The sequence below is a fragment of the Artibeus jamaicensis genome, unplaced genomic scaffold, assembly GCF_021234435.1.
Source record: "Artibeus jamaicensis isolate MK-2021 breed Jamaican fruit bat unplaced genomic scaffold, CSHL_Jam_final contig_490, whole genome shotgun sequence".
NCBI classification, from domain to species: Eukaryota; Metazoa; Chordata; class Mammalia; order Chiroptera; family Phyllostomidae; genus Artibeus; species Artibeus jamaicensis.
This window is the reverse complement of record NW_026521861.1, coordinates 13,595,392-13,667,480: the sequence shown is the minus strand read 5'-3', so window position 1 is coordinate 13,667,480 and position 72,089 is coordinate 13,595,392.

Here is a 72,089-nt window from a genome sequence, read left to right as displayed (position 1 = left end):
CTGACATCAGATATTGCCCAGAAATTTTCTCTTCAATCAAGAACAAAAAAGTGCCTGTTTAGGTGCATTTGGGTGTCTCATTTTAGGAGACACGCACAGTACTGAAAAGTGATAAATATCTTTGGCGACAAGCCGTGGATAACTGTGTTTGCACGCTTTCCTGGGTGTCTGGCTGTCGACAGTGAAGATGGAGATGAGGGGAGAGCAGCAACCTCCACTTAAAACACACATGCATTTAATCTCCTAAAGCCCAACACACTGAGCTCACAGTAGGACTAGAGTTTCTGTGGCATGTACATCCTGAGGAAGTGCCCTGTGCTTGGAATATTCCAAGAAGTTCTTGGCCTTGAAGAGCAAAGTGACTCTTCTACCCAGACAGTTAGGGTAGGGGCAGCTTTGGGGTGACAGTGAAAGGACCCTTCCCAGGCCATACATTTGAGCAAACTCTGCACTCTCTGCCTGTGGGCCAGCTTCAGAGTTCCCAAGGTGGGAGCTGGGCCCCGAACAAGGAGAAAAATTGGCTCTGACTAGCACTTTCCTGGATTCCAGAGTTAATTGGGTGAAAAAAATGAGGCTTTTGTCCAAAACCAGGGTCCCAACCAACAGTAGGAAGTTGCTTCCCTAGGCTTTCCTTTGGAATGTTCTGGAAGGAACTGCCCCCGGTAGGTGGGGCCACCCAATTCTACTCCCTTCCTAATAACACTTTGAGCAGCTTTTTATAATTGAGAGAATTCTTGGAGCAACAGCTGGCCCGACAGTGGAAGGGGTGTTACCGACCCAGGCTGTGCCTTTGTAAGCCCAGCTCCTTGGTCTGGGCCCCCTCTCTCTGCCATAGCCCGCCTAACTTCAGGCTTCTGCAGGGACTCAGCTGGACCTCACTGTTCCGAACAGCATTGCCCATCCACTGCCCAGGACCAGCAGCTTCAGCCTCACCTGGAGGTGGTTAGGAACACAGAGTCTCCGAGCTGCCCCAGACTGACTAAATCAAGACCTACATGTTTGCAAGGTCCCCATCAAAGTCTGGAAGCACTGGTTCACTAGAAGTTGCTTTCAGGGGCTCATTCTCATGGAGGCACAGTGAGAGCCAGCCCCTGTAGCAAACACTGGGCAGTAGCAGGCCACAAGAGCAAGACGCTGCATGGACAGAAACACTAACAGTGGCTTCTAGGCCCTGCAGTGAGAATCGCAGGGCCGACGCTGGTCAAGTGTCAGGAGGAGCGGCAGCAGGATGAATTGCTGAAGACAGAGAAGGACTTTCCCAGGTTCTGCTGGAGAATGGAGCCTGCTAGTCCCAGATCCTGGGTCCTGAGCAGCTCCTGTCCGCAGGCAACTGTGCCTAACGTTTTCTGTACCTTGTATGCATTTGGTTCTTACATTTGCTCTCTGAAGCTGGCATTCATGTTACAACTGAAAATATGGAGGCTTTGGGAACAAGCACTCTGAAAATTAACTTTAAGCTATTCCATAAACTCCAATAGTTCTCTTCCCTAGGATCAAGCAATCCCACCTCCGGATGCATGTCGTACAGAAACGCACACATTTGCAGGAGGAGGTCAAACTAACATGCTCCTAGAAGGGTTCTCTGTCATCATAAACACTCTGGATACAACACAAATGCCCATCAAAAGGAGACCAAATAAATAAATTGTGGTACATTAATACAATGGGTTATTCTCCAGTGGAAAAACAAACAAACAAAAAACAGATGAAACAGCCTCACACAACACCAAGGATGAATCTTAGAAATATATTTAAGTGGGGGGGGGGGAAGCAAGTTGCAGCAGACCTCATAGAGCATGATACAACTTTTATAAAGCTCAAAAAATAAGCAGAAATAAGCAGTATGTTATTTGGGGATGCTTATGTAAATAGTAAACAAGTTTTGTTTTCTTTCAGAAAGGGACCCAGAGACACATTTCAGATCTCAGGCACTTCTGTGATGGAAGCAGAGGATTGAAGGCAAGAGGCCGGCTGATAATGCAAAAATATTGGGGAAGAAAAATGCATTCAAAAGGATTCATCACTCACTTGCGTGTTACATGTCTTCTTTTAATTTGTGCATGAAGTTATAATATCTAAATTAAATAAATTAAAATAATTAATAAATTAAATAATATTAATAAATTAATGATAATGTCAACAATAAATTATTAATAATAATTGATTGGTTAAAATATCTAAATTTAAAATAAATTAAAATGTTGAAAGGCAAGTATCAGGCTTACATAGCTAGTAATTGGTGGTGCTGAGTTTGAACCCCGCCTGTGGCTGAGGAGCCCGGGAAAACCGCTGAGCTATGCTGCCTGTTGCATGCTAGGCTCACCTCAAGAGCAGCTACAAATATTATCCTGTGGTGAGACTACAGGGTCCAGATGACTGATATTAAATGACCTACCCACAAGGGGACGGATGCAGACACCCCACGCCAGAAGCCTTCAGGGTGACGTCATCACTGGCCTGTTCCCTTTCCCAGGCTGGTTCCAGGGGCCACAGCCCGCCTCTGATCTCCCGCTGGCCCCATTCCACCAGACACACGGTGACCCTGCTCGCCAAGGGCTCTCAGAAATCTGCCAGCATTTGCTGCAAACTCACGCTGTGCACAGCTATCACAGGTTTGTAGGGCAAGGAAGAGAAGCAGGAAGCAGAAGAGAAAAGTAACTAAGTCCACTTAAATCTCAGTTCACCACTCCAGCTCCCGAACAGTGCTAACAGGCGGTCCAAGGGGCCTTGCTTTTGGATAACACGTCACAACTGTTGAAGGGGCTGCTACCCTTTCATGGCTTCCCAACGCTTAATGTGGTGAGTGCCTACAGATAAGAAAAGGAGCTCCCAGAGGGTAAGCATATTGCCCAAAGTCAAGGCCGTGCGACCTTGGCTGATCACTTTCCCTCTCGGGGCTTTAATTTCCTCATCTGTAGAACAGAAGGGTTGACCCTGGCAATCTGTAAGGAATCTTCCAGCTCCGACTACCTGTAGTTGTTGAGTGCAAAAATCCCCATCTCCCAGTTTTACTTGTTCTTCCCAAAGGGTTTAATTTTATCCCAGTACCTCTGCACTAAGAAGACACCGTGGATTCAAAAAGTGGAAGAAAAGGACAAGAACACTTCAGAAGCAGCATTAAAACACACACGTGCACAGAGGCATCCCCTGCTGCTCTATTTGTCGTTGGGGGTGAATTCTGGAGTGCCCAAGAGAATCATTTGGATTTTTTTGTTCATTGTGTGGCTGATCACAAGCCGCCTGCCTCCAAGTGGACACAAAGGAGAGAAGAAATAGAAGCGTGCTGCTGGCTGCATGGCTGGCATTGTGCAAAGACAATGGGCACTGCTTTAATTTCCCGCAGCCTCCCAAACTGCGCTGGAAGCAAAGTCAGATGTCTCCTTCCCAGAGAGTAGGAGAGGAAAATATCAATCTGTTTCGGGGAAAGTTACGAATTGCATGTGCCTGGAATACTTGATATATGACTGTAGCCTGGTGAGCAACAAGTGATTCTTGCTGTTGCATTTGATCTCGGGATGGTAATGTGCTCTCCTGACATCATCCAAATGGGGAATGACTGAGGATGTTTTATATAAGATGGTTGCAAACTTCAAAGGCCACTCTTAACCCCGAAACACCCCCCGCCTCCCTCCCTTTCTTCCTCCTTCCCCTCCAGGCCCTCCTCTCCCTTCACCCAGCAAATTGTTTCGGGGCCAAAAGTGATTGTAGGATGATCAAGAATCAAGGAGCTTGTGGCAGGTGGTACCACCTGTGTCTGGGCAGCAGCCTCACGGCCGCATCTGCTTCCCAGTTGTGGAGGGGGCGTGCGTCTGAGAAGGATTCCCAGCGGGGCCAGCCTGCAGCCTAGGCCGCCACAGAGGGGAGCTGGGAGGGGCTGATCCCCCGCCACCCTGCAGCTCCAGGAGATGGAGGAGGCCTCCCGAGGGACCCAAGAGCCAGTCCTGGTCAGGTCTCCACATTGATCACGGATCAGAAAACTAGGGTCCCAGGAAGGGAACCCAAAGTCCCCCAACACTAAGGGGCAGGGGCACAAGCAGACCCCAGCCAACCCAGCTTCCTGCCCTGAATTCTCTACCCTGCGCCACATGTATGCCCGTGCTTGGCTGGGTGGGAAGGTCCTCCCATTCGTCTTCGGCCCCCTTTGCATTAATTGGCGAGAACATTTACCAGGGTTACCCTGGACCGAGCACTGGCCTAAGCTCTTCACATGGATTAACTCACTTTGCCATCTCATTAACCCAGTAGTTCTCAGCTAGGGTGATTTTGCCCCATGGGGGACATTTTTTATCGTCATGAAAGTGATGCTACTGGCATCAAGTGACTAGAATGCCAAGGATGCTGCCATATGTTCAGCGATGGACGGGACAGTCCCCACAACAAAGAATGATCCAGCACAAAATGTCCACAGTGCTCTGTGATCAATCAGGAAACACTGATTGAGCATTAACCCATAACTTTCATATTATTATTATTGCACTAGTCTGGGTCATGGTTGTGATAGGGGTGCTGGTGGTTATTCTCACATGACAGAGGTGGACACAGAGACCTGACTGGGGTCACCCCTTAATGGCAGAGCCAAGATGGAAACCCCGCAGTCACTTCTAGACAAAACCCAAGTTTCCTCCCCAGTTAAACAGGGAATGCAGGAAGCCAAGTTCATCAAAAAGCCCCAGAAATATAGCTTGAGCCAAAGAACCTTGGCCCTCACCCAGATTCCCTCCCCTCCCCAGGGCAACGCACGCTCCCCAGATGATGCGTCTACGTTCTCCAGCCGCTTCGTCTGTCCACGCATGAACGCAAAGAGCTCCATGGTCCTGTTGTGCAGCTCGAGAATGTTTAAATAAAACGGTTCTGTGCTTATCTTTTGTGACTTGCCCTTTCTCACTTACCCATTGTCTTCAATGCATGCAGGCATACATCATTTTTAAACAGCTGCTTAATATTCCGCGGTTTGGATATCATCATTCCCCTGTTGATAGACATCTGGGTTGTTTCCATTTTTGGACTCTTTGAAACATATGGTACAGTGGTCAAAAGCAGAGGCTGTGGAATCACATAAACCTGGATTAGAATTTTGGACTAACTGTGTGACCTTGGAAGAGTTTCTCAACCTCTCTGAGCCTTGGACTCTCATCTGTCAAATGGGAACCTCACAGGACCGGTGTTTAAGTTTCCAGTGACATTGTGCAAAAAGGAATAAATGCAGTACCTGGCACTTAGGAAGTGTTTAAAAGTAGCAGAATTTGCCCTTATTATTACTATGCATCATTATAACGTACAATTATTATTACTCGTGGTAGTAGAATTTGTATTATTGTTATTAAGCCAACTAGTCAGTAGTCTGCCCATGTCAATTCACCCAGTGGTGCCATCAAAATCCTCCAGGGCAAGGGGGTCAAAAGACGAATTATCTCCTGTCCCAAGAGGAAACACTTTCCTGACAGTAACTCACTCAACTGCAGGTCATCCCTCAGGCTCCAGGGGGCGCTGCATAGACTAGTCTCATAAGTAGAGTTTAATGCGTTCTGTGGCCAGCCAACCCCCCCGAACAGGACTAGATTAAGACATGATACTTCACAAAGCCAGCTTGTGACTCAGTGACTGTGGTTACCAGGGGTCCTGAGTGGACGAAAACCCAAACTGCACACAGCATTTTAGGGAGAACACCTATAGAAATGAGAGGCTCAGAGGCGGAGGTTGGCCACGGGGCTGAATTTTGTAAACAGAGCTCTGTTTGGTTCCCTGTTGGGTGTTCTCAGAGAAGAATCCCACAACTCCTTGGGGGACAGAAGGATGCTTCGTTCAGTGGCCTGAAGCAGGGTTTCAAGAGGCCTGCCAAGGAGCTCACAAATTAAGATAACCGTGCCAAGAAAAGATTCCCCAGTACTACTGTTGTTAATGCCTGTGTCCTGAGTGGGAGGGCTGGGTGGGAGGATGAAGGAGCAGGAAGCAGAAGCCAATGATAAGGGACATCTGTGGCTCCTTTCCCCCTGATTCTCCATCAGGGGTCTCTGTGAGGCAGGCGTGTACCACTCTGGCCATGAAAGGGCCATCATGGCTGGGGTGGGCCTGTCCCAGAAACAATGATTAGACCTGGGGGTGCCACATGATTTAAAACGAGCCAATCAGAGAGCTCCTTCATTTTTTTCAAACTAGAAGAGGGGTAATAGTTTTTCTTCAGATCATAACAAACCCCAGAGCTGCCGGCAGCCATGGAGGCGTCTAGCAGCACAAGGCCACAGAAACAGCCACAGAGAGGTGGAGGGGGAGTCTGGCGCCCGGCCAGATCCCCAGAAGCACTCTTCCTCATCCTCCCAGGTACCTACGCCAATTGATTTATTTTTCGCTTGAGCCTATTAGAGTTGGGTTTTTGTCATTTGTAAATAGAAGAGTTCTGAGTAATAGACCAGCCAGATCTGATACGGCAGAGCTGCAGCTGGGTATGGTTTGAGTGGGCGTGAGCAACATGTCAGCGACACCTAAGGCTCCTACGTAGACCAAAAGTTCCAGAAGAGTCCTTAATGATCATGTAAGACCCCGATCCTCAAAGAACGTCGTCGTTTATCAAAGGTGGGAGGCTCGTTCGACCCAAAGCCAGAACCAGCCCTCTCTGTCCTTGGCAATGGTCCTGCACTCCCACCAGCGTGCTGGACGGGAACCTCCCTGAGGGCCAGCATGCACAGGGGCTCCGGGGGATGTGCATTAAGGCTTAGAGAGGGAGTAAATCCTGGCTCGGGGAACAGACTCCAGCCCGAAAGAGACAGGAAAGAAACAAGCTCCTGAAGGAACAAAATGGAGCTGGAGGGGAAGGAAGCATCGCTCAGGATTCCAGAAGACACGCCAAGACGAGTGAGCCTGGAGCCTGAGGGAATTTGGTGGCGGATCTAGCTGAGAGGCCGATCTCTCTGGTCAGACATTTGATACCCTGCCTCACACACGGGCTCTCTCCAGGTGGCTGTGCCGGGTCCCCTGCGAGGCCCAGCCTGCCAGCTAGGTGGATGAAGGGTACAAAGGCACATGTATGCACACATGTATGTGTGCACTTGCACATGTGCAAATACAAAGGCACGTGTGCACAGAAACGAGGGGCACGAGAGAGGGGGTGACCTGCTCGCGTCTGTGTCTGTGCAAGGTGAGAGGTTGGAGGGATGTGCGATGTTTGTAAATATGGTGGATGCCCGTGGGTGAGTGGGCATGTGTGCCCGTGAACAGGGCGAAGGAGGAAATGTGAGAAACACTTGAAGAAAGTGGAGTAAAGGGTGGTGAGAGGGTGTGCAAATACCATGTGTGTGCATGCACATGTGTGTACCTGCCCATACATGACCAAACAAGCCATGCCAAATGAGAGTCTGACTTGACTCCTGGAAGTGAAGTGGGTGCAGCTTATATCTACGAGGTGGGGGATGTGTGTGAGGGTCTGCTGGGGGCAAGCAGCTCCCTGGGGACCTCCCAGCCAGCCCTTCCAGGGGAGGCAGGGGGGCAGCTCCACACATCAGGTTCCCTCCTCCCAGAACCCGCACCCACAAAACCAGGCAAGTGCCGCCCAGGCCCTCCCCAGCCTGGCAGGCTGCCTGACTTAGAAGTCCTACCCAGAGCAGCAAGACTCGTTTCTCACCCCAGAGTGCCAGTACACCTCATGTTTGGCCTGGAGGCTAGGGAAATGAACTTATTAAGAGAGACAACCTAAATTGATTTTCTAGTCCTAAGGCACTCTCTGGATGCATAGGGGAGGGAGGGCTGAGCAAACCTAAGGCAGTAGTGATCTGTCTCCTCGAGCTCACTCTTGGCGAACTCCTCATGAGAACCTTCAAGGGGGCAACCAAATCCATGATGTTTAAGAACCAAGAGCTGTGGACTCATGGAAACCACTCTGCCCACCAAGGAGGGGCCGTACCAGAGACCCTGGAACAATCGCAGCTCTGCAAGAAGAGGGTGGGTATCTCTGGGATATGCTGAGCCCATCTAAAGGGGGCTGAAACCACCAAGAATGCAAGGCCACTCATTTCTGGCCCGAAAAGCTGGGTTGCCAGTCGTCTTGCTGGTGCACAATTTAGAACAGGCCTGGCCTTAGTCACATCTCAACTGCTAATTCTGGTTCATGTCCAACAGCCGCTCGCCAAGCCGGCTGAAATATTTGGTCCTTTCTGGTTGTCCATCTTCTCTGCTCCACCCTGTACTCCCCCACCCCAGGCCTGTCCCACCCTAGCCAAAGGACACTCATCATCTTGCGGTTCCCACTGGCCCTAGGATTGACAGGGTCAGCGGCCAGCGGGCGGTGGGCTGCACTCTGGTTTCACAGAAAGGCTCTTGGGGGAGACCCCCACGTCTCCACAAGCTCTGTGCGTGACCCACACCGATTCCTTCCCCCCCCCTGCCGGATGATGAAATCATAGTCTTGATCTGGACCTACTCATGCCACAAGATAAATTGTCAAAATGTTTTGATCTAATTGGGTCTTTTTCAAGTCAGCTGAAAACCATCAGGCGGGGAGCCAGATGGAGCTGGTGATTAATGAGGGACATTTGGTTGCTTCTCCGCATCCATCATGGAGCCCACTGGGGCGGGAGCGTTCCATCGTCTGCCAGGAATGGGCATGTGAGGCAGGCAACTGAGGCGACACTCCCGCCCGGGTCACTCCTGGCTTCCATGGGCTGAGCAGTGTGGCCTTTCCCCCCGCAAGGCTGCAGAAACTCTGGGCCTGGAAAGGTGACCTGAACAGGCCCCAGACTTGGGGGGTAACCCCTCATTGGGGGCCACATGTGATGCCGCCATGCTTCAGCGAAGGCGAGGACAGATGGGAAGGGCGACAGTGCATTCCTGTGAGCCCAGGAGAAGCGCTGGCTGCCTCTCCCTCATTTCTGGATTCAGGGGCTCTGAGGTTCAGCCTGTGTGGCCACCTTCCCTGTCTCAAAGTCGCCCTTCCCTGGGGTGGAAGGGTTGGGGGACTGCAAGGGAAGGCTCCCCCTGGACAAGGAAACAGCCTCGGAGGTGCTCTCTAAGGGCTGGTCCAGACATGAGCCTCTGCACGCCTGTGAACTTCAGCGAGATCTGCCCCTCCCTGAGCTTCCGGAGGCTCCGGGGACAATGCAGTCCAGCCCACTGGTTCTCTGGCTATAGCTAGAGCTGTGTAAAAATTGGCTGGGGGCGTTTTAACAATACTGATTCAGATGTCCGCCCCCAGCAACTGGGTCTGAGTTGCAGGTGTGCCCTGGACACCGGCATTTCCTGAAGCTCCTTAGGGGATTCTGATGAACAGCCCAAGCACAGAACCCATGAATAAGAGAGACATCCTACCTTCAGCTCCACTGACAGGTGGAGCCTGGAGGGCCCCACCTTGATTTCGTCATCTGAATGTTGGGGCTATGCAAATAAATCAGCCTGTAGAAATGTTTAGGGGAATTAATGACAAGAGGAATCTGAGAATACATTGAATGATTTCTTAGAGAGAAGGAGGATGGACAACTCAAGATATCCTCACTGTGGGCATAAGAACAGTGTCTACATATTATGTGTTTACCCGACAAACATGTACTGAGCACCTACTGTATGCCAGGCACCCCCACAGAGATGGTCCCCACCTTGGAGAACCTCACTGGTTAGTGAGGGAGGTGACATTAATCAGTCATCACGCTGTGTGATACAGGCCGTGGAGGCCAGGAGAGGGCCAGGGCAAGGGCCCTGGGGCTTGGAAAGCTTCAGTGAAGAGAGACCTTTTGAGCTGAGCCAAAGACCAGGTGAGCAGGTATGCGGTGAGGGGAGTAACCCAGGCTCAGGGGACAGCATTTAGTCATGTGCTTCGTTCAACTACACACAAGTGTTTAAGAGTAAGAGCAGGACCATGTAGATGATGCTGGTGCTCCATCCCGCTGTGTTGTAATCATCCTCATGTCTGTCTCCCCGCCTGCAACGGAGCTCCATGTGTCTGCTCACCAGGGCCTGGCACAGTGCCTAGAACACAATAGGTGCTCAGTTAATTTGTACTGGCTGGTGGATGGATTGAACAAAACCTTACCTTTGTTGGCATACTTACCTCTGCTTTGAGCAAGGCTCCAGGAGAAATTACAACTCATCCATCTTAGAGGTTCTAAGAATATAAGTTATTTCAACTGACAAACTTCTAACCCTCCTTTAAATGCTATCTCGAGTTCCTCTGCCTCCGGGAAGCCTTCCATGATGCTCTGATTGCCAATAGATCAATCTTCTGTGATGCCATTGTCACATCTGTCACATTTGATCTGATCTATTGGTTATGTGTTCCACTGCCAACTCTCCACATCTCAAATGTTAAGTTCTATGAGTCCTGGGTCCTATATGGTTTGTTCACCACCGGATTTCCAGCACATAACGGGTGTTCAATAAATGATGAATCAGTTAATATTATAAGACTGGAGGCCTGTTATGATTACACTTGAAGTTAGTTTGCATGCACGTGGAAGCATTTTGGCAAGAGTGAGGAGGAGGAGTAGGTGACAGAGAACTGACCCCTTACTCCTGCAGAAGGCCTGACAGATGGGGGCGGCATAAGCCTCTGGCCAGTCCCGGCCTCTCGCAGCCTGGTAGCCCCAATGCCAGGAGCTAAGAGGTAGCAGCTTAAGGTCCAATCATCAGTTCTTCTGGAAAGCCAGCTACAGACTCCTAACCTACAGGTGACTCTTGACTCCTTTGTAAGAAATTCCATCTTGCCTCTGTTCTGAATAGACTTCGAGTCTCCCTGAGTCCACAAACCCGTCAGCTGGTGTCGGCAGTGCGAGGATGGCCCTAGCTCACTGCTGCACATCTTTCCTGCTGCACACTTTCGGGTAAAATTTCACACTCACCCTGAAGTGGTTCCCAAGCCCCAGGATTCGTTCTCCCTGATGACCGTTGTCTTTGATCAGCGAGACTTGGTGAGGTGGAATTTAGTGCATCATTGATTGGACTTTAAGTAGCTGAGCAGTTGTCTGTCTTGTGTGGGCCTCTGTCCCCAGACCTCAGTGCTCTGTCTCACTCAGGGCCTGGTCCTGGGGTGGGGGGAAGCTGGGGTGTCAGTGGAAGGAAAGGACCTTGTCTTCAGAATGTCTGCCTTCCGGCCCCATCTCTCCTGTGTGGCCTTGGGCAGGTCGTGCCTCCCCTTGGAGACTCTGTTTTGTGGTCTGTAAAATGGAACAGTCTTCACACCTACCTCCTGGTCTTATCGTGAGGCTTACATACCACGGCACAGTGAAAGCCCTGCACCTTTGTAAAAAGGTGTCCTGGGGGAGTTGCTGCTACTCTGCTGAGGCCTCATCCAGGGAAGTAGAATGGTTGGCCCTGGGCCCCGAAATGCAATTTCCTCTTCTGGTTGCTGAAATTCCTTCAGTACAGGATTTCTCAATTTCAGCACTGGTGACGTTTAAGGTAGGGTAGTCCTCCTCCTGGGGGCTGTCCCAAGCATTGGGGGATGTTTAGCAGCATTCCTGGCCTCTCCCCTCTAGGTGCCAGTAACACCCCCACCCTGGAGCTGTGGCAACCAAAAACGTCCCAGACATTATCCAATGTCCCCGGTGGGGAAAAGTTATCTGTGGTCAAGAAACACTGCCTCCGTAGGGCCTTCGACACGAGGAAATGCCTGGAGAGGAGGGGCACAGCGGCTCCCCTTTACAACGAGGGCCCCCCTCCAACTGTCCGTGCGAGCTCGGCCAAGTCTCTAGCGTCTCTGCGCCTCCGCATCTCATGTGTGAATAGGAAACATGAGATGAGCCAGCCTGTGGTATTTCTTCACCTGGTGCTGAGTTCTGTCCCAAGGAGCACTTCTGCCCGGGTGTGGGAGGCACTAGGGACCTGGTAAGCAGAAGACAGGGAATAAATGACACGGGGGGACAGGAGCTTCCAGATCATGAAGTGACCATCTCCCCAGGAGTTGGTCCCAGAGAGGACCCATCTGTGAGCTGACATTGTTGTTCATTCATCAGGGTTCCTTCCAAAGAGAGTCCAGAGTCTGGAAGGTAACGATCATACTCAGAGTAATAAGCACCAGTAGTCACTGAGCCCTGACGACGGGGCACTGAGCCGAGTTTTTTACATGCATTTTTTCATTTCGTCTCTGCATGGACCCAAACGACTCTGAAGTGGGTATAATCATTGCCCACTTCACAGACGACAGCATGGAGACTCAGAGAGATGATATATCCTGCCGGGCCCACACTGTTGCCCAAAGGTTGAGCCTGGATTCAGACCTAGCGCTTAATCCCGTTGCTCTTACCTGCAAGGCATCTCCCAAGCCCAGCTGCGGACTCACCTACTTTCTGCAGCCCTGGTATCCAGCAGCACTGAAAACCTTTCCTGACCAGGCCCTTGGCCCGGGGACTGAAGCCAGACGTGGAAAGAGCAGCCGCCTGCGGAGGCTGGAGACCAAGGACCAGACTTACCTGCCTTCTTGCTGTGTGGCCCCTGGCAAGTCACTTCTCTCTGAGCCCACTGCCTCGCCAGCAACACCCTGACATGGTGCTAAGCACTGGGCATGAGGCAGTGAACAAGACAGCATGGTGTCTGCCCTCGTGGAATTTACAGTCTGGCATGAGAGACAGATGACGAACACGTAAACAAGTGGAGGAAACCAGCAAGGTGGCACACGGCACATAAGGAAGGGACTTAGTTTATGGAATAGTTGGAGATCTAGTTGAGGAAGGTGACATTTTAAGATGACATGAGGAAGAGAAAAGGCCAGCCATGACTCTTGGGGATGGGAGGGTGGAATGGGGTGACTTCTGAAATGAGGAAATGTATGAGTCAGGATTAGCTGAGTTAGGACGCTGTAACAAGCAACTTAGAAATCTTAATGATGTAAAATACTAACAGCTTATCTATTGCTCATACAACAAGCCCGATGAGGGGTCATTGCAGAGTGAGGAGGGGAGTCCCGTTGCATTACACAATGTTCTGTGATCATTCTCCACACCTCATGAGACCACCATCTCAACATGATGTTCGGGGGGTGGGGGGGCGCTGCCCCAGGGGATGGGCCTAGCTGTGTCTCACATTGGCAATTAAGTGATTCAACTGGGAAGAGACAAACGTATCCCTTCCACCCCCACTATCCATTGGCTACAACTGTTAGGACAGCCCACCAGACCTCAGAGGCCTGGGAAATGCAGCCTCCAATGGGCTCAGGAGAAAAGAACCATACAGTGGGGAACAGGAGAAGCCTCTGCCTCATCCTGAATCAGGAAGGGCTTACAGTCCCTCCTCTGAGCACAGGCCACCCTCCCAAGTTCCCTGGGGCACCTCACTGTGTTTGGAGCACTCCTAGATTAGCCTGCTGGATCTTGGGTACCCCTGGCAGGAGCCAGACACCAAGGCAACCAGCCCTTCTCACGGTCAGCCTGCCATCCCAGAGACACTAAGACTGGGCGTTCTCACTCCTCATCCTTGGCAGCCCTGGGAGCCCCGCCCCCTGGACCTTTCCTTGGCTGCCCAGAACTAGCCCCTCCATTTTCAGGAAGAGGAAACAGTGAGGGAGCCCCTGCTGTATGCCTAGATTTTGACCATTTCTCCTCAGAGGATTCGGGGGGAAGTGTGCAGGAAAGCCCCTTACCAGCACAGAACAAGGCCCAATAAACCTGGCTAAGAAGAAATGGAAGCAAACAGGGGTGTTTAATCTCCACAACAACCCTGTAGAACTGTGGATGATGGTGCTGGTGATGGTGATTCTGATGATGATGGTAATGCCAGAGTTGTACGTTCAGTTTGTCACCTGATTGTCATAATAATCCTAGAAGGTAGATTTTATTATCCCCTTTTCCAGGCTTCCAACCATCATTTTTAGTAGAGTCCAGAGCACTTCTGTTGGGTCTTTTAGCAAGAAAATTCTGTGGATAACACTGAACCCACAGCATTTTCTCAGTCAGTAAAATGTCAGGCCCATGACAGCACTAAGCGGCGAGCTAGTTGGGAGCCTTGTGACATCTTTCAGATCTACGCAGAAGTGACATCCCTTCCTGTTCCTGAAGAAAGGGCAGACAGGCTGGCTGAGGATGAAAATAATGGCATTCGGTTCATGAATCTTGGATTATCAGCAAGTCCTGGATTCAAATTCCAACTTATTATGGGATTTCTGTTCTCTTGAAGGAGGCTTTCTAAGTCTCGGTTTATTCATCTGTGAAATGGGAATAAGGCCTACCTCAAGAGCTGCTGGAAGAACTAGAGTGGGAGAGGGAACAGAATGTACCCCCAGTGAGATAAAATGAACAAAGGGGGAGCTCAGAGGAAAACAGAAGACTTTTCCTAACACGGCCCTGCACCAATTTGGTTGAACATTATCCCAACTGGAGAAAGATTCTCTCTTGATTTACGTGTCTGGTAATAAAAGATGCCAATTACATGACTTTTACTATCATTGATTATTTCCATGTTGCTGGAAGCCCAGTTGAAAAGACAAACTGACAACCCAGAATTTCCATGTGGCTTTGGCACGTTCCTGTTTGTTCTCCTCGCTGCTCTCCCACCAAGCACGAAACCTACCCAACGGCCCTGGGATGTGGCAATTCCCCATTTTTACCCCAGGTCAGAGGCAATGGGCTAGCTACCAGCCCTCATATTTCAAGTTTTTCCTGCATGTCAAGCCTTCATACATTTGACCATGGCTTAGCTCCTCTCCCTTTTACAAATATGCTTGGACTCCTTTCGAAAGGTTTTGCCACAACAGCCTCTGAGTGCTAAGAGTCCGACTTTGGAAGAAAATTTCCCATTAGTAGGTAAGGGGGAAAAAGACAAATCACCTTGAAATCTAATAAGCAATATCAGGTCCTGGATTAGTCAGGAGCCCCAGAGAAATAAAACCAATAGGATGTGTGTATAGCTATAGAGAACAGGAGATGTATTCTAGGAGTTGACGTGATTTGGGATGCTGAGGAGTCCCAGGATCTGTGGTCTGCAAGCTGGAGGCCCAGGGAAGCTGGCGGGCAGATCCTGTTCAAACCCAAAGGCCTGAGAACCAGGGCAGCCAATGGTCCAAGTCCCAGTTCAGGTCCAAAGGTCCAAGAATCAGGAGCACTGATGTCTAAGGACTGGAGAAGACAGGTGTCTCACTCAAGCAAGAGAGCAAATCCACCCCTCCTCTGCCTTTTCGTTTTAATCGGGTCCTCAGTGGACTGGATGGTGCCCACTCAACATTAGGGAGGCCAGTTGTCTTTACTCAGTCTACCAATTCAAACATCATTCTCTTCTGCTAATGCCTTCACAGACACACCCAACACTAATATTTTACCACCTGTCTGACTTAGCCCAGTTGACACATAAAGTCAGGCATCACAGTCCTGTATCACCTAACAATGCCGTATGTGCTATAAAGTACAGTCCTACCCAGTGCTCAAGTTCAAAACTAAAGCCACTTATTAAGGACATACTTTATGTAACAGATGTTTCTTGAGCACCTACTACATGCCAGGCATCGGGCTGGGCAATGCAGAGAATGCAGGGGGAAAGGACATGGCCCCTGCTCTCCTGGGGTTTCTAATCTCACAGGACAGCACGTAAACTGTGGCCCAAGAAGAGGAGGGATGCAGACATGTGGGAAGGCTCCTGGGAGGAAGAAAAGCAAATATCCTTGAAGGATGATGGTAATAGGTGGTGTCCCACTGTCTGGGTTCAAACCCCATCTCTGCTTCCCCGTCACCAGCTGTGAGACCAAAGCAAGTTACGTAACTTCTCTGCCTCCCTTTCCTCATCTGTAGAGTGAGCACACTCCCATCAAGTGTCATAATGAGTCACTCCAGTCAATGCACATCAAGTGCAGGGCCTGCCACGTAGTAAGTGCTCAATAAAAGTTAGCTTGTAAGTTATGATGATCTGCTCAATGGGGCTAATAATAGGGCTTATTTTGCTGCCAGAACAAGGAGGAGAAAATCCCAGTAAAGCACTTAGCACCAGGCACAGCACACAGTGAGCACTAGGAAATATCGCTCCTTATTCTTTGGTGGTTGTGTGTTGACGCCTGGGTGGGGGGAGACAGGGAGTGCAGGGCAGGCAGGGCAAAGCATTCATTAGTCCCCCTTCCTCTCTTTCCGGGTCACAGGCCCTCCCTTTAGCCCCACGCCTTCAGCTGCCAAGTGTCATCTCCGGCTCCCTAGCCCTGAATCCTGCTCCCCCACCCCCCAAAGCTAGAGCAAGGGGATGGCTGGTTTCTTTCCGCTGCTCCCCTCTTCTCAGTCAAATGTGCCGCTTTTCTGCCTGGCTTCACACATTGTAAAAAGCAGCCGTGCGCGGATTGCTCAGTGTCCACACGTGGGGCTCCTCCTGACCCACTGTTTGCCTGCTGATGGCTCCGAAGCCCATTATTGTAATGGATTTGCTGTTGGGGAGAAGCCTGGGTCATCAGCCTCATAAATCCCTGGCCCGCAGATCGCATCCAGCGAGCCGTCCTCCACGGCGGTTTTCACTCTAACGGGTTTGTTTAGTGATCTCTGAAAGACACATAAGCTCTAATGAGTGTTCGGAGATACAGGCAAGGCACCCCCGCAATGGGAGATGAAACACAAGACTGTTTTTGGAGAAGTCATTGGAGTTCTTTTCTTTCTTTTTTTTTTTTTTTTAAAGCGTTGTAATGCTGTTAGGTCTTTTTTTAAAAAAGTGCTGCTAATGAAATGCATAGAAAAGTAAAAACATGTCATGCAAATTAGACACCTTTGGGGAATTTGAAAAACTTGTTTGAAGGGCTAATTAAGGAGCTATTAAAAATAATTAATAATAATCCGCGGTTCCCAAATTCTTTTCAGCTCGGAAGTGTCAGCGACGCCATTTTTACTTTGCCTTTTGGAACACGGGAGCTGAAGTAGCAGGCCCTCCGTTTACCTGGAAACAGTTTCTCCATGTTCCGCGACTTTGTGACTTTGTGAAGGTAATCCCATTTGTGCCCTTCCTTTCTCGGGTTTTCTTTTTCTGCATGAGCGGGTTCGCACAGCGGACCGTTCAGCAGGCACGGTCCCCGCGCCCTCGCAGGGCTGATTCTAAAGTCTCACTGGGAGAAAATTGTTGTGAGTTACAGGAAATTAAAAAATTCCTGCAATACCAACCCACTTCTCAAAGTCAATCTGTGGTATCCCAGCATCCACCCGACTCTGAAGTCAGGCCAGAATGATTTTTGAAGAGTAATTTCCAGCCCTACACAGGGTCACATCGTGTATTGAAGCCATATTGGCTTCTGTGTTTTGTAAATTTCGAACTCATTACTAACCCTTTGTCTCTTCTACCCCAAGTCTGGCTCTCACCTCGCCCTCATCCATCTGAGCCTTAAAAATCTAATGAAAAATGCCAAAACACATTTTGCATGTGGAAATGTGATAAAACACAAATTGTTAGGAACCAGAGCGGGGACGGACTTTAAAGGATGGTGGGGGCGGGCAGGACACTGTTCTCCAGAGCCAGCCCACTGCTCAATCTGTGCATGTGCCCAGGAGTCAGGACAAACCAACAGGCGTTCCCACTCTCTTCTGAGCCCCACTGGTCCCTGTCTTGGAGAAGAAGCCATTGGCCCAAGATTCCAAATTGTTCATGTCCTAAGTGCCAGGCTAGGAGACAAGCCGTGTGACATTGTCCTTCCAGGAGGCATGTACCAGAGATCTCCGTGTTCCTACAGAATGACTTTGGCCTTTGCCTGTGTTCTCAGAGTAGCTCCTATAGCTGAGGACACCTTGAGACCTTCACCTAATGCCTCAGTAATGAGCCGTGAAACATCCCCATTGGGCCCTGTGATTTCTGGGACGTTAAAAAGTTGATGAAAGCTGTCAGGATTTCTCCTACACACACACACACAGAGTCTCTCCTCTCTCTCTCTCCCTCTTGCTCTTGCTTTTTATTTTAAAGAGTCCACAGTAAGACCCTTTGGTGCAGGTATCACATCTGAGCTCCCTTCACCTAAATAGAAGGGTGCTGGCTTAGAGTCACAAAAAGAACATAAACTTTGGAGGCAGACTGACCTCGGTCTGCAACCCAGCTGCGCCATTTCCTCGCTAAGTCACTTAACCTCTCCGGGCATTGCTTTCCTCTCAAGCAAAACGGACACAATAATACCTAGTTTTCAGGTTTGTGCTGAGAATAAGCAGAAATGTGGGCAGAGAGCCTGCTGCTGAACTGAACACCTGGTGGGGCTCAGTACGTGGAGGCTGTGGTTTGGTTCAGCTTGTTCTGGGCTCCGATTTGGGAAGGGGAGGTAGGTCCGCTGAGTTGGTTGCTGGGGAATTATTGCTGAGTGCTGCCCGGAAAAGTCTGGATTCAGGGGTGGAACGGCTCTGTTCTTTAACACCCAGCCTGACACCTCCTAATGAAATGTAAATGAGGGTTCTAACAAGCCTGGCATTTGCTTTGGGGAAAAGGTGTGAGCAGACAGTCACAGACAGGGCAGTCATTTGGAGCGTTCCTTCGCAACTGGGCTTTCTCCTCCGAGGACGGCCCCAACATGGTGTGTGTGTGTGGGGGGGGGGTGGACGAGCAGTTATAAAGCATATCCTCTCCATGGAAATGACTTCAGCCCTTTTTCAGGATGGACATGGGCCCCTCTGGGTTTACCCATGGGTTCATCATCACAGCTGAAAGGCCTGAGACCCGATAGGAAGTGAGCACAGTCTGACTCTGGGGTTCAGGCTGGTCCTCTGGCTCCTGCCTCCCTTGGGCGAGGAGGGGCTGGGGGTTGCTTGGAAAGAGCGCATACCCATGGCTGTCACGCAACCTGCACTCAGTGTTACCCATATAGACACGACCTCCCCAAGCCCAGGAGCCCAGAGGCCGAGGCCTACAAGCAGGGCTCTCCTAGGGACACCAGTCTGGCCGCAGCACCCCGCAAATGTGTAGTCCTCCTGGTCCAGGAGAGGGTGTGGCCCTTGAGATAAAGAAGTACACTGGAGCTGGCTGTGTGCCCAGGCCAGGCGGCAGGGACGCAATGGAAAACTAGGCCATCCTCCTCCGACGATGAGCAGAACATCCGGGGCTTTTACAGCAGCTGTTTGGAGCTGTGAGCAAGCAGGAAGCTCAGCTATATCCGTCGTTTGTCACCTGACCCCTGCCTGGGGTGTTAAAACGGAACCCTTACAGGCACCTGGCCTGCGGCCCAGCACCCACATCTCCACTTAGCCAGTGTTCTGTGCAGTTTGGCGTGTCCCAGAGCTGAGAGGTTCTGGGGGTGCGTGCTGCCCTGGGGAGGAGGCCCAGAGGAGAACGGAAAGATCTATAACTCCAAATGCATTGAGCTCCATACGTACAGAGGCACTAAAGATCAGAAGGGGTCCAGTGAACTTGACTGCATTTTGTAAAGGGTTATTCTCTACCCTGGGGGTGGAGTTCTTGCATGTGGGGATGACAAAAAATGGGCTAACACAAAGGTACGTTGTAACTATCTATTGCTTTATACTTACATATGCTTCTATCTTCTCTCAAGGGCAGGAATTAAAATTCATTTGGCTGTTTCCTCGGCACTAGTCATGGAATGAAGGGTCAACAAATTTTTTAATCAACGAATAAAATAGTCACCCACAGAAAAACCTTGCCCAGCGTCCAGCCTGGGGTCAAGCATGAGCTAAATCCACAGCCGGGATTCCGTCTCCCAGGGCCGCAAGGTCGCCATCCCCAGGGAAGGCCTGGCCGCATCCCAGGCTCAATGCCAGAGATGCCACAGGGCTTGCTCCTGGGTCACCAGTGTTCTTGCTCTGGCAGCCACAGCCTTCCAGGGTCCCTCCTCCCTAGCAACAGAGCCACAGCCTGGCACTCAGGAAGCAGGTCCTGGCAGAGAAGAGCCTGGGCAGCCACCTCCAGGCCTCGCTCCAGCCTAGGAGTGTGGACACTCAACTAACAGGCTACTGACTGCCCCTGGGTCGCTGTCCCCTCGCCGGGCCTCTGTAAACCCTTCCCAGCCTGGGCTCACCCCTCTCCTCACTGGGACCTCAAACATCACCTCCTTCCCTGCGCCCAGCTGAGACGGCCCAAATCCAACAAGCCTTCAGCACATGATCCGCAAATGGGCTCATTTTGATCTTCCCACCACCTCTGAACTGCTGCAGAGGAGATGATGGGAACGGAGTCCCTGGGGAGCCATTGGGGCCTCATGCATCACACGTGCTGAGAGAGGCCAGGCTGGGCCGGACATTTGCAGCTCAGCTCCCAGCCCGCCTGGGACCCCGGCCTCCTTGCACCTCGCGGAGCTGGAAAAGCAGAGTGGGAGGCTGGACAGGGAGGACCTCAGCCAAGGCCATCAGAACACGCAGACCTGTCCCCACTGGGCTGCCCCATGGCAGGACATTTTATGGTGGGTTTGAGTCTGCACACAGAATAGCATATTCCCCAGAAGAGGGAGGTGCCAAAGGTGTCCAGCCCCACTCAAATATTTCAAATTTAAAATAATGTGAATCATAATTCACAGACTAACCTCTCCCACTAAGCCAGGTACCTGGCAAAATCGTGTTAAAAGCGCCAGTTTTCACCCAGTCTCTGAAGCCCAAATGTGTACAGAAAACAGAAAATACAGTGTTAAATGTACAGATAAGCACCTACTATGTGTCAGGCCCTGGAAGCCACAGGGGTGTAGTGAGGAGCCACTGTGGGAAGCAGTGGATGAAGTGGAAAAATCAAAAGAGTAAAGTGGAAAAAGAGCAGGCTTTCAAGTCAGAGAGGCCACCTTCTTACTGCTGATCGGCTGTGTGACCTTAGGCCAGCTACCTAACCTCTCTGAGTTTCTATTTCTTCATCTATAAACTAGCCATCATGGCAGCCACCTTACAGCAAATGAGACAGGGCCTGGAAAGCACTGAGGGCAGTGCTCAGTGCAGGGAAGGAGTGAGTAATAAATGGCCACTCTTTCCCTATTGCTCCGATTGTTCTCAGTTACCAGTCGTGATTTTGGACTGTCCCAGAGGCATTTGGAATCTGTCAAGGGAGAGGTGGAGGACCTGGGACTTGGAGATGTCTGTGGTTCCTTGAGACTCCAAGGTCCCACCTGTTAAGAACAACCCTCAGAGCACAGGGAAGCAGGAGATGCACATTCCCAGTCCCTTGGGCACTTCCACCCTCCCCTCCTCCCCATTTTAGCTCCCTGGTGTTCTAGGCCCACTGCCCTACCTCCCTGGGAAATGGTCCTTCCAGCCCATCAGCAATTTGGAGAGGCCCTTGGTGGGGGTGGCGGGGAGGAGAGGGCTGCAGAATTGCCTTTCTTTCTGCTGTGGCTCTTCCTCCCCTAGCTGTGACCAAGTGTCCCAGTGGTGGGGAACAAGGGCAGGGAACAAGGGCACTCAGGGTTATGTGACAGTCTGAGACGTCTGTCTTCCCACCTCGAGAACATTGCTGGGGCAAAGGGGGACAGGACAAAGCAGGGTCCTTGTCATTCTCCCAGCAACACAGCACTGTCTACAAGGGCAAGGACCAGGCTCCGATCGAGGAGGTTAGAAGGAGGGCCCCGGGGCCCAGGCCCAAGACTCTTTGTGGATGTTGCCAGGCTGTGGGGTAAGGAGCCTGCAGGCCCATCCCAGGCCAGCTAAGGCAGCAGGAAGGCCAGACCGGACTCCTGGTCTACCCCATACCAGACATGTGATCTGCTGCAATTGCCTCACCTCCTTGGGCCCAGAACACATCCCCACTGGTGTCGCACAGGCCCTGCACACACCATGCCATGTGCTCGGAGCTGAGTGCACCATCTTCCCCGCTTCCCCTCTGTGGCCCCAGTCTGGGCTTGGCCAGCACCTTCTCCCCAGATCTCCAACCTCCAAATCCCTGGCCTAATTCCCGTCTCCCCTTTGCCACCCACTGCCCAGCTTCCAGCCAGTTCTCAGGTTTAGCTACCTCAGCCTCCTGTCCAGGTTATGGCTAGCTCCCTCCTCATCATGCCCAGTGCCCCCCCAACCTTGGTCTGGTACCAAAGCCCCTAATTGCTCTTCCAGCCCCTGGGGAGACCTCTTCCAGGCCAGCATCCTCCACAGAGCTGCACAGTGGGCACATTCATAATTGAAGCTGATGATGATGATGGTAATGACAGTGATAACAGCAGCTAATGGTTTTCAATGCTTACTTTGTGCACGGCTCTGTCCCAAGTTCTTTGCCTGAATTAATTCCTTTAGGCCTCTCAGCAGCTCTGTCAAGAAAGTACTATTACTATCCCAGTTTCACAGATTGGAAACTGAGGCACAACATGGTTAACAGTATGCTAAGGCCACACAGGAGGGAAGAACAGAGCTGAGTATAAACCCAGACAGTCAAACTCCAGCTTTCCCTCCTTAATGCCCACAGCACTTTCCTTCTGAATCACTGCAGGATAAAGTCAGCATCAGAACACCGCCCTTCCCAGCATAGTGCACCCCAAACCAACCTCTCCACAAGTTCTCTTATCCCTGTCCCCACAAACACAGCTCCAGCCAGGCCCCATGACATAAAGACCACCGCAGAACAGAGCAGCTGCTTTTATGCCTCTGAGCATTTGTGCATGCTGTTCCCTCCGCTCCAAACACTTTTCCTATTCTTATCTTTCCTCTTCAAGACTCAACTCTAGACAGTCTCCCCTGACCTCTCAACCCTGCATTGTCAGACCTCGGGGCTGACCCCAGCATAGCACACGGCACCCTATTGCAATGGCCTCCTCATCTGTCTCCTCCTTGAGAGTCCAAGGTCTCAAAAGTAAATATTCTGTCTTTTTATCTGTATTGCCTGCCTCTTTCACAGGGTGTGAATGAACAAGCATGAGACTGTATTTATCTCAGAATGTAATAGAAGGGTTTTGTGTCAAACTACCAATAAATCAGGGGCTTTGCATTCACCTGCTCTGAATTAGAATCCCAGCCTTTGGTGGAAGCAGAGGAGAAAACCCGCCTGCTCAGTAAGTTCACTTCGCTGTTTAACAGTGTAATACTGAGCAAACTGCTTCCCCTCTCAGAGCCTTAGCTTCTTCATCTGTAAAATGCAGAAGAGGGCGTAACTCTCTCCAAGGGTTCCCCTGAATATTAAATGCAATAAATGTAATATCAGCTTGAGCATGTGGTCCTCGCCATTCAGTAGAAGCTAGTACGAGATGATGATGATTAAGCTCATTAGGTGATTCTTAGGCAATTATATGAATAGGGTGCATGTGCTTTCCCGCCCTGAGCAGAGCGCCGCTGGGCCCTCTCCCCCAACAGCCCCGAAGTCTTCCAGGCAGGAGCCTGTGAGCAGACGTGCTCCTTTCTGCCCCTCACACAGTCCAGCCCAGAAGCCCTTTACCACCACAGTGCCTTTGCATGTGCCATCCCTCGGTGTGGGGTGTTCCTCTCCTGTGGTTCTCATGATAGGCTCCTGTTCAGTTTTCAGTCCTAGCCATAGATGGTACCTCCTTCAAGGATCTTCTCGACCCCTCTGTCTGAACGGATGCCCCTGTGTCTGCTCCCCCATCGCTTCAATTCGACCCTTAAGGGTTCCTTCCATAGCAGTTCAAGATATGTAAGGACTTTGTGCATTTGCTCATCCGTCCCATGTCAGCCCCAAAGTGGTGTGCCCCTGTCATTGTCCTCACTGCTGTGCCCTCGGTGCCTGGCACACTGGTTGGCAATTAGTGGGGAGCTCATCAAATAAATGTGGAGTGAATGCTGAATAAAGAACCTGCTTGGGGTCTATTCGGTGAGACTAGAAAAAAGGTGTGGGAATTTGCAGGCCAAGCCCCATCCGCAGCAGATGGAAGGGGACCCCTCCCTTTCCCAGAAGCCTCAGCAGGGCCGCACCTGGCTGCCTGCAGCCAGCAGAGCTCAGAACCAGCTCACTAGAGACAAATTGGAGGGAGTTCAGAGGAGTGGGCCAGGCAGGATTAAGTGGAGGGAGAGGGTGATTTATAAAGAAAGATAAAAGGGCCCAGCTTCATAAGGCTGGGCTGCAGGATTATTTTGATAACAGCCTCCAAATGTTGGCAAGGTGTGTGCGCCAGGGGAGTGAGGATAATTCCCCACCAAGGTGCGGGGCGGTCATCGGGAGAGACAAGGCGATCTCAGCTGGCTCTGCAGTCCTGAGCAGGAGCAGGAACCCAGAGCCAGAGCACAGCGCTCGTGGTGTCCGGCGGGGACCTCTCCTCCCAAGACAGACATCAGCCACCGACCTCTCAGTGCCCGGACCAGTTTATGCAGCAGAAAGCGGGAAGGCCTTTTGAGAAAGCAGAGGAGAAAACCTGCCTCCTTGCTAAGATTGCTTTGCCAAGTATCTGGGAAGGAGGACACCTCAGCCATCTTGTAGACGAGGGGTTGGCAAACTATGGCCTGAGAGCTAAATCCGGCCCACTGCCTGTTTGTGTAAATAAAGTTTTATTGGAACACAGCCCTGCCCATTTGTTTACAGATGACCTATGGCTGCGGGTGCACTATGACTTCAGAGCTGAGCTGTTAAAGCAGAGACACGGTGTGCAGCCCCTGTGTTAGACCATTGATTCTCCGGTAAAGCACATGTCACTTAAAAGCGGAGAAAAAATGTCCCCAGGGTCCCAACTTTGACTTCAATGATTTTGGTTATAGTATGACTTAAATACACACATACATAGGTACAGTCAGGCATAAACGTTGCAGGCTTTTTAGTTCTTATACCACTAGAAAACCAAAACACACTCTGAGATTGAATGCCAACAAAACGACACAAACATTAACATGAAAACGAAGAGCTCTGAAATAGCGCAGCCGACCATGTTTTTGCAGCGGGGGCACGGCTACTCATGGCAGGGCCGGGCTGCTGGGCGCAGATTTGTTTGCGTTTGGCAAGCCTGATAGTAAAAGAGTGTTATGCGATGACTCAGTTCTCCCACTGAGTTTTTCTCCTCTAACTATTGCAGAAACTTTCATTCACACAGAAAGCCATGACATCATGGGCCTTCAGTGGATACCAATACCCGGCCACATCTGCTCTTTCTCTCATTAGCCCCTGAGAATTACAGCATATACTTCTGGTTTAACCGAAAGTCCTCTTCAACACGATTAAAACCGGGTCACTAACATCCTGCGGCCACACTCAGGTAGAAGGTAAGCAGCCGGAAAGTATGTACCTATTTAACAAAACATGTACATATTTACATGTATTTACATGATAAATACATTATTCACTGGTAGTATTTGAACTGTTAGTAAAATAAAAGTAGAATATTTTTAAATGTCTCTTAAGGATCTGTCCTCTGGTTTGGGGATCCCAGCTTGAAAAGCAGAAATCTAGCTTACCCTCCACCTTTTCCGAACAGGGAAACTGAGTCCCACAGAAGGACCATGACTTGCCAAGCTCGCGAGGGCTGAAGGCAGATCTGCATGGGGATGTAAGCTGCCTCTCAGGACCAGCCTCTCCTCAGCTTGAGGGCGGGCCTGCAAGACCAGCTGACCAGAGCCCAAGTTACCCACTGGATCCCAGAGTGGCTGTTAGTTAGACTATAATGTGAATGACTTGCTCTGGAGTGGGGGAGGAGGCCGGGTCCTCCAGACACCATGAACGACAGCAGAAGCCTGAATCCTGGAGGCACACAGTGGAGCCCACGGGCTGGTGGCTGGCTCGAATGGCATCCGAGAGCCCCTCCCAGGGCTTTGCAAGTAAAAGCACCAGCAGTGGGGCCCCGTGGCAGCATGGGCTTCTTCCTCACCCCCAAAAGTGTCAGTGGGACCCACCCGGGCTCAGAGAAGACTGGACCATCTGAGCTCAAGAGTTCAGCCAAGTCCTCACTGCCCTGGAAAATTGCTCATGCAAAGGGATCATATGGCTGCCACCCGGACTGCTGGAGGCCAGCAGATCCCCAAATGTGGTTAGGGCAGCAGTTCAGTCACTGGGGGAATCCAGCTCCTACGGGGCCGGGCCTGGAGAGCGATGTGTGAGCAGCCCAACCTGGCCCCCGGCTACACAGCCCCTGTCCTCCAGGCTCGTCAAGCCCTGGGCTGCCTTTCTGTGCCCTGGGAGGGTCCCTCTGGTCAGCAGAGAAGCTGTGAGCAAGCCCACAGCGGCAGCCTCCTCAGCTGGAAAGCACCGTTAGCTCTGATCTGGGATGCACATTTAAATGTTCAGATGAAATGAAAATACGGCGCTTGGTAAAATTTTCAGTAATGAGCCAGATAGTAAATATTTTAGACTCTGTAGACTACATGCAGTCGCCATCACATATTTTTTTACAATCTTTTCAAAATGTAAAAACCATTCTCAGCTCACATCCTGTATGTACAAATAAAGGCTTCAGGTTGAACTTGGATCCACCTTGCAAGATATTCCCTGCAAGGTCAACTTGACCTTTACGGAACTATAAACACCTGAGAAGCAGTTGTGCCCCCATCCTCACACACGTGGACTCACACAGACACACAAGGACACACGTATTCTCACACATAAACACATGCAGATTCTGCATTTTGTCCATCGGACATTAGACCAAAAAAATGCTTTGGAAATAAGTTCCCAATTTGCAAAGGCCACACATGCCCTGAAGTTAGTTCAGGGTCAACATATAATGTGCAAAGCCACCGTGTCCAGGACTGACATGCTGGTAACTATTCCCATGGGTACATGGGGCCCCAGAGGAGTTCAGAGCAGGGAGGCAGGACTTTGCTGGTGATCCAGGCTGAAGGTTTCCAAACTGTCCCTCAGCACCATGAAGCCTTTAAGGAGGGACCCCTGCAAGTCATGGCCTCAGGCTGCCATACTCACACCAGCTAAGCTGCCTCACCTTTAGTCAAGTAGAGACTGGATTTCCACTAAAGTTTCATCTAAAGGCAGGATTTCACGGCCAATGGAAGTGGATGAGCATTCAAAACTAGTGCCTAGCTGGTTGTCTCATATCTGGCCCCTCTAAAAGTTCTTCCAAGATTATCCCACACACTTGCTTATCTATTGAAGCTGAGGAGAGGCAGCCATCATTACTCAGGACAGGTGCTCCCTGGTTTGCTACAGTCCCCACCACTCCCTATTGCCTTATGCCACCCTGTTTTACCAATTAATAAAATCTGCCTGGTCCCAGAGGCCTTTGAGTATGTGATTCCTCCTCGACACTATCTCAGCTACCATGACATGACACTGCTTTGTGACGAATAAAACTGGTTAGTGTAGATCCAATAGGTCTTAGGCAACCCTTGAGTGATCCTGATATTTTCTCAATCTTTTGGATTCATTTATATCCCATCACATTCCGAGAAGTATTCGAGGCAGCTTATGAATATACATATAGCACAATAAAATTTAAAAATAGATAAAGACATCCGAGAGGAGGAAAATCAGACTAGAACAGTAGGACGAGGCTGAGGAAAAGCTTGGACATGAAAATGCAAGTCAAACATGTCCGCTTGGCTGTAATAGTAAGCAGAGATTTCGGAGTCAGGATGGCTCGTGGGAGCATATGGAACCAACCTCTCCTAATAGCTGAAGAAATTGATTTAGGGGGAAAAAAAACAGTAATCAAGGAAAGAGGCTCAGCCCAAAACCTTGAACTTCAAAAGTGTCAGCCAAGGAATGGAATAAAAAATATGGAGCAGAGCAAAACAATTCAGTGCGGCAATGTGTCCAGCCCCACTGTCAACACCCCAGCAGCAATTTAGGGTGTCCTGGCATTTAATGTTATGTGTCAGCTCGACTGGACCATGGGATACGCTGATATTAGCTTAAACCTAATTTCTGGGTGTGTCCGTGAGTGTGTTTCCGGAGGAAATTAGCATTTGAATTGGAAGACTGAATTACGTGGAAGGCTTTCCCCAATGTGGGTGGGCTTCTCCCCATCCTTCCAGGGCCTGAAATAGAAAAACCTTTTTTCAAAGGCGGGAGAAGTAAGGATTTGCTTTCTGTCTGCCTTATTGTGAGCTGGGACACCCGTCTCCTCCTGCCTCAGTGCACCTGGTTCCCAGGTCGTCACGTGTGAACTGGCATCTCCACCATTAGCTCCCCGGCTCTCAGGCCTTCGAACTACACCAGCCGCCTTGCTGGGGCTCCAGCTCGCAGAAAGCCGGTCGTGGAACCTCTGAGCCTCCACGATCACGTGAGACAGTACCTTACAGTAACTATTTATATGTGTACGCGTACAAATGTCTCCAGTTGCTTCTGTTCCTCTGCAGAACTCTGACTAATTCACGGAGCCAACAAAATCCCAGCAGTCCTTCCCAATACCATCAGACCTGGGGTGAAGCCAGCCCCAGGGCGGTCCACAGCTTTCCCCCCATTGACTGGGAACGACACGGAAACACTGGTGGGAAGAACTAGGAAAAGGATCAGGGCCCTGAGTCTCTGCGACAGAAGGGAGGGTGTGGGGCTCTGTAGCGATTGGACAAGGAGTCCAAAGCCAAGAGTACCCCCTGGGAAAGGTATACACCCCCAATTGGGCATGGTGAGCCCAAGGGAGAGTATGGAGCAAAATTTCACAAGGGGAATCTACCATAGATGCCTCCTTATTGGAAATAACTAAATGGCTTATTAATTGGTGAGTGGATAAACAAGGTGTGGTACATCCACACTGTAAACGAATGCTCGATAAAACAATTTGAGCAATAAAAACAAAGCAATAAAAATCGGCACTATTGCATTATGTAGAAATATGGGTGAATGTCGAAAACCTTATGCTAAGTGAAAGAGGCTATGCCCAAATACATTGTATGATCCATTTATGTAACATTCTAGGAAAGGCAAACTTATGCAGGGAAAGGAAAGAGACCTGTGCTTGCCTGGGCGGGGGGCCAGTAGGGCCCCAACTGCCATGGGGGGCGTGCATGAGGGGACTTGGTGAGGTGGTAGAAACTGTATATCCGGATTATGGCGGCAATGAAATAACCCTATGTTTGCCAAAATTCACAGATCCGTATGCCTGGAAGAGGATGAATTTTATTGTATGTATATCAGACGTCAATAAACTGACCTTTTTTTTTTTTAAGTGTAGCCAAGTGAGAAAAGTCAAATCATCCTCAAGTGCCATGGAAAGAACATCAGGAAGCCGACTGCACTCCATTAGACTAAAGCAAATGTGTCCATCACCCAGACAGCCATTACCAGGGCTGCCCAGCTGAGGGGCACACTCCCCCGAAAGGGAGAAGAATCACTACTAACAAAACAGACATGAATGTACCATGAAAGAAACATTTAACACAACAGAAGAAAATTCTTTACAAGTGCACTAACTGAAGAAAAATGCAGCAAGAACATGAATCCATTTTTTTAAAAAACAGCCCAAAATGACCACTCTGCCCACCAGAAAGGCAAAAATTAAAAAGACTGGCCACGCCAAATGTTGCCGAGCATATGGGGCAACTGGAACCTTCAAACATGGCTGAGGGTAGTATAAGGTAATACAGATGATAAGATAATGCAACAATTTAGAGAAGGTTCTGGTAATCTTTTAAAACTAAACACACGCCTACCTTATGACCCAACAATTCCAGTCCTACATATTTATCCAAGAGAAGTGGAAGTCTACATTTACAGAAAGACTGGCACAAAAATGTACTTAGCAGATTTATTCGTGATCGTCAAAACCTGCCACCATCCCTGGTGTCTGTGAGCAAGAGAATGGATGGATAAACTATAATACATTCATACAATGGCAAACCACTAAGCAATAAAAAAGAGCAAGCAACACTAACCATGAATCTCAAAAACAGTATGATGTATTGAAAGGTGAGGAGAGATTCTAAGTTTCCATTTACGTAAAGTTCTAGAGCAAGCAAAACCAATCTATGAGAGAAGAACATTACAACATCGGTTGCCTCAGGGTTGGGGGTGGAGATTGGCTGGGAAGGAGCAAGAGGGAACTTTCTGAGATAATGTTCCATACCTTGGTAGTGGTTTGGAGTACACAGTGTATGTACTTGTTAAAACACACCAAGTAAACCCTGAAGAATTGTGCATTTTATTGTATATAAACTTTACTTTTTTAAAAAAAGGATGGGCTGCATAGATGATAAAACAAGCATAATTAAATGTCAGTGAAAGAATCTAGGTAACGCACATGTGATCATTCACCATAAAATTCCCTACACTTTGCTGTATGTTCGTAAATTTTCACCATAAATTTTTGGAAAAAACTTACGAGATGGTACAATGGTACACTTAGGATTTGTGCACTTCATGGTAGGCAAATTTTACCTCAAAGGGAGAAAGTAAATAACTGTAAACTAATACTAACTTCATTTAATGATATTCATGTGGAAGTATGTAGAGGGACTTATATTAATGTCAATACCTGCTTTTGAAACATGGTAAAAAATATGCTACATTGATGAATTGAGGGATGAACTGATCATTAGATATATGATGAAGCCAGTAAAGTAGAATTTTAATGATAAACTCTGGGTGGTGGGTATGTGATATCCACTATAAATTCTTTCAGCTTTTCTGAATCTTTGAAACTTTCATAATAAAATGAAGGGCATAATGAATGACCAAATGAGAGGAAAATGGAGATCACAAATGAAAGGGAAAATGTTGTGTACCAAAAAAAGCAATATTTAAAAATAAATAACAGAATCAGCAAGAAGAGTAGAGATGAAAATCAATTATTATCAAAGAGTAATTGATTACCAAGCACATAGATGAAAAAGACAAAGAAATCAGAGCAAAGAGAATCCAATACGAGAGTCATTAGTGTGTCCCTCTTACAGAGAAACCAAAACATAGAGTGGAAGAAATATTAAATGCAAAAGTGTTAAAGTGATACAGTACAGCGTTGTCTGAGATGCAGGAAGAACTGAGTCCATACTACGTAATGTTCCAGGAAGAAAAATTCATTCAGAATGTTCAACACCATGAGAAGTCCTGACCACGTAATTTAACTTCAATAAAGAAATAAGTAACAATTCCACAAGAATCCATGCATAAAAAGCCAAGGACCATCGAGGAGCAAAAGGGTCAGGCCACTCTCAGGCCTCTTCAAAGCCACAGTCAATGTCACGATGGAGCAAGGAGACTCAATTCAAAGGCGAGGAAGTGAGACCCAGAGCACAGAACCCAGCCAAGGCACTGGCCAGGTCCAGAGGAGACAAACAGACATTCTCAGACATTAAAAGCATCACAAGGCAGACACTGGGAAAAGTCAGGAATTACAGCATCTTCTTTTCAAAACTACTTGACGGTGAAATCTAGCCAATTAAGAGATAAATCAAAATCTAGAATTGAGCCACGTAGGCATGGTGAAATAGATGAGGTGACTAATAGAATCTATTTAAACATACAGAATTAATTCTGAGCCATTGTGTGAACTGTGGACATTTTATAAGTCCTCAAAGACTAGCGATAAAACTAGCAAAACTCAGCCACGGGGGGGAGGGAAGATGAGGCAGCGTGAAGCTGCTCATGTCCTCACCCTTCGTGGTAGGGAGGTAACTGATCCTGTCAAACACTGCAAACTACAGTTAGAAAAATGCCATTGCTCCAACTTCAACGTTTTTTCATTATCTCTTTTCTTAACTTTAGAAGGATTTTTCAGAAAAGAATATCTCTTGTGATAAAAGAACTTTTATTTCAAGTTCAGCAATTCCTTTACTTCCCTTTAGCTTCTTGATCTTTTTTAAAATTCAAGGAATATCAATTATGACTTTATGTTAAAAGTAGCACACATAATTGATGTAATTTGTTTCTTATGAATGGACTTTAATACATCTGGATAGATAACTAAATAAATAGATGTGTGGAAGTCCACTAATGGATATTGATATATGTAAAAATAAGTTTATACACACAAACATAGAATATTATTTTGGATTTTTTTTTACCTAATGGTAATATTTGGAGTGATATTTAAACTGGAAAAAATAAAGTTTAAAAAAAACTTTTTCATACATGGCTATACTATTGCAATTTTAAAATAATTATTATGCTTATACTTATAAAAATCAGAAAGTGATATATACTGTCTTGAAATATGTTAAGAAGACACTTATATCCGAGCCTCCTAGCATCCAAAGAAAAAAGGGTCTATAATCAGCTGCGGTCTAACTGTGTCCACCAGATGAAAACGAACCAGCCCGGCAAAGCGCGGCACTTCCTCAGAGGAAGCACACATCTCTCAGATGCCCAGATCTGAGAGGGAAGATGCCGACTGGTGTGGCATTGGCCTCCTCACAACCTGCCTTCAGTGACCCAGTGAAGACCCTCATCACACCGTACCAGGGTTTTCAAGAGCATTAGAGCATATGTGCCCATCTGTCCCAGCTGGAGGAAAGCACCAGGTGGCCATGAACTTTGGATTCTGGCTAGCAAGATGCAGACTTATTCCCACCAGCTAGTGACTTTTCCTTTGAGGTAGGACCAGGTTGCGGCGTGCCCAGTTGAGGAAAGGGTCCATCTTTATCTCTCCTCTTGCTCCCAATTGCAAACATACACTCTACCCCCTGGATATAAAAATTCCCACGTGATTCCCATGGCGGTCACGGCAGTTTCCTCTTGCCTAGAAAATGCCTCATGCTGTTGCCAATACCTTTCACTGGGCTGACCATGCTTACCCTTCAGGGGTCGGCTCACATGTCACCTGCTCCAGGGAATGTCTCCTGATGCCCCTGGTGGAATGCGTATCCCAGGTGAAGGACTGTAACTAGAGGAAAGGAAGTGGAAGGAAAGAACCCCCCACCAGAAGGTGACAGGGACAACATTCAGACCGGCTCAGAAGTACTAGGAGCGGGGGAGGAGGTCAGGGTTCACACCTCATTTCTGGCTCTTCTCAGTGGAGGAAAAGTGGGACCCTCTGCCCAGAATGCCAACATCTCAAAGGTCCTGGAGAACAGAGAGGTTACCAGCAGACATAGGCTGTGTACATGGTTCTCCGTGGGCCCCCAAAGATGTAAAAATAGACATGGAGGAAAAGGGAACTGACATAAGCTTTTACACCCATGGAACCCATGGAAATTCCCGGGTGGCATTAAGAATGGATCTGAGCCGCTGGTTCCCAATCTGTAGCATGGAGCAAACAGGCCCATGCCTGACTACTCCACAGGAATGCTGCAAGAATCAGTGGGGTTTGAAATCCCATGGAATGGGATTGTTGGACACACCATATACTGGCCCTAAGAATATGAAGGGTAAAACTACTGTTGCCCCTTGGAGCTATGTAGGAAATAATAGGGTAGACCCACAGATCCTTTGGGGGGTTTAACAACATTTTAGAAGATAGAAGAATGTTTCCATCATCAACTGGGGAACTAGAAATGGCTTTGTCTTTGATTATCCCATATATCCACCTGAGATTATACTCAAGAAGGGAAATAGTCTGCAGAACACTGCAGTTTTCCAGCACCAGATGAAATAAAATAATTGCAGTTTACGAGGCTAGCCCATGATTTACATACAAAAACTGCATATGAGTATTGTCCTATGAGGTAACTAGAGGTGAGACTTAAAAAGATAGCCCAGAGGATATCTTGTCTTGTAAAAATAGAAATCACCATGTATGGCAAATTGCAAAGTGGCCACAAATTATTTTCTCTCTCTTTTCACCCCTTTTCATCTAGGCTTGGCCTTGTGATTTACTTTGACCAATAGGACACCAGCAATTACGACACAACCAGTCTTTAAAAGTGATTGCACATTGAGGAATCACTGCCTCGCTGCTCTTAGAACCTCATGATTGCCACAAGAAGAGGAGCCTCAGTCATATCATTCGTCCTGGATGAGGCCATCGGAAACAAGCCAGCCCCGGCCAGCAGGTCAGCTGACTGCAGACACCTGAGTGAGCCCTGCCAACATCAGCCATGCCCAGCACAGTCCAGAAGAAACCACCCAGCTAAGCCCAGGCCCAATTGCTGAACTGCAGAGTCATTACCTACATAAGCGGCTGTTGTTTTAAGCCACTAAGTCTAGGGTAGTTTGACAAACTTAACTATTCACTGTGGTCACCCAAAATGAGTCCGGAAATAGGGACCCTGTCTTTAATTTGCTGTGTGACCTTCGGCAAGTCACTAAACCTTTCTGTTTCCTTGCACTATACAATGGGAAAACCCAACCAAGTGATTCAATTTAATGGACATTAAAAGGCCCATTCTAGTTCTGTCTCCTTTTAAGATTCTAAATCGTACTAGCAAATATCCATGAATGCACTAAAAACTCTAGGAACCATGTGAGGTGTGTCTCTGGAGTTTTCTTGCCTCAAGGCAAGAGATTCAATTACCTGACATGGGAGCATAAACATAAAATTCTTCTCCAGCATTTTATGAGCTTATTAGATTCTAGGCTAAAATATGAAGTCGGAAAAGACCAACCAGAAAGAAACGAACTAATCCCAGCATACAAAGAAAGGAAATTACAGTCAACATCTAAATCCAGAAACAGCTTTCTGTTGGCATGTGAGGCTTTCAGAAATGCAGGAACGGAACTGGGACTAGGCTTTCTGGAGAAGAAAACCCCAGGTCATACATAACAGGAAGAATAATCTTAGTGAATCTTAAGTATGTGCTCAACCTCTCCCCCACAAACAGAGCTTTCACATGTTTACCTATCTGGAAACTGACCCAAGAATTGTTTTTGAAAGCTACCTGGAGAGAAAATTGAAAGCAACATATACTGGTTTTCTTTGTTTTCTTAAGCAATCATAATGAACACCTAAATGCTCTCTGACCAGAACTAACCATTTCATGAAGTTGTGCTCCTAGAACTGGGGCTGGAAGGGTTAAACGCATCTGTTAGTGGGGAGTGATTTTGTTTTTCTAATTCATCGGTGCTCAGGAGGACCCACCCAGGTACTGATGTTGCGTGCCAACCAGGCCCTCCTGGGCCTGGTTTGGGGAATGGACATTTTTTTAGAAAAGGGTCACCAACATGAATTTTACAAACTGGACCATGTAAGCCCTTGGGGTTCCCTGGAGTGTATACAAGCTCACAGAATCCATTAGCTGAATTTTTTAGGACCATAATGTTTTTTACCTGAAGGACTGTAATTTGGGGGAGTTATTTTTTTGTCTACTTGTTTAGGGGAGGTGAGTGGAAGATATTATTTTTATATTAAAGAACACTTGGGCTCATCTTGAAATCCAATACAAAATTTACATTCATTTTTCAATAAAACATCAAACAATGTCCTTCTCCCAGCATGTGTCTACTCTCCTCTGCCATCAGGGGTACTTATGGGAAAGCCCAACATGAGGCAATCTCTGAGGGCTGAAATATCCCAGAAGCAAGCTGGCTTTCAAACGTTGTTTTCCTGAGTAAAGAAAATCATCAAAAGCATTGCATTTCCTCTGAGAGAGAATCAGGGACTAAATTATTGTTTGCTTATGTATATCTCCCTGGGCCTGAGAAGCAAGACTCTTAGAAATAGGCCTTAGTCTCCCAAAACCATACAAGGGACCTGTTCTACACACACACACACACTCTTACCCTCCCAAGTTAGAGTAGAGCAGAACTCTCAAAAGAAGTCTCCAGTACTTTTTCCCAGAGCTTCCCCTGCTCCTCAGTTCAGTCTCCAACACAGATCAGCATCTCACCCCACGCACTGTGTTCAGGGTAAGAGGCCTCTCTTAAACTCCTGTCCTTGGGAGGATGAACAGCACTCTGCGGCCTTTCTCTGCAAAGCAGTAACTTGGGCCGGGTACTCAGCTTACTAAACACTATTGAAGAGCAAGGCAAAACTTTCAACAAGTCAACATGATGGTTGCCACCAAAGTGTAGGTTTCTGATCTTAAGAAGGTCAGACTACTGATGATGGAATGATTTGATGAGCTGAGACCACTCTTCCAAGGCCCCTTTCCTCCAGGCTCTGCTTTAGTTTGCTTATTTTTTCAGCTAATATTTGAACAGCTCTGGGCCAGGCCCATTCTGGGCCACTGTGGCTCAGAGGTCCTCTCTGGTGAAGCTGATGTCCAGCTGGGAACACAATATTACACGCATAAGTGTATGAATGTTTCTAATTACAGGGACCTACTCTTGAGCACATAAAGGGAAACAAAATTCATCGTAATAATTTGAAAAATATTCCCTAGTGAGCCAACAACCTATCAGATCCATTTCTACTCACACAACCTGCGTGACATCAGCCTCTGTCATGGCCCCCAGAATTGTCATCGTGTTTGATCCACTGCTCTTCATGTGGGGTTATCAGACAGTATGATGCAATTGTAACGCAAACAAATTGCCAAGAGAATTTGAAGACTTTACCAAAGTCCCGGGGTTTTATGAGGTCAATGAGAGAACTACTTAAACCCCAGGCCAAGCCAGTGACAGATGAGGCTCTGACAGTTCAATCGGGTAACAGCAGGAAGAGGAGGGGCTGGCAGAGGTGATGAACTGATGGTCAAAACAAAATGACTGCACCATCAGGTGGCTAAGGAAAGCCTTAGGGGAAACCCATGAAGCCCTGGACTCTTTTTGCAATAAACGGCTTTCTTCATGTTTGTGTTACAAAGACATAAAAGACGTGAAACAAGAGAAGCTGTAGCATGCCATCAGCCAATTTTGTCATAAACATTATATCCCTCAGCATTAACACCTAATTTATTCTCTGGTCATCCTTAAATGTCAGTATGGGATTGGAATTAGCATCCAAAATTGGGTAAGAAAAGAATAAAAATCAATTTATTTTCATAGATTTTAGTTTTGGTTTCCTGAACTTTCCAAATCAAAAAAAAATTTTAGATCCTCTCTATTTTCCCATGAAATATTGATTCCCATGTTAAAGGAATTTGTTCTAATGTGGCCTTCCCAAGTATGATTACCCATGAGTGACAAGGCCTCCAGTCATCACACGAGTGTAAAAGCTATAAAGGAGAGGACAGAGGGCTCCAAGAACACCTAGGAGGTTCTTGGCTGGTCTAGGAAGTGACACCCCGGCTGAGACTTGAGAGATGACCAGAGCCGGGAGGTGAGAGCAGGCCCAGGAATGGGTCAGAGGCAGGCTGGCACAGTCAGAGAATGGAAGGAAACCCAGGCTGGCTGGAGGCAGGAAGTGAGGGGCAGAGGCAGGAGATGCGTTTACAGATACAGGCATGAACCAGGATGCTGTTTTCATCACAAAAGCAATGAGCAGAGCTTTGACCAAAAAAATGACAGATCTGTGATTTAAGGAAGCTCTTGTGGAGTATCACATGACAGGTGTGATCTTACTTCTTGTCCCTAGGACAAACATCTCAGGACATCTCGTCCTTTCCCAGGACACCACCTTACTGCAGATTTATAAGACAATGAGGAGAAAGCCCACTGACACCGAGGGACCCAGCTGGCATTTCGAGGTTGAGAGTCTTTGCTCCAAGTCTTTGCTTCATCTCGCCATGATGAAGTAACAGGAACAGTTATCCTCTCGCATGAACCAAAAAAGTGGAGAAGAAATGAAAAACATTGTTCAGACATTGGACAATAGGCAGCATAGATCGTGGTCCCTAAATAAAGGACAATAAATGAGGTGAGACCTATGATTGGCCCAGCTTGTTGCTGTGGAGAGTTTCCAGACAGTGCAAAGTGGGGAAATGCAAACAGAGCCAACTGCCTTTCTAAGTTGAAGGGACACAGTTGAGAATTTGGGGAGGCCAGCGGTTGAGTACCTGTGAGGAGAGCTGCACTGAAAAGGAGCCACAGACCCGCTCCCTCTGAGTCTTAAACTGAGTATCAATCAGTGTGCACAGGTGAGGAAACTACTCAAGAAAATTGGGGGTAAATACTGGAAAGGACTAAGCAGAACAATCAGCAGAGTTCTCACTTGACTAGAAATCATGTTCCCACCAGCCAGACTGGAGTACCTAATAATACAATGACACTAGATAGAGTCCTAGAAGGGTATTATATCAGTGCTAGAGAAACATTCCCTTGGACTAAAGACTGGTCTTTTCCTACCACCAAAAAGCTTAAAAACAAACCCCAAAAGGATCAAATGGTCCCTAAAGAATTTATCTGTGTCCCCAAAATAATTAAAGTAATGCAAACATATCAAGTGCCCAACAAGGTCAAATTCACAATGTCTAGCATCCAATCAACAATTGTTAGGCATGCAAAGAAGCAGGAAAATGCAACCCAAAACAGGAAGAAAAGTCAACCAACAGAGACAGACCCATAAACAACATAAGTGATAAAATTAGTAGATGAGAGTCCCAGTTCCAACATCTGAAGAATTCTACTAAGATAATCACTGTAGAGAGAGCCACAAAGGGAAGTGTTCTTGTGATAGCCACCAAATCAAAGTCACTGGAACGTGGAGAGTAAGAATGAATCTGCACCTTGTCACAGGTTTCACACATGGTTCTCATCTCACCCCAGGGCTCTGAGCGCTCTGGGATACTTTCTCAAAACAGTTGGGTGGTTCTGTTATAACTTTTAGATTCTAAGCATGAAACTCATTTCAGTTACTCAGTAATTTGAAACAAGGACCTTCCTTGAGGGATAAGGAAGGCATGAGTGAGTCTGAGCGAGGTCCTTTCAAAAAGTAATCTATTCAGCAGTTTTTTAAAAATCTTATTCAATCAAGTACATTATCTGACATTAAATCAGCATTACTTTTTATTAGAAAGATAGCACATTCTGCTTGAGCCACAACTTCCTTTATTTAAACCATTGCTTTGCTACCTATTATCTATTCTGCCATCCATATCTGCTGCTTAAATCATGGAAAAAATTAAATTATTTGAAAGATAAGCACCCTATGAAAACCAAAGAATATTCACCATTGTGGTGATTATATTATTGCTGAGCTGTGTTGACATGTACATTCTTTTCTAAAGTCAGGTGTAAGAACACAACACCAGGAGCCAGCAATTTAAAAATGGAAAAAATCTCATAACGTATTTAAAATGAGTAGTCGTGGAAATAACCTTTCCCATAACGGGAGCACAGCTCACTTCTAACTTCCTCTGACTGTGAAGCGGGAGCCCCAATCCTCAGCCTTGACTTTACCTGGTGACTTTATTCCTCTTTTTGTCTTTCCTTGATTTGCTTTATGATAAAGCATCGTGTGCTTGCTGTAACAAGTCAATTCATCCAAAGGTGAGGAAGGGAAAGTTAATCATCTTCCTGCCACACCGACAACCCACATCAACAGCCGGGAGGACAGCTGGCCCGCGCACATGTGCAAGTCGGACCACAGGCACCCACACCGCCTTCGCTTTGGCTTGGTCTGACTTTTGCTAAACTCAGATCATACTTATAACTATCACCCTCCAGTTGGGTTTTGACATTTAATGTAGCATAGACCACTCCACATCAACACTCTAATTTATTCATCCGCCGGTATGTATTTAATGGATTTTTAAATTGTTTTCCTTCTTTTTTCTCTCTCTTTTATTTGGTTTTGCCATGACAAATAACACTGAAGAAAAACATCTTTACATGTCTGCCTTAGGGGCAGAAAATCCAGAGGTCGAACTACTTGTAGATTAGATTCTCTCACAGAGTATTACAGGGTCAAGGGTATGTGCTTATTATTTTTCTTTTTTAAGTGAATTTTTAAAATAATTGTTCTAGATTTTGTTTATTTTTAAAGAACAGAAGGGAGAAAGAGAGGGAAGGAAGGGAGGGAGAAAGAGAAGGAGAGAAACATCAATGTACAGTTGCCTCTTGCGTACCCCCAAGTGGGGACCTGGCCCACAGGCAAACCCAGGCATGTGCCCTGACTAGGAATCCAACCAGTGGCCCTTTGGTTTATAGTCAGGCACTCAGTTCACCGAGTCACACCAGCCAGAGCTCCTTATGTATTCTTAACAGCTATTGTCAAATGACTGTCTTCTAAGATAAACAAAGTTTGCAACAATACAGCATAAATCAGAAATGAATGAAAGGGTCTAGATCCTTTCGACTTGCGCCCTGGAACGCTGGGGGGGTTACTCAGCCCCTCAGAGCCTCCCAGATGGACGCATGCACCTGTGACTGCAACAGGGGGGTCAACATGTGGGAACCAACGAGGGCGTTGTTGTAGTTATTTGTAGGTGATATTGTAGCTATTTTAGCATCATCGTCGTTAATCTGCAATCTTTGAAATGAGTTGAGTGAGGGTTTTACATTCCAAGCGATGCCTTATACCCTGAGGTAAGACAAACCGCATTTATTTGGGGCACTCTGGAAAAAAATAGAACAGCTAGCAAAATGGTCTCTACAATTTTATAAAAACTAGTATTGTTTTGATGCGTTATATTAGAACAGTTCTGTCATGCATTATTTCTCTTCTTGGGCTACTGTTCCACATCTTAACCCCTTTCTAGATTTTTTTTTTTTTGCTATTGAAAAAGGTGCCTTGAAAAATTTCTTCAGGAAATCAGTCATGATCGAGATGCCCACACAGCGACCAGCAATGGTGACTTGGACTAACCAGGTGGTGTTTTTCCTGGTTATTCATGCTGGTGAGGACTCAGGACCCCCAGCCAACCATCGAAGCTTTTGAAGCAAGTGTTGGAGCAGAAGGACAGACCCCGGCAACAGTGAGGCCGGAGCTAAGCCCTGTCTCTGAGCATGACCTCAGGAAATCATTTCACTTTTTGGAGCCTCATTTTCCTCATCTGTAACTTGGGGTTAACAATGTCTTCGCCAGGACTGTGGCTACAGATATTCTAATGGGACATTCTCTAAAGAAACTATCTATAGGTGAGGTAGATGGGGCCAAGGGATGAGCTTCAAGGAAGCAAAGCGGGGGCTCATGGTCAGAGGTCCAGCCTCGGTGGGTGGGAGCCATGTTTGTACACCCTCGCAGAGATGGTGCTGGGAAGAGCTGCCATCAGTTGTGAGCCACAGTCTCTCTTTCAGCATCACCAGTTTTGTTTCCTGGCCTCTGTTGCCCCAAATACGAGTGTGGGGGAGGATGGGGACCCACCAGACCAAACAAGCACCATCAGCACTCCATTGATGCTGGTGCATTTGCAGCCAAATCTGCCTATTTGAGGTTGAGGCCAGAACCCAGGAACCTCCGCTGAAGACTCTGATTCCTGGGATGGCTGTCCCTCCACTCCCTCCTCACTGGGGCTCCAAGGCTGTGACCGTTCCTAAGAAGCAGCCATTTCTGAGAGCTGGGCCTCTCTGTCCCTCCTGCTTCCCAGCAGGTGACCTGGAAGCAGAGCCAGGGGCCAGGGCAGATCCCATGTTAGCGTCCTCTCATGTTCCCCGCCCAGGCCCCCATGCATCAGCCAGACTCCCAAAGCCGAGGGCTGTCTCTGTGTGTTCCTGTGCGGTTTTTTCATTACGCAAAAGCCTTGGCCATTTCCTGATGTTTTCATGGTGCTTGGAAGAGCCCTTGGGAGTCACCCACCCAAGTGGAAGGGTCCACTGGGGAAGAGAGAGGACTAATCCTTCTCTGTCTCTCTTTTTCTCTCTGGTGGCCCATCCCGTCTCCCTCACCTGGAGACACACACATTCCAGAGCTGGAATTACGCTCAGAAGGTCAGGAATCTAAAACTCTGTGTTTCTTAGCCCAGGCAGTCCACCAGCCCGGTACAATTCTGTCATTAGCTAATAATAGCATTACCAATCCTGAAGCAAAAAGGGGGGAGAAATCTCTAATACTTCATCTTAGCAGCTGAGAATGTAAAACAGGGTGGCATTTAGAGGCTAGGACGATGCCAGTCTCCGGGGAGAGAAAGGTGTTAACTTCTAATAGCTTTTCAGTAATAGCCCAGCATCTGTGGGCCCCTATAAAAAGGGGGGTTTTTAAAAATTAATAGAGCTGAGTGTGCTTCCCACTGACGAGAATGCCAGATTAATAAGTGCATTAAGGGCTGCTTTGGATTGGAAATAATTATGGATGAGGACAGGGAGCAGAGGGGGCAGGGTGGCCCTCACAGGAATGCATTTTAAAAAGCAGTTTAAAGAGCCTTCAGATGTTGGTATTATCCTGTGTGACCAAATTAAGAGCAAATGAGAAAAGTTTATCTGGCGTTTTGGAGTATTGAAAGAGCTTAGTGTTATAAATTATACAGTATGTGGATAGGAAATGGCAAGTAAATTCATGTTAAATATTATTGGCAGTTTAAATAGCAGCTGCTTTATAAAGCATGCAATATTTTAATTGGAATCAAAAGTCCAAACCACAAGATCCTCCCACTACCGAAAATATTAAGAGATTGTTTCAGTTATGTGTTGGCCAGGACAATAATTAGAAGTTGCCTTGATCAGAAAGTAATCTCTCCATTGTGCCCAGTTGGAGCTATTAAGGTTGTGTCGATGTGATTGCTCTGTGCCTTAGAATTGGTTTCGAACTCCTAGGACAGGCGATGTCAAATGCCCTTCTAATATCTTAATCAGCCATCAGAAGAACACGTGGTACTCGTAGCCTGGACTGAGGTTTCTCAGTGTTTATTCTAGCCTCACTTCAGGCCCTCCTTGTGGGCCGTGTTCATGCAGAACGAGCTGGCTAGAGACAGAAACCAGGAAACCCTGGGTCAGCATCTCCAAGCACAGAGGGTCTGCAGTGAGGGAAGGAAGCTCATGCCACAGAGGCAGCTTTGCCCAGAGTCCCAAAGCCACAGTTGTGAACACTCTATTAGCTAATGGGCGGGTTAATTGATGCTGCTTTTCTAGAAGACAGTTTCGAAACGTTCAATAAAATCCTTCTAAAGAATTTTTACCACTCCCAACAATCTGGTTTCTAGTCATTCATCCTACTCAGAGAAGATGGAACAAATAAACACAGTGAACAAAGTCGCAGATTTTTAATCTAAACATGTCGGTAATCACATGAAATGTGAATGGTCTAAACACACATATTCAAAGACAGAGATAGATCAAATTTTTTAAAACAAGTCCCAATGATATGCTGCTTACAAGAGACTCGTTTTAAATATGGACATAAATAGGCTAAAAGAGCAGAGGTAGAATAATAGGTCATGCAAACACTAACTGAAATAAAACAGAGTCACTATATTAATATCATACAAAGCAGACCTCAGAGCAAGGAATGTTATCAGACATAAAAAAGAATATGGTATAATGAGAGAGAAGTCAACTCTCCAAAAAGACATGACAATTCTTTTTTTTAATAAAATATTTTTTAAAGATTTTTCACTTATTTATCTTTAGAGGGGAAGGGAAGGAGAGAGGGAGAGAAACATCAATGTATGGTTGCCTCTTGTGCATCCCCTTGCTGGGAACTGGCCTGCAACTCAGACATGTGCCCTGACTGGGAATTGAACTGCGGTTGTTTGGTTTGCAGGCCCATCCACTGAGCTACACCAGCCATGGCAAGACATGACAGTTCTAAACACATATCACCTAAAAAAACAGAGCTTCAAAATATGTGAAGCAAAACTGGATAGAAATGGAAAGAGAAATATATAATCCAGTTTTACTTGGAGATATTAACACTCTTCTCTCAGTAATTAATAGAAAAGTAGGCAGAAAATGAATAAGGATTTGTAAGACCTGAATAATATTATGAATCAAATTGGCATAATTCACAATTATGAAACACCTTAGCTAAAAACAGCAGAATACAATGTCTTAAGGAAACATGCAAACTTACGTATGTATGTATTAGCCAAGATAGAGCATATTCTGGGCCATTAAACATGAACAAACCTAAAAAATACAAGCCATACAAACTGTGTTCTCAGATCACAAAAGAAAACTTAAAAATCAATAACAGAAAGATATTCTGAAAATACCTAAATATTTGGAAGTTAAATTTGTGGATAATCCATTAATCAAAAAGAAAAGAAATCTCAAGGAAAGTTAAAAATTATTTTGAACCACAATGAACTGAAAAGATAGCATGACATTTGTGGGATACAGTGCTTAGAGGGAACTTTATAGCATTGATTCCCCAGATTTCCAAAGAAGTAGTCTTAAATCAGTAATAGGAGCCTTTAGCTTAAGAAAATAGAAAAAGAAAAACAAAGTAAAACCAAAGCAACAAGAAGGAAGGAAATAATAAAGATGACAGCAGCAATTATTCACATTGAAAACAGAAAAATAATAGAGAAACCAAAAGCTGATTCTTTGAAAGATTAATAAAGTTCATATTCCTCCAACTAAGGTGACCAGACAAAGAAAGAGAGAACTCATTTTATGGAGTCAGCATTACCCTAATAAAAGGTATTTACCTAAGAGAAATAAAAATTTATGTTCGCATACCAGCAAAACACACAAAACCCTGTATATAAATGTTTAAAGCACTTTTATTTATAATCACCAAAAATTGGAAATAACCCATATGTACTTCAACTGGTAAATAGAAAAAAAGGAACCTGTGGTATATCCATAAAATGGAATACTACTCAGCAATAAAAAAGAACTGTTGATACAGACAAAAATATGGATGAATTTTATATGCACTTGCTAAGTCAGACCCAAAAGGGGATGTTGTATGACTCTATTTATATAACATTCTGGGAAAAAGTCAAACTATAGAAACAGTAAACAAATGGGAGGGCTGCCTAGATGAGGACCACATGAGAGTTGTGGGAGGTGACCTGTTCTGTTTGGTACTCGACTGATGGGCACATGACTCCACGAAAGTGTCAGAAGTCATAGAGCTGCCCATGGAGTGACTTTTACCACATGTGATGTTAAAAAAGCAAGATGGAAAGCGTACCTCCAATGGAAAACCAAGTGCAACAAATGAAGCTAATCTGACTGTATCACAAATGAATCACATAAGCACAATGAAAGGCAGGAGGAAAAACGAACTAACCCTCACTCGCTTTGGGAAACAATATGTGACCTGTTTGTTTTGAGGCTAAAGACATAACAGGAGACAAATACTGTGTTTTAGTTAAACCAAGCGTTAGCTATTCAGCAACTGTTTTATGTGTGTAGAAGAGTTGAATAAGTAAGTAAATTGTAGACAATAAGAGGAAAAGTTCTAAGTAAGGCAAGCGAGAGAGCCAGAATGAGCCCTGTGCTATTGGATTGGAATAAGAGGTAGTGGTATAAACTCATAGGGTTTTTAAAAAATGAAGATAAATATATGTGAACGCATCAAATAGTAGGCATATATGTATTTCCAAGGTCTGTCTGCTTAGAAGAAAGGCATCCGAATAGTGAGGAGGACATCTAAACAGAGCACGGTCTCTCAGTACTATTCTCCAGTAAGTGGAGAAGCAGTCGATTTCAAGACAGGAGAAGTGATTAATCTCAAGACCAGTCAGAGAAAATACACAACGCTTTGTGTATACTTGGAGCATCTCCAGGAGCCAGAAAGTAAGGAAGTGCCCAGAAGAAATTTGAGGAAGTGGGAACCTGGTTAAAAAAAAAAAAAGCATAGACACCAACCAGAAAGAGTTCCCAAAGTTTAATTCTGGAGCAACTCGAGCGATGAAATGTAAAAAGCAGCACTGGATTGTAACCATAGAACAAACAAACATCTGTGAGGCCACAGTCATATAAATGAACAATCAAATAAATAAGAAAGGACTGTTCTTCAGTACAGAAAACTCCAGTTCATAAATGACAGAATGAAGTGAACAGAAAATCACCACTGGAACATCACAGTAGTAATTGTTGCGATCACCATCCAACAATGGATACTACAATCAACAGGCTAACCTTTGAGCAGAAAAAGGACATTTGCCCACTTTTCAATGTATCTCCCCAAGACTTATTCATTGCAAAGGGAAAACTGATGGCCTGACATTGGGGGAACTCAGCAGACATCACATTATCCAAGTGATCAAGGTTAGTATCACTGATAATAAGACATTAAGATCACGAGGCACTGATGATATACACTGTGAAGGACACGTGTGGTAGCTTGCCAAAAACATATAACCTCAATCTGATCATTAGAAAACATCAGAAAAAATCAAACCCGAGCATTCTACAAAATCGTTGACCTAGGCTCTTCAAAAGTTTCAAAGCCAAGAAAAACAAGAAAAGACTGAAGAATGGTCACAGACTGAAGGCAGAGAGGACACAGCTGAAGGTGATGTGGGATCCTGCCCTGGATCCGGGAACAGAAGAGGGACATTATTCCAGTTACCAGCATTCCAAGACCCCCAGTCCCTTGGCAGCCCAGAGCACAGATGTCCAAAGGCACCCAGGAAACTGCGGAAAGATAGTTCTAAGCCCTCTACCTTCCCAAAGCAGAGAGAAGGAGCCATGTGAGGCGCTGGTCCGGGCGCTTCCTTTATGGTAGAACGGAGGTGATGAAATCTAAGAGTGATGTCTGTGATGAGACCCAAAAAGAAAATGGAATCCTTCATTCAAAACGTCCTATAATCTGAGTGCTCATCTCCAAGAACTAGTGGGTTTTTCCGGAGATCAGCAGTCATTTATTTTAACCACTCTCTTTAGGAAATTATCCTGCCTGTGCAGATTTACAATAAATTTAATTTTGGGCCCAGTAGTCTAAGATTTCACGAGAGAAAGCAGATGGTGGAGGCCAAGCCGGGACTTCGCTGGGAGAGGAGGGGCGGCTGAAAGGAGGCCAACACCACAGTTAGAGCAACTCTCTCATTACATGACTCCTAACACCGTGGACACAAGCCCTGGCCCTACGGAATTTCAAATCCAACTTCTCAGAGATTTATTTTTCTTTTGAAAAATTTCTGGCAGCTTTTGATCTTCTAAAAGGAAAAAAAATCAAAGAAATTTGTTTCTCTGGAGTATTAATAGTGAAGGAATTTCTGGATGTTGCAAAGTAGGAAAGGAACGTAATAGCATCTCAGTTTTGTTCATCTTCAAAGCAAACTAAATATAGTTTAAAAAATAGAAGACACCCTAGAGATTTTTGAAGGGATGGCATAAACCACTTTTCACAGAAAACATGACATGAAATTTATCTTAAAGGACCTTCACTGGGCTCTTCCTGTCCATTTAATACCTACAGGTGGGCTGTCAGAAGGGATCCGAACTTTATATCAGAAGCAAAACTATCTAATCATTTGGGGAACTTGCAAGCTCAACTACGTTCATCAATATTGGGCAGTGCGTCTCTCACCCTGCTGTGATGTCAAAACCATCCTTTGCCCCAAAGAACAAGGACATTACAGATTTCAGACTGTTGAGTAAACAGCTGGCCCACATGCCTGAAAACCTGAGGTTGCCACTGCCCCTTCCAGCTCCTTGGCATCTTCCTCTTCAACACACGCCTACAGTGCCCTATTGCACACAGTCCCTGCCCCTACCTGGTAGCGAGTAAAGGGTAGCAGTGGAAGGCATGTTGATATTTATGCTAGGGCGTAGCTGGCAAGGCATGTGTCTGTGTGTGGAAGATCGTTACGGAGGTGCAAGTACGAGCCAGATGCATCTGTAAGGCACTAGAGACACAGCAGTGTCTGCAAACAAGCACATAACTAGTTTCTGCTGGTGACATGCACTGAGAAAGAAATAAACGATATGAGATGATGGAGAGCTCTAGAGGGTGGGGTGCTAATTCAGAGACAATCTGTCAGAAGGAAGGACTTCGGGCTGACAGCTGAAGAATGAAGTGCCAGCCCTTCAAAGAGCTAGGGGGGGAGGCTGCTGCAATCAGGGAACCAACCAGAAGTGTAAATGCCCTCAGGCCTCGGAGCCGCCCCTCCCAGCTCCATGGCACCTTCCTCTTCAACACAGGCCTGCAGTGCCCTATTGCACACAGACTTTGCCTTCAGGCTCTCTATTGGGGGGCGGGGGGGGGGGCCTTGAACAAGCCAGGAATGCCGGAAGTTAATGCCCATAGGACATTCATCCAAACCTGCAGAATGCACACCACCAAGAGTGTCCCCTGATGTGAACCAGGGCCTTTGGGTGACGCTGTGTCACTCTGGGTGATGCTTCATCAGTCCCAACAAAAGCACCGTTGTGTGTGGGACATTCGTCACAGGGGAGGTTGTGGGGGGCGGGCAGGGAGTGTAGGGGGACCCTCAGTGCTTTCTATTCAATTTTTCTACAAACCTAAAATTCCTCTGAAATGTGAATTTGATTAATTTAAAAAATTATACCACAAAATCTGTTCCGGAAAACCTGGATTGGGTAGAAAGTACACCCATACCAGAAAACTCCAACATAAACTTATAATTTAAAAAGACCAAAAAGCTGATCCATGAAGCAAATCTTCACTGTAAAATCTACTTTGAAAAGAATCGCTATTGATGAAAATGAAAGAAAATCAGGACGTGCTGATCTGTGTTCTATAGAAAAGTAATCAACCAATTAAATTAGAGCGAAGGAGTCCAGTCTCTCGGTGTAAATGCACCTGTCTTTGTGTGATTCAGATTGCTTTTCTAAAAAGTTAGCGAGCATAATAGAGCTGCAGTCACAGAATCCTGGGGTGGGCATGGCAGGGTCTACGTGTCCACAGTGTCAAATGGCCAGACCCAAATGGCCTGGACCTGGCTTGGGGGAGCTCACCGGTTCACTGAGCAAGCATTTCCTGAGCCCAGCTCTTCTAGAAACACTAAGAGTCTGATTCAGGGTGAGTTTTAAAATCCTGGACCCTGAGAATCTTGGGTCCAGTGAGGACCCTAGAGCTGGGAAGAGTGATGTGACCAAGCTGAGCAGCATCCTTGCAGGGCCACCGAAGTTACTCATCTGCTGGAGCAGGTGCTTGCAGGAGGCTTCACTGAGGACATGACATTGGAGCTGGGTCTTGTAGGATGAGTCCAGCGGCTCCAAGATGATAAGAAGCAAAACAGTCCTGTGGGTGAGCCATAGAAGAGAGGGATGAAGAGAAGATCTGGAAGAGGGGCCCCAGCGGCCTGGGATGCCTCACATCTTGGGCTTTCTGCTGCCCGGCAGTGGGAGCCACTGAGCCCTCGTGGAAAGCACAGGGCATAAGGCTAAAGGCTGGGAGGCCAATGAGGAGGCGAGGCAACTGTGCAGTGTCAGGACGGTGGCAGGAGGCTAAAAGGGAAGCTGAGGAAGTGGCTGGATGGAACGTCCTGGAGGGGAGGCGGAAAGGGTAGAATCCATGACTGTCTCCCAGGGACCTGGTTAATATTGACGGGGTCGAGAAGTACCACGACCCAGAAGTGAAAAGTCAGGAGAAGGAGAAAGTGAAACATACAAGATCATTGTGTTCAGTTTTTTTAGAAAAATGTTAGCATCAGAATCCTTTCAATGAGGTCTTATGAACTTAAAAACAAAAACAAAAACCACATTTGTTTTCATTACTGAGGTACATGGAGAGGTGCAGAGGGAGGCTGACAGCCCCCTACCAAGGATCATGTGCTGGGTCCAGGTCCCAGCCCCTCTTCTCAGCTGAGGCTCAGAGATGGAATGTCTCCTGGCCCAGGGCACACAGCCGGGAAAGGTCCAGAACCCAGCGCAGGGGCTCCTGAGACCCTGTTCTGCCTTCCCCAGCCAGGAGGCTAAGGAGTAATGAGGACATAGCGTTTTTGGCCCCTGCTCCAGCCCAGCTGTCCTTTTGACTGAGAACATCTCCAGCCACGTAGGAGCCTCGCCCCTAGCAGCCGAACTCCCCCGAATCTCCCTGCCCCAACCTTGATTCTTGTCCTTGCTCCAGCTGAGAAAGTGCTTCATGCTGTGCTGGCCCTTGGCTGGAGAGAACTTGTTCCTCCAAGCGCCCCGCCTCTGCAGACACGCATTGTTCGGAAGCTCCGGGTGAATCTGGCCCGGGCCAGGAACAGACAAGAGGATAGAGTGCAAAAGTCACTGGATTTGATGGACAAAAACAAAAATAAACAAACAAACAAAAAAAGGGGGGAGTATTCTCCAGAAAGTATGGTAATCTCACAGGTTGATCTGACCCTGAATTCCTAATGGAGCTGGTCACAGTGGGTAGTCACAGCCCAGCATAAGTCCTAACTGGGCTATCTTTGCCGTAAGCAAGCCCTGCCGTCATTTCTCTGCGTCTAGGTTAACAAGCCATTGAAATGCACCCTTTCGTACCCCTCTTTCTAATACCTGCACGTAATCTTAACTCTCCTATAATCCACTCCGCGCCTTGCTTTCTAACACTTCCACCTAATCTTCCTTATGTCCCCGCCTTAATTTCAAATGCATAAAAGAAACTGCAAAACTGTTATTATTTTCCAGAGCATTTGAGATCTTGCTTTCCAGCCTATGTCATCAGTCCGGTTCAAATAACCTCTTATAAAAATTCTACGCATTTCTTAACATCAACAGGACCAGGTTCGAGCCACAGCTCTGCCATAAGCCAGCTGTGTGGCCTTTGGAAAATCACTTAGCCTCTCTCAACCGCAGATCCTTCCTCCCTTAACAGGAGGTCATCCTGCTGACTCCACATCAAAATGCTATGTGGGTGGAGGGAGGCAATTCACAAATCGATGTTATAGCCCAGAAAACCCACATGAGAACCTCAAGGAAACCATAATCCTCTTGTCTGTCACTACCTGCCATAAGTGGCAATGGCTTTCATTACCGTCACCAACAGCCACCCTTCAAGCAAGCCCGAGGACAGGAAGCAGGATGACACTGAAAAGGAGGTGGGATGGGCAGGACCTAAGAAAAAACTCGTCTCGTGTTTGTCCCATCAACTCTCACTCAGAGCCTATTTCCTCTTAATTTAGGTACAATCAGAACAAACTTGCTGATCTGTTTCCCAGCTCACAGTACTTGAGAAGTAACAAATTTGAAGAGAGTAGGAGAATGAGAAAGGAAAACTTACCAAAAAGGATGAGACAGAAACACTATGAAAAGTAGATGTAATAGCCCTGACTGGTGTGGCTCAATGGGCTGGCCATGTCCTGTGAAGCAAAAGGTCACTGGTTCGATTCCCAGTCAGGGCGCATGCCTGATTTGTGGGTTCGGCCCCTGGTCAGGGAGCATGTAAGAGGCAACCGATTGATGTTTCTCTCCCTCCCTTCTCCCCCCTCTAAAAAGAAATGAGTAGCAACCACTAGACCAGCCTGAGGATACAGAAACCATGCAGAAGCCCAGGGCCTTCCCTTTGCAATAGCTGAGGTTCCCAATACACCCCAAGTTACCAAACAGTGAAAACAGAAGCAAAATGTTCAATTGACTGCACATTATAGAAGGGTTGCTACTTTTGCACAGCATCCAGTCTGTGGCTTTTCTTTAAACTGAACCTTTCATTTCCCTCAAATAAATGTATTTTATTACAAAAACTACTACACTACCTTAAATAGAATATTCATGTCCGTTACCATAAATATAAGGTAGCAGTACTAGTAACCACATGCAAAGAGAGTAACACTATGAAAATCTAACTAGATAGAGAATGTTGCCTGTTTAAGACTGTGAACCAGAAAGAGAGGAGGGATGGAGGAAGGAGGTCAGAAGAAACTCATAAAGCAGGCAGGGGAGCTATTGGAAACCCTGTACGAAAACCATACTCCCAACAAGCAGGGACTTTCCTCTCGATGTAAACAGTAGGGTTGCCATATAACTGAAATTCATGAATTGCCATTTCGGTATGTAAACTAAAAGAATTTGAGAATTGCTCTAGAAAACAAATTTGAGAAGCACAACAACCAAACAAAAAGTACCCTCCCTGTCTGGTGTCTGACCCAAACAGAATGCCCGTGAAAAGGAGGGCTTGGGGCTGTCAGGGAAACCTGATAACCGACCAGATGGCCCGGGAGTTGAGGTGCATTTTGCAAGGTGTGTTACCAGCTTTGAGGCTGCAAAAGAAAATGTCATTTTTTATTTTTAAGCAATGCATACTAAGGGGGGCAAGGGTAAAAATGACAAGATAACTGGATTTGCTTTAAAATATTTTAGCAAAAAAATAAAATAAAGGATAGATAAAGCAAATGTGGCAACATCTTGATGGTTGTTGAAACCAGGTGATGGGTATTTGAAAGTTCATTGTACTGGTCCCTCTACTTCAAATAGTTTGAAATTTGCTAAATAAAAAAGTGAAAGTAACAAGTATAAAGAGGAGGACCCCTTGTTCTTGGGCCCCCACGGCTCACAAACAAAGCTCATGTCATTTTGAGGCAATGAAGGAGTTTCATCTGTGCGTCAAAGCCCGATTTCCATGCGCTTTAGTGAACATTTTATACACCGGAAATTTGACCATTCTGAATTACTGAAAGTCAGACTCTACAAAAATAAATAAAAATAATGATGGAAATCCGTACGTAATGATGGGGAAGGTGTCCAAGACAGATTGTTGAGTGGTAAAACATGCCGTGGAAGAGTGTGTCTGGCCCAGTCCCACGTATGTGAAGCTGTAAAGGAAAACCCCCAGAGTCTACAGGCCCAGAGGGGGTCTGGAAGCTGGGGCGCCAGCGGTTGTCTCTGGGTGGGGAGGTCCTGCCAGTCTTTGCTTCTGCCTTTATGCTTGTCTGCATTGTGTAAGATTTTATCTCTTACAGTTGAATTTGTAGTATTCTTATAATCAGGCAGAAGGCAATTACCACTTTGAGGAACAAAGAGATCAGAAAAACACGTCTATCTATAGAATGGAATGATTTAAATATATGTAGGCTGCTTAACAGAAAATTAAATTTCCGTTATTACCACCGTGGCCTGTGACACTGCCCATTCGCTGTCAGTGTCTGGAGAAGGTGCTAGAACAGACCTCCTGTAAGCTGATCTCAACACGGGACTTGGAGTGAGTCGGAGGGAGGCTGGTCGGGTTTCCTTGACTTCATCACTTTGCTCACACCGTGTCCCCTGCCTGGCGTGCTCTCTCTGCTCTTCTGTGACTCCCTGTCCCCCTCTTTCCTGGCTCAATGCCTGGAAAGCCTCCTGAAGCCCCAAACCACTCCTTGTCACAGAGCCCCGCCTGTGTTACCCAGGTTCCAAACATGCCCCGCACCCCCTGCTGGGGGCCAAGCACCGCAGAGCGGGCAGCACAGAGACTGCTCCCTGCCCCTGCTCCTCTCTGCTCAGTGGCCCTCCTACGGCCTCAGCTCTCGCAGCTGCAAACCAGGAATAAATGGACCTTGTCATTCCACACCTCTCTGGATGGTTAAATGAGATAACGCAGAGAGAGTGTTGGTAATATATAAGGCGTTCCACTAAAAATCGGTTATTAATATCATTGGTGCTGTATAAATGTTTATTGATAATCATGAGAAAGTAGTTTGGACTTAATTATCTCTCAAAAATTATTGGAACATGTTCATTCTGATATTTTCAAAAATATCCTAAGAAAATAATGAGAAGTGTAATTAAAAAAATGCGTCAGCAAGGACGTCCACGGTGTGTAATGGTAAATATGGGAAACTAGCTGTCATGGTTTGTCATGTGGCCATTAAAAGTAACGAAGTATGTCAAAGAAATTGAGAACAGGCTGACAGTGATCAGAAGGGAGAGGAGAGGGGGTAAAGGGGGAAGGGGTGAAGGGTTTACAGGAACAATTATAAAAGACATTTGGACAACAACAACAGGAGAAGCGGAAGTGGGGAGGGAGGCGGGGCACCGACTGGGGTGGTGGGGAGGGGCGGGGGAAAGAGTCAGAAAACTGCACTTGAAAAACAATTTTAAAAAATTGTAAAAATATATATATTAATTAATTAATTTAAAAAGTTATACATTACACTTTCGATAAATAATTGTTAGATAAAAAAGTGACAAAGTATGTTAAGTATTGTAGGAAATACTTAACATGATATAGGATACATTCTCAATTTAAAAATCTAGCTCCAAAAGAGTATAATCTATTTTTAAGTAATTATATGAGTGTGTGTATGTATCTGTGTGTATATAGTTAATATATTTACATTTAGATGTATTATACATACAGTGAGAAAAAGACAGAAATGTACAAGAATAGAGATTAAAAAAAAACCATAAAGAGAATCACTCCAAAAATGCTAATAGTGATTATCTCTTAGTTAAGGGATTGCAGGTGATTTTTTGTTTCTTCTTTTTGTGTATCTGCATTTACTAAATTTTTCTAATAACGCATATTACTTGTGTGACATCCTAAGTTATTTTATAACTGTCCTCACCACCACCACCACCACCAATAGTATACTTTTCCCAGAGTTAATGATAAAAGGCTATTCCCAGGCCCCAGCCTCAGGCTTCAGGGCCCCCAAGGACACTCCACTGCTCCTTGTCGACCTTTGGTGTCCATGTGGAAGAGCCTGGTGTGATTTTCACCAGTGAATGGACACGGTGGGTGAACAATTAGCCAGCTCTGGGCAGAGAAACTGCCTCCCAGGAGGCTCACACAGGGACCATGACCTTGGGAATAAATAGGATGGGTCTCAAACTAATTTCCAGAAGGGGAGGGTCAATTAGAAAATTTAACACCTAGGAATCACCTCCTCCTCCAGTATGTAACCTGATAGGCTGGATCTGAGGGCCCAGGAAGCCGACAAGGAGATAGGAATGGACAAGGTTGGAGGGCTGAGCCCATTCCCTCCTCCCTTCCGCCTTCCCCTGCAACCCCGGCCCAGCTCTCACCATGCTACACGGCATCTCCCCAATCTGTGCCACAAACCTAGTCCCCATTTTACAATTTTCTCCTCTCCAAAAAAAATCTACATTCTCTTTCAGAAATGTCCAAAGAAAATGATATTGTAAAATGTCAGAGCTGAAAATACCATTTTACTCTCTTACTTTCCAGTTGAGGAAACTGGTTCAAAGAGATTAATTGATGTGTCCAAACTCTTGCATCTAGTAGGTATGGAAGCCAAGATAAGCACTCAGATGTCTTTCCTCCTGGGCCAGAGTGACGCTGCCCTCTGCCATTCCACTTTCTGCTGTGGCTGAAAGAAAGCCTTGTACCATCTCTAAGGACATGGACTCCAAAGCTGAATCCCTGGGCTTGAGTTCCAGCTCCAGTGTGTGCTACTGCGTGGTCTTAGTTGCCCAAGTTTTCTTATCGGAAAAGAAATGCAGATAATAATAGCAACTACAACATGGGTTTATGCAAAGATTAAATGAATTCAGGTATATTTAGAACTGGGCCACACGATCAATGTTATGTGAGGCTTCGCTGTTTTGATCATTTCATCACCTGATTTGTTGTGTCTATGGGAACAAGTCCAAAAAGGACAGAGGTAGATGAAGCAATTCAGTGGAGGAAGCACAGAAGCTCCTTCAAAAGCAAGGTCCTTGGGAAACTGGTGAGGCCCTGGCCACCCACCATTCATCCCCAAATAATTGACTGAGCCAACCAAAGAGAGTTCAGAAAGAGATGCTCACATAGATATTATTACCTAGTTTACAGTGAAGGTGCATCTGCGTGAAGGAAAGAAGAATGATACAAGGCCAAACGGGTGTCCACGTGGAGGGGAAGTTCATGGTGACCCCAACCTCACACCATACAGAAAAGTCAATCGCAGATGGACTGTAGATCCAAATGTGCAAGTAAAACAGTGAATCTTCCAGAAAACGTAAGAAGATACATTGTAGCTTTAGGATAAGCAAAATAAAATTTAACAAGATGCAAAAGGCCATAATCATAAAGGAGCAATTAATGAATTAAACTTCATTAAAATTAAGAATGTAAAAAACAGCATTCTACAGGAAATAATTCCTATGATGATTCAGTCTTTTATCCTCATTAACATCTATAAAAATGTAATTAACTTATTCAAGAAAAATGAGAATTTTTGTCCAACAAAGACACCCTGAAGAAAGTCAGAAAGCAAACCAAACAAATCCGTATCCAGAATGTATAAAGAACTCCTGTAACTCAATGAGAAAAATATCAGCAACTCGATTGAACAAGGGCAGAAGACTTTAACAAACACTTCACCAAAAAAGGATGTCCAAATGGCCAATACACATAAGAAATGCATATATAACATAAATAACCATAGAAATGCATATTAAAATCACAGGAGTGCCACTGCATACCACCAAAACAGTTTAAAATTAAAAGCAAAGATAATGCAAAGTCTTTACAAGGATGCAGAGTGACCGGAACTCTCCTATATTGCTTCTTAGATTATAAATTGGTACAAGTACACTGGAGGGAAAATTGGCAGAATTTTTTTAGATTGAATACATATATAACCTTATAATCAAGCACTTCTATATTAAATAAAGATGCGCCCCTTCCTATGTGTTCCAAAATACGAGCATGCTCCTCTCAGCATTATTCCTTACAGGCCCCTGACTGGAAACAAACTAAATACACATCAGTTGTAGAATGGACACGCACATGGAGTGGTGGTCGTGCCGTGGAGTGTAGACGGTAATGAGATCGTCGCAGAAAGGGGGCTGTGCAAGAAGCAGAGGAGCTCTGGGAAGATGCACCCACCCTCGGCACTTGCCTGACATTTCATCCCCAGAAAATAACAGAACGGAGTGGGGCTGGCGGAGCTGGGAATGCCAAAAGACAAGCCACTGAGGAAGGGGTGAGATGGAGTGAGAAAAGGGGAGGTCCACAAGTTGTCTTGGGATGGCTTTCTTCCTGCCGAAAAGCAAGGCTCTGGATCCATGAGGCTCGTCACCCGACAGCCCTAATGAGCCACCTTTGGTCTCCTCACAATCTTGGACACGCGAACTTCCAGGGAATCTGGCAAAACGCTCTGTGGAGCTCATCGAAACAAAGAGAGAGGAGGTGTGGATTGGAGGGGAGTGTGTCTGTGTGTCTGCTACTATATGTCATGAACATCCAAATAGTAATGAACATGAAAGAGGGAGACAAGAAGCCAGGAGACAGAGAGTGCGGGGCACCTGGGCCACAGAAGCAGCAGAAGTGAGAGGGTCTGCCCACCTGGGTGTGTGGTGCTTTGGGGATGGATGGCCAGGCCACTGACTCATGAGAGGGACGGTGACAGGGGCACACATTGTTCCTGGTCCTTTCAACTTGATCTGAGCCATGGTAATATCGTACCCACAGCCAGAGTAGTAGACCAGTTGAAGGTTCATTGTTGTGAGTTCAAATCCTGACCCTGCCACACAGCAGGCGAGGAAGCTCAGGCAAATTACTCGAGTCCTCCGAGCCTCCACTTCCCCAAACATGGATCAGGGGAGAACCCCTCTGTCTCCTGGCTCGGGCCATAGTGCAGATTAAATGGGAAAATATAGTTCAGCACAGAACAGCCACCTGAAAACAAAAGCTCACTTTTGCACAGGTTTTCCACGTGCCAGGCATTCTCTTTCACACGTATCACTTCATTTCATTGTTGCCAGTTGGGGTTCTAGAACCCACTTCTCTGACGGAGGAGATGAGGTAACGTGATAGTCGCGTACCGTGTGCTGACCTCATCATTTTCATCGTACCACCAGAGGAAGGATTGAATTTCAACCACCGACTCTGAGACACTGCCCTGTGTTGTTGCCTGCAATACGTAGGAGCTTTATTTCATTATAAATCCCGTTTTCATTGCCATCAACTAGAATAATTATCAGCCTCTGAGATGTGTGCACCAACTGAGAGCCTGACGGGAAGACCAGACCCTGGACACACCAGAGAGATGGACGCAGGAAGGTGGTCCTTCCTCTGCAGGGCACAGACCAAGCCAAGGAGCCTCTACTACTCCAGAGAGCCCCCTCCTGCCCCCTCCTGAATCAACTCCTCTTCCCACTCAACTGGGCCATCTGCACCCTCGCCAAGGGACAGATGGCCAGTTTCCAGAGGTGAAGTCATCACAGCCACACCCTCGGCCCCTGGTTAGAAATTCATGTGTCCTTCTGGATATCAATGATCGTTTCTGACTCCTCTAGAGTCATGAACAAAGTCTTGTAATTATGAGATCTTGACCTCTTATAAAGTCTATATATGCAGGCACCCAAGCACTCATACATGCATGGCTAGATACTTAATGATGACCGTTGCCAAGATTCTCATTTTTGTGTTAGTCATCTCCCAGCTGAATGGCTGTAATTTGCTCTTGGCTGGCTCTCCATCCATCAGATTATTTGTTCTCTTCAAAATTTGGCCTCACACTTAGCATCGACTTTTCCCGGGCCTCTCAGTTACCACTGCCCACTCACCTGTTGGGCTTTGAGGCCCCCAGAGGTTGTCCCAGTTTGAAGGACTTCTCATATGAGTCCCTTGGAGATAAGGCTCAACCAGCCTACTTTAATATTCCCCATCCCCTGATGTCACTGAATTATTGGTGATGTCAACTGGTCACCCAGAGCAGTTTTTCCATAGTCAAGTCTTCCAAACTCCTACCTTCCCCGCTTCCCAATGGAAACATCAGCCACGCTCGCTCTCCCTTTACCGGACCTGCACTCCGTGCATGCGAACCTGAAAATAGTGCTTAACAAAGCAATAAATCATGTCATCTTCCATCAGCCCCCTGATCCCTCACCTCACGCTGCTGGCCCCCCCTGCAGACTCATGGATCCCATCGCTAAGGCATGTGCCAAAGCAAAAATTAGGGAATTCTGCCTTTTGCCTTGTTCGACCAGAGAAACAACATTTGCCTTCACGGAGCCAGTACTTTCCTCTGTGTGTGCTTAGCGTGTGCCTCACGTCCCATGACCAAATGTAAACAGCTAACCAGAGAACTGTGGGATGTCTTAGTTTGCTAGGGTTGCCATAGCGAAGTGCCACAAACTTGGTGGTTTAAAACAGTAGAAATTTATTTTCTCATAGTTCTGCAAGTCCAGAGTCCAAAATCAAGGTGTTGGTGGGGTCATGCTCCCTCCTCCAAAGGCTCCTTCACTTCTTCCATTGCTGGTGGTGCCTGGCGTTGCTGGGCGTGTAACCGCATCACTCCCATCTCCACCCCAGTCTTAATGTGACTTCTCCCCTCCGTCTCTCTGCCCTCTCTGCTTCTTGTAGAGACACCACTCCTTGGATTTACTTTTCTTCATAAACTCAGGACAATGTGCTCCCAAGCTCCTTAACAAATTATACCTGTGAAAACCCTATTCCCAAAGGTCAGATTCTGAGTAGACACAAATTTGGGGGGCTGGACACTATTCAACCCACAAGACAGGATGTGGAAGGATCTGGTGTTTCCGTCCCATGATTCCAATCTTTGAATGCCTTGCTCTGCACACCTGCCCCATCCTTCTCCACAGGGAGCTGCATGATTTTTTTTTTGGTTGGTTGTAAAATATTGTTTCAACTACTGGGGGTGTTATAGTTAAGTTTCAACTGATGCTTAAGGAGCTGCTTGTCAGTCTCCCAATCTGTGAAATGGAACCAGCAATGCCCCTGTCGAAGGTCATTGTGAGGAGTCACTGAGCAAACCAAGGGGAAGCACTTGTGCCTAGTGCTGGCCAATGGGAGGTGCTTTGGCTGTAGTACATCAGCCTCCAGCCTCAAGTTCTCAGGCCCAGGATGCCCAACGAATTGAAAATGCCTCTGAACAGAAGGTACATTAGAACACAAACACCAGGTGTTGGCCATATTTCACCTGTAAGGCGAGGAAGAGACGGGAAACAATAGGCTATCGGGCTCTTTCACTTCATCAGCTGCTCCACGCCCTGCCCTGACTGTGTCCCCAGCTTGCCACATCCTCTCCTGGTCCTGGCAGGTGGCAAGAGTATTAAGTCCATTCTGCAGATGAAAAGAAACAGGGGCACAGGGGAGTTAGAGGTAAGTGGCTTGCCCAATGTGTATATTAAAATATTGGGGATCAAGCCAAGGGCCGTGGCGGGAGGCTTGCAACTGGTCTGGGCTCTGGATTGGGGTTCTGCTTGTCAGAGATACTCTGAGAGACATGAACCACAGAGTCAGTGGTAAGTGTCAGAGTTGGATCCCTTCTGCTGAGTTCTGTGTGCAAAGACCCAGTGCGCCCTGAGTCTTTGGCCATGTCTGATGGTGTCAAAACGGCAAAGTGAAATGTGGAAAATGAAGAAGTCAGACCAGTTACTCGCTTTTGTGAAGATTTTTTAAAAAGATGTGAATTCAATCTATTATTTCTTGTTTAACTTGGTCACTTCTATTTATACATAAAGACACATGGAACTGGAGCAGGAGGGCGGTAACCAAGCTTTAAAAATAGCACCCCACCCAACAGAGAAATGTGATCTTAGGGGTCCCTGAGTCCAGAAAATCCCTAGACAAATCTCTTACTCTCAAGAGACTAAAAATAATTGGTTTGGAGATTTCTATTTGGATCATTTTTGGTCGGGGGAGTTTTCTGGTGAACGAGGAGTCCCTTTCTTACCATCTCCACCTCGACCTCTTTCAGCTTCATCATAATGAACAAGACCCCAAGGAACCCAGAAGATCGCAGCAAGGGGGCATGGGGGATCAAAGTTCAACCTTCCAGAACTTTATTTTCAATCCAGAACTCAAGGAAGCCAAAACTGGCAATAAGGCAATTGAGTTCCTCCCTGTACCCCACCTTTGTGCATTTGTTTTTGCTTTGTTTCTGTGACTGTTCTTCACGTGCAAGGAAAAATGGGGGCATGTGTAGCAACACCACGGTTGAACAAGGAGCACATTTCTTCCCCCCTCTCTGCATCTGTACCCTTCCTTCCCCGTCTTGCCACAGCTACAGTTTCCTCTGGCACTTGCGACAGACATATTATTTTCAGTCCCACAGTTTTCTCATCCATGGCATCACCGCACACATGGCCCAGGTTTTGCAAATACAAATACATGTAGGTGTCTGCATTCCAACCACTGGACTCTCGCTACCTTTTTTTTTTTTTTGAATGAAACATAGCGATTTCCATCACAGTTGAGTGGTATGACGACCCCCACCCCCAAATCGATGAACGTGCAAACTGGGTCCAGTGGGCAAAACCCTATAACATCCTGCTGCTACTCCCACCTGATCAGAAAAGGGCTTGATAACAAACACACTAACAGGGCTGTGCGAAGACAGGCCTCCCTCAGCCGTGCTTCCTGCAGCTCCAGAAACACCCATGACAAGCTTCAACTCTGCAGACGCTCTGATGGCGAATAAAAGATTCTTTGCCAATTCAAAGGTGCCGAACCAGCTGTGGCTCTTTCAGGGAGCAGTGGGTTTATGTTGGATGCCAAGCTGTGGACAGGAAGGCCTTTCGATAATGCCCACCTCCTTCCAGGCACTGTCTGCTAGCATGGGCCATGAGCAGAGGTCTGGCAATGGCACATGAAATTGGGTTTTTCTCCTTGATCCTGAGAATTTGCAGGCGCCCTGGCTCATGGGAGATGAGGAAGAGTGGGGCTGATGATCAAAGCAGCAACTTTCACTTAACATGCATCTCCTACGTGCCATGTACCTTATCTCCTCTCAGTTTCCTAAAGATTTGTCCCCACTTAACAGACAGGGAAATGGAGACCAAGACACCGAAGCCTTTTGCCAAGATCTTATCCCCGTGAGTCCCAGATGGTGCCCCTACTATTGATGCCCCACAAAATATTTGAATCTATCAGGTGCTTGGCCGGTGACTGTGGAACCTGCTGGACCACTCACTGCCCAGGGGCCCCAGCCCCTCTCAGCAACTTGGCCACATCTCCGTTGACCATAGACAGGGCAGCAGTGGTGGGGGTGGAAGACGTTTGTGGAGGGACAACAAAGCTGAACCATCAGCATGTAATTTCCTGGGCCTCGTCTTTCCCATGCTGACCTCTGTCCATCTGAGCGATCGTCCAATCCAATGCCTCTGAAGCCCTTGTAACTTGCCTTTCCTCTGGACAGGATATTGTCTTTCTGGAGGGGAAGCATCCATCCGATAGCCCATGAGAGGTAAGGGATGGGTCAGGAGGCAAGCTTGGAGATGTTTCTCAGCAGCCCCTGCCCACCCCATCGTCGTGGGGAGCCACTTGAGTCTGTAACCTGACACTTCGTTTTACGAATGAACTAATTTTCTATGAGCGCCTTCAAGCTGGGAAACATCCCAGAGGTGCACTAGCCTTTAACATTAGGTGCAATTAAGGATTAGCCACATCACATGACCCGTGAAGCACCGGACCACAGATAATAAACCCCCACACCGTGGGCCGATTTCCATCTTGAGTTACCCACGGGCATCACCAGCCTTAGGACCTGGAAGGCCCTACAGTGAATGGGTAACATGAAGGGGTCAAGGTGGGACCCGAGCACCCACTGCACATGGCCCTGCCTTCCATATCCGGAGCAGACAAGCCGACAGAGCCAAATTGTCCAGTGGCGACATCTGCCACCTTGACTCACGGTGTGGTCATGGGCCTCTGAGGAGAAAATCCAGGTCCTTGGACGGAATTCCCTGTGGCCCAAGTCTGTGCGCAGTTCCTCACACATCATGGCTCTGGGAGGTCACAACACCCTGCTGTCCCCATTTCATGCATGTGAACTCCGGGGCTCACGGTTCCATGATTTGTCCAAGGTCCACAACTAGTAAGTGACTGAGCCAGAATACCACCTGGCACCAGAGCCCCTGTGTTTAAGCATGACACCTTAGAACTTCCTAAGTCGCCTTCCTGAACCTGGTGGGGAGTTGTATAGACAGGCATGGGGCAGGGGCCTTGCTGTTGTTGTTGAACCCTGAGAACAAGAACAATCTCTTCCATCCTCAGTGCACAGAGCTAGCATTTCCTCTCCCGGCCCTTAGTGTGAAACTGGCCATGAGGGCTGGGACCAAGGGGGAGGGCAGTGGTGCTGGGCCTCCCAGAGGCCCCCCCCATCCAGCTCCAGGGGCTTCCCTGGCCCGCTGCAGCCCCCTTCCCTGACTTAGAAGAGGCCCGGTGTGGGGGGCTGGGAGGGGGTTCACCAGAAGCCACCCCACAGCACTGCCCTCCCAGTGGGTGAGTTAAAATACAGGCCAGTATGGTGGCTCCTCAAACAATTCAACATTGAACTACCATAGGATCCCCCCTTCTAAGTGGATCCCAAAAGAATGGGAAGTAGGAGCACATGCAGGTGTTTGTACACCACACTCACAGAAGCATTATTCACAACAACCCAGCGGTGGAAGCGACCCAAATGTCCGTGGACGGATGAATGGACAAACAGAATGCGGCCTGTACCAACAGTGGAATGTCATTCAGCCTTAGACACAAACTCGCACACGCGCTACAAACATGGATGGACTGCAGAGGCTTTATGCCCCATGTAACAAGCTAGATACAAAAGGACAAATGTCTATGATTCCATGTACACGAGGTACCTAGAATAGGCGAATTCACAGAAATGGGAAGCGTTAGAGGTCAGGGAGGGCTGGGTGGAGGTTGGCGGGGAGTTACTGTTCCCTGGTGCGGGAATGACAGAAACATTCGGGGTTAGAGAGAGGTAATGGGTGCACAGCCATGTACGTGGACTTAATGCCACTGGACTGTACACTTAAAAAGGGTTAAAGTGATAAACTATATGCTCCGTGTATTTTAGCTGAAACAAACAAGGGGGAACTACCCCTCTTAATCGGCCTGGCGAATTTGCTATGAGCCACATGTGAAGTTCAGAGGCAGGAGGCGTGGAGCCTGGAAGCTGAGTGCCTGACACTCACCATGCCGTGCGCCCCCAGCAGCAGGCCGCCTCCCTGAGCCGAGCTTTGCCGCAGAGCCAGAAGGTCTTCCAGAGATCGGGAAGACTTTGGTTATTACTTACGTCTGGCAAATTGCTGGAGAGAACTGAACTGACTCAGGAGGCAGGGTAATAGTCTGTGAGCCCCTACAAAGTGCTGAACACTCTGCTAGGCACACACAACACGCCCAGCAAGGCGGTCGCTTCCCAGCAACAGCTCAAGCAGGAACCACAGCACCCTTCGAAGAAGAGGCTGATTGGCTAATGATGCAGCAGAAAATGCTCACTCAGGCCCTGCTGGTATCCGCATGTCATGTGATCCTCTCAACAGACCAGTGTCCCAGATGAAGAGTGACAAGAATCCCACCCAAATAGAAATTTAAAAATAAAATAAAACCAGGGGCAGCCCCAAGAGGTGTGGCTGAGGTGGTTGGGCATCAACCCGACAAGCAGAAGGTCACCAGTTGGATTCCTGGTCAGGGCACTTGGATGCCTGGGTTGCCGGTTCAGTTCCCAGTTGGGGCATGTATAAGAGGAAACCGATGGATGTTTCTCACATCGACGTTTCTCTTCCTCTCTCCCTCCCTTCCCCGCTCCAAAAATAAATAAACAAATAAATAAACAAAACCCTTTTCAATAGATACAAATAATTAATTTAAGTACAGGGTCGCGTGATCGTGGTAATAAACTGCCTGCCCTTTGTGCCCCACAGTCTGGCGTTTTCACCCAGATGCAGACACAAACAGACGCCTGGACAGAAACAGCCTCCCCTCCCGCAGCCCTGGTCTCCCATGCTTAGTGGCCACAGGTGCGACCTCAGAATCGTTATTCCCATTCCAACTAGAGAATAGAAGGAGCACTGCTTGTGTTCAAAGCTACTTTATGTTCCAACCAGAGACAAAATGAATCCCTAGCCACCTGAGCAACGCATCTGCACTCTGGGCAGCAATGCTCTGGGCCACCCTCTACCTTGCTCTTCACTGTCATAGCACCCAGCTCAGCCACTGATGTGCTGGGTGACCTGGGGCCAGTCTAGGACTCCCCTGGTCCTCGTGTGAGTACCTGAGAGATGGACCCCATGATCTGAAGATCTTTCCCATCCTCTGTGTTCCCAAGAGAAGAAAGTCACCTGTTCTAATGAAAACAAAAGCCTCCTTCTCCCCATCCCTCCCCAGGCCTTCCTCTTTGAGTCCTCGTGCTTGAGCCCTGGCTGAGGGAATTTGCACCAGTGTGGGGGAACTGCTCTGCCAAAGCATCCACCTTATGCACCCGGCACCCTGGCCCTGTGAGGGGCCACGTGTGAGCTTTCATGTCCATTGGGCAGGCCCTGGGGGGAGGGACACGGCCTCCCTCTTTGCCCAGAGTACTTGACGGTTAATGATCCCTGGGCACACATCCCCCACCCTGTCCCTGGAGACATTTCCACAGTTGTTTTATGAGCGAGGCTGGGGAAATCTATTAATGAGAGCGGTAATTGTTACCTTTGGGCACTGAAGGCTGATTTACAATAGTTAATACCTCAGATTCCAAAGGCATAAATTTCATCTTTTCCCCCATTTTGTCTGGAGCGAAACAAGGCAAAGGGAGATGACGTGTCCAGGGCTACAGGTGTTTGGCTGTGCACAGCACTTTTCTGAGATGGGGGCTGGGGGCTGGGAAGTTTAATGGAAATGACAATTTAGCATTGCCAATGCTTATTAAGCCACATGCACCTATATCCATGCTAAAAGCATCTGATGGATGTTGATGGATTTCTGGGGAGCAGAGAGGACAGGACAGGACAGTGAGACTGGGCAGCAGGTCAGCTGCCACCAGGCCTAAGCTCTGTCCTGACTGAGCTCAGCACTGGGTCAGGAGGTGGTGACATGGCTTCGGAAGCTGCCTCCTCACCCCCAGGAAGTGGCTGCGAGTCTACGTGGCTCCGCCAAGTTCCTGGAATCCACTGGGGAGAAAAGACTAAGCGATGGAGACATGATCCCATTTGGAGGGTAATCGGGTGTCGGCCAGAGGCAAGGAGGCTGACCCCTCTTCCTTCTAAATAAGGATCTGGGGGAGTTGAAGACTCAAAAAAGAACTTGGATTTTGGGATTCATCCAGTTGGAGTCTCCAGAAACTCCTGTAAGGGCTATAAAGCCGCAGTAATTTATTCCCGGAGGGAAAGAGGAAAAACAGCTACAGTGCAAGCAGCAAAACACAACCCCCACCCCAACCCCTCGCTGCTAGAAAGACAGGAAGCCATCTTTCCGCTTGGCTGACAGATGCCCCACCCCAGGCTTGTCGGCAGCCTTGGCATCAAGCGGGTATCAGACAGCCCTGGTCCTGGCCCCCAATCGGCTGTTCCGGCTGCCGCATCAGAAACCTGCAATTGGGACCTAAAACAGCTCGGCCCCAGCGCTATGTCTAGTTGCATTGTAACTCAAAATGTAACATCATACCTCAAAAACGGCCCCAGGGACTCCAATCATTCAGCAAATATCTGCTGCGTGTTTGCTACGTGCAAAGCACAATACGAACAGGCCAAAAGGAATTTCTGGCCCCTTCTTAGGCCAGTTTTGAGAGCTTAGTAACAGCTCATCCCTGTCTGCTGTATGATTCTTTATGATTTTCAAACCCATTATCGTATTTTAACATCTCAACAACCCCATAAGATGGATATTCTTATGCCTACTTTATGGGGAAAGACTGCAACATTTAGAGAAGCAAATATATTTGCCAAAAAAAAACAAAAAAGACTTGATACTTAAACTCATAGTCACTACTGAAAGGGCCTCAGGGTCAGTTTACCATTGCCCTGAATGAGCAACTGGACCGTGTGTGCTCAAGTTTTCTTTGTTCCTGAAAAGTACCTTTGTAAAAATATAGAGAGAGATCTGTATGGGATTGCACGTGACTAGAAGGAATCACTTTCCCCTTTCCCTGCCCTGTGTGAGAAGCCATTCTGAGTAGGAAATTCTTAATTCTAGCATCGCCATAAAGCCCCGGGAAGTCTGGGCTGAAGAAGGCTGTAAGGCCCTGATCCCTTGTTTCAGGAGTAGGGAAACTGAGGCCAGAGAAAGTGCCAAGGGCTCCCACTCACGGAGCCAGATCTGGCTTTTGAACCCAGGTGTCCAGGTCGCTGCCCCTTTCCTTCACCAGCCGAGGCTCTGTTGCCTGCGGGGAAGAGACCAGCTCAGAGTAAGGCGTCCGAATTGCTTCAGAGCTCTCTTTGCTTCCTTTCTCTCAGTTTTTTGTTTCTTGTGTTTTTCCCCCTCTCTATCCAGGATGGAAGGCAGGAAGAAAGTACCTGGCCCCAGAACAGTCCCTCCTCCCAAGAGGAGAGATGTTTGAGGACTTCTGCAGACACCATGGGAAGAGGAGGGTCCTCAGCTACAGTGTCTCTGGCTTCCTGCCGCAGCCCAGGCAGAGGCCCTCAACAGGGATGAAGCGCTCCTGTGAAGCCAGGAAATGGAATAGGGGAGAGAGGCTGGGAGCAAGTTAACGCTGTGCCCTGGGGTTTCTGGATCGGCTCCTCTGACATGCGAATAGGAACTTTCTCCAAACTGAGTCAGTGTGAACTTTCTAGCCTCTCATGCCCAAGAAGTTCAGAGGCAGCAAACAAGAGAGTATGTGCCTGCCACACCCATATTCTGCACCCATGGCAGACCCTGCTGATTAAATGCAGCCTTCTAGTCCACTCGCTGTGAACAAGCCAACACCAATCCGACAGAGTTGTCATGGCACATGAAATCATTTCTGTGCGGCTACGGAAGATCTCATGTATTTTAGGGTCTGGCTCGCATCCCTTCCTTTTAGAAGTTAACCACACCCACTCTGCCGACCTGTTAATCAAGGGGTCACGTTTATTTCCTCCAGGTGGCCAGCCAATCAGAGTACTCCGTTCACAATCCCTAGCACTCGACTGGGGAGGGCATGTGACCCAAATCCAGCCAATCAGAGTCTGCTTCAGAGACAATGCGGGCTGAAGACCAAAAACAGCGGTATCTCAGTCTGGGACCGCTGGTCAAGAGGAAGATGTAAGTCTGGGGCTTACTCTGAAAATTGAGAATGAGGACCGCACTGGGAAAAGCAGAGCAGAGACAAAGATAAGAGACCCAGGTCCTGGTGACGTTGTTTAAACCCCGGATGAAGCCAGGTCTATCCCATGAATTGTCCAATTCTGACACACAATGAAAGTCTAAATGCCCTGTCCTTGCTGGAGAATCACGTAACCGGGCTTTGCCTCAGTCTGCCTGGCCCAGGCTGGTGGGGACTGGCACTGCCGGGGCTGTTCTGCTCATCCCACCCGCCCTGTGGATGCATCTGCATCCTTGCGCCTTTGAGCTCTTTTCACAAACTGGTTCCTCCTAGGGAAGAGCCCGGATGGCTCCCCCAGACCCTCTGCCAGAACTCCACCAACCATGTTAGGAGCAGCCACATTAGGAGGTGCTCTCAGATCCTGGGTTTGCACAGGCAAAGCGCCAACAAGTAGCCAAGGAAAAAGGTAGGCCAGGATGTAACCAAGTCTTATCTTTGAAAAAAAATCATTGTTAGGCAAGTAAAGGAAGAGGTTAAAATAAATAGACAGGCAATTTGATGGTGCCATAGTTCTGTGTCTGTGATTTAGTTGGTCATAGGCTCACAGTCCCAGTGTTGGACTGGATAGTGTTGAGCTCCCTGCACCTGCCTGCCTTTCCAAGGTGGCCTGCTAACCAATTTCAGGACGTTGCCATGTGTCAGGCATTTCCAGGTACTGGTCAGAGCATTTGCAGCTTAATTAAATTTCAGTGTGGCGTAAAGAATTAGCAAAAAGAACAGTCATGAGCTGGCAGCATTTACAAATTTCTCCCAGAAGAGATGTACACAGACCTGTGCTTCTGAAAGGGTGCTACTTGACATCTAGGTCTTCTGGCCTCAAAAAGGAATAATATCCCATCCATACAGATGTTCAAGTAGGGGCAATTGCATCAGTCTATCTCTAAGACCTTGACTTGGATAGTATTCTTTGGGTTACAGTGACATAAACAAAAGCCAAAAAAATAATAAAAAGGAGGGTGAGGTATTTGCAGGCTCATTTAACTGATAGTTTGAGTAGCCTTCAGGCATGGCTGAATCCAGATGCTCAAAGTTATAAGAACTCTGCCTCTCTCAATCTCCAAACACTTTTCCTTTCTGAATGCTTTATTTTCATACAGGCTTTTCCACATGACTGTTATTAATCCCAGGCTTAAATGCTAGTAGAGGAAATATGCCTCTATCCCCATATTCCCAAGAAAAAAATCTCTGGATTCAACCTCATCAGATGAGCTTGGCTTACTTGCCTCACGGCTGAACCTCTCACCATGGGCAGTTGGAAGTGGAATGCTCTGATTGGCCAGGCCTGGCTCATGTGCTCACCCTAGATCAGGGAGTGATGTCAATCCAGGCAAACCTAGTGGTCTGAGAATAGAAAGAAACAGTTTTCTACCAGAGGCAGGAAAAGGGGTGGGTGGGGGGTGAGGCAGAAGATGGGTTACATCTTCTAATGAAGGTTGAAATGGATGCTGAGCCAGTATGAACAAAACAATACAGCATCACCTTCAGTTACCTCCCACCACACTTGATTCTATGACCTGCTTGGCAAGGCTTCTTGATGACAAATTTCTTTTTGCCCCTCCTATGTGACATCGTGTCACTAACCCTTTCTGCCTTCCTAAAACATAGTCCTCCAGCTGTAATACATGGGCAAGGAACTAGGCCTTAAATGAATGTACCTGTTTTCATCTACATTTCTATAAATCCAGGGATGCATGCAAATCTGAATGGACATGCTGAGGAAGTAGACTGTTTCCCAAAACAAAGTACCCTCGACTTCTGCAGTCACAGGGTATTCCTGGCTCCATTCTCTGCCAGGAATTGCCCACCAGGCTTGCGGTGGACTTCAATGCTCTGCCTTATTTCCATCTTTGGCAGAGTGAAGAAACGCTAATACTTGCTCATCCTTCCAAGAACATTCCAAGAACTCACAGGTCTCAGCCCCATGCCCCAGACCATTCCCATAAAGGCATTTTTCATCAGAAAGTACATAACTTGGCTCCCCTGCACTCAAGGTGCCTCCAACCTCACCCTGAGACCCCTCTATCCAAGAGGCAGTAAAGGCCGGTCCTGTTCATTCTCCCCTGAACATCTGGCATCGGCCCACCTCATTAATGCCAGGAAGAGTCAGCTAATGTGATGAGAGCAGCAGTGGGCCACTTGAGGGCCCTGCATTCAAAGCTATATGCTAATTGAATGGAGTAGTAATAAGTCCCTTTTATGTCACTGCTTTTGGCAAAACCATTGTCTTAAGTACTTGGCAGTGTTGCACCAACAAAGTTGCTGGTTTTTATTACAGAAAAAAGTATATCATTCCCCCACCCTGGGTCCCAGAAAAATACCTGCCTTCAGTATCACTGGCCAGGGAAAAGAGGAAAGCAATTCACATGCAGGCAAGACAGCAAGTCCGCACAGCCCGGTGGCACTGGTGACCTGAGAAAGGGCACCTGGCCTGGGAGAGTCCCACAACACCATGAACATGTGAAGTTCAAGGCCCTTGTGGGGTCCTCATGGAAGTCCAGTTCTGGCTGAGCCGACAGGGCAAAGTGACATGTGGGTATCCTGAGAGCAAAGACTAATCTGAAATCAGGCGGGACTCTTGAGAAGCACGAGAGACAGAGGAACCTCAGAGGCAAGTTTTAGCTGGGTTGCCATTAATAACAACCGCCACCCTCCAATTGTTCACTGTGGGCCAGGCTCCAAGTTCAACACACACTGCCCTCATTAGCTCAGGTAATCACTCCACAACACAGAGACTGGGACTGTCACTGTGCCCGTTTTCCAAATGAGGAAATAAAGGTTCAGAGATGTTTCTTTCCTGCTCTGAGATACACAGTTATTTGGGGGCAGAATTGGGTGTAGCTGGAAGCTGGGGCCACGCATTCTTCTTGGGGAGGAGTTTTCTCTCCCGGTTACCTTGACATTCATTTGTTGCCTCTGAGGACCAGACCATTAGTTTTGACCTGGGACTGTTAAGGGCCTCACAGGTTAGAGCTTCTTCTCTTTTAATTATTCATCTACCTGACAAAAGTCACCTTAATTACAGAGGCTCTCCCAAAGAAAATGCAGCCAGCAAGGGCTGGGCCGTGCTGTACCACTGTGTTTATGGCCTCCCTGCTTTTCAGTGCAAAGAGTTGCTGAGTTTTCCAGAATTTCTCCTGCACCGTTTTTCTTCCCTGCCTCCTGCACTGCTATCCCATAATTCAGCTCTTCACCCCTCACACCTGGGCAACGCAATCTCTACCAACCAGACTCTGCCTGTGGCCAGCCCGGCCCATCCTCCACTTCCATAGCAGATCACTTTGTGCTGTTACTCAGAAACTTTCCGTGGCTCCCCATTGCCCAGAGGGAAAGGTTGGAGCCCCATAGCCTGGTATTTGGGGCTTGCACAAGGAAGCCTCAGCTTCATTTTCAATCACACTGCCCCCCACTCTCCAACTTCAGTTCCACTGCTCAGCTTCCTGGAAGCTCACAGAGTGTGGGGCCTCTTTCCTGGAGCACGTGCTGACCACAGAGGGGCTGGAGAGAGAGGCCATTGGCAGGGAGGCTAACAGGTACTGCGAGGGTGACTGAGACTTCCTGCACGCTGTCATACTGTGTCCCACTTCCATTGGTTTTCAGAACCTCCTACACAGGAGTCATAAAGGACACTGACTCTTAGGCCCATTTTGGGAGATGTCAAGATGCTGAGGAGCCAGTCCTGATGCCCATAGGTAAATCAAGGCACAGTCAGGGGATCTTTCCCACTAAGAATGTCCTGGGGCAAGAATACACTCTGGGAGTGATGTCAGCATCCACGAGAAGGGAAGTTCAGTAAAGCTACCTCCTCTCCATCCCTCCCAGAGCCCCTGCTTCTGTAATTACACCCACCCCTGTCTGGAGGGCTACCTCCAACATCCCAGAGTATTTTGGGGGCAGTGAAAGGCCTTCCCTGCCTGTCTCAAAACAAAGGTTGCTTGAATAGACTGTGGCCATGATTGGCCTCACTGAGAAGCAGTGAGGCTCCACCCAGCACCCAAGAGGTGGACCACCACCCCCAGCCCTCGGATCTCTCAGGGAGAGCTGGTCCACACCGCTCTCCTCCAAGCCATCTGTGGCTCCTGTGAGTTCCTGGATGGTTCCCATCCGCCAACCTCCAACCCCAGGGGAGGCCAGCAGGTGATGCTGGCTACTGGCTCCTTCCTTCTGCTGTGCAGGGATGACAGCTGAGTGGCAGCATGTTGACAAGTGACAGGAGAGTCCTGGGTTACTGAACCAGGAGGAAGAAGATAACTGTTGGCACAAGACCACCTCCTTCCGGGTATTTTAAAGCGGAAGTAAACCCAGCAGCCCTTGTTGGGTCCAACATCACCCATGAGCACCTTTGTGAATTACTGTTGACCTATTCTCAACCCCTGGAAAGCATGCCCTTGACAGCTGTTCCCTTCCAGCCACACCAGCCCATCCGGACCCCAGATACCAACCTCCTTCGCCCTGTGGGCCAACACCCTTGACCACACTATCTGCTTCTCCCCACTCTGGACCCTCCACTTCCCCTTTCTCCTTCTCCTGGAGCTTTGGTTCACTTTTCACAGCCCAATGCAAGCCCAGCTCCTCTGTGAAGCTTCTCATATATCCTTCCCCTCTCCCTTCCACACCCCACCACCCCATCCCCACCCAAGACCCTATCTAGCATGACAATTCCCAAACTGTCAGGAAAACTCTCTAACCTTCACATAAAAAGACATACACAAGCTCTGTTTGTGACCATGAAAAACAGAAAATAACCAAAATGCCCACGAATAGGACAGTGCTCTGTAAAGTCAGCAGGCTCCACAGAGTAAAATACTACACAGCAGTTAAAAGGAAAGAACCAGGTGACGATAAGGTAATTTTGATGGAAAACACACCAGGCAATGCTATGTAGATAGATAGAGATTTGCATATAAATATGGAATAAGGATCTGGAAGAATACCCACAACTCATAACTGTGGTTACCTCTAGGAAGGGCACAAGGGAAGCAGGACTGGGCGTGGAAGGCCAACAAAGTTTAGCATCATCTTTCAATGGTCTAATATTTTTTAAAGAGCATGAATTCATTGACAGATTGATCATTTCTTTTTATTAATTTA